Source organism: Gymnoscopelus braueri (genome assembly GCF_963280865.1).
Source record: "Gymnoscopelus braueri genome assembly, chromosome: 2".
Taxonomy (NCBI): Eukaryota; Metazoa; Chordata; class Actinopteri; order Myctophiformes; family Myctophidae; genus Gymnoscopelus; species Gymnoscopelus braueri.
In genome coordinates, this window is record NC_137604.1 from 14,475,686 (window position 1) to 14,547,774 (window position 72,089).

The 72,089-nt window shown below is 41.3% G+C and overlaps 2 protein-coding genes across 2 annotated transcripts in view; both read right to left on the bottom strand.

The window, feature by feature from the left end:
- Positions 1–13,973: 13,973 nt before the first annotated feature.
- tmod1 (tropomodulin 1) lies at positions 13,974–49,868 on the bottom strand (the record flags this gene model as incomplete). The annotated part of the gene is made up of 11 exons (XM_080448520.1): positions 49,536–49,868; positions 40,286–40,366; positions 39,413–39,549; positions 33,149–33,305; positions 29,245–29,361; positions 25,044–25,133; positions 21,154–21,284; positions 20,870–20,977; positions 19,103–19,246; positions 16,447–16,591; positions 13,974–14,083 (listed from the first exon to the last, which is right to left on the bottom strand). The coding sequence occupies exons 3-11, from the start codon at positions 39,533–39,535 to the stop codon at positions 13,974–13,976; spliced, it is 1,125 nt and encodes a 374-aa protein (XP_080304646.1). The 5' UTR covers positions 39,536–39,549; positions 40,286–40,366; positions 49,536–49,868.
- Positions 49,869–60,076: 10,208 nt separating this feature from the next.
- Positions 60,077–72,089, bottom strand: part of tdrd7a (tudor domain containing 7 a) — a gene marked incomplete at both ends in the record, with an annotated part of 19,008 nt that continues 6,995 nt past the window's right edge. The window contains 14 exons of the mRNA XM_080440875.1: positions 60,077–60,176; positions 60,548–60,668; positions 61,102–61,262; positions 61,906–62,099; positions 64,007–64,149; positions 65,859–66,045; positions 66,942–67,049; positions 67,252–67,386; positions 67,546–67,629; positions 68,395–68,529; positions 69,608–69,807; positions 70,404–70,515; positions 70,906–71,098; positions 71,579–71,775. Of these exons, the coding sequence (XP_080297001.1) occupies positions 60,077–60,176; positions 60,548–60,668; positions 61,102–61,262; positions 61,906–62,099; positions 64,007–64,149; positions 65,859–66,045; positions 66,942–67,049; positions 67,252–67,386; positions 67,546–67,629; positions 68,395–68,529; positions 69,608–69,807; positions 70,404–70,515; positions 70,906–71,098; positions 71,579–71,775 (2,070 nt within the window). The remainder of the gene's footprint in view (positions 60,177–60,547; positions 60,669–61,101; positions 61,263–61,905; positions 62,100–64,006; positions 64,150–65,858; positions 66,046–66,941; positions 67,050–67,251; positions 67,387–67,545; positions 67,630–68,394; positions 68,530–69,607; positions 69,808–70,403; positions 70,516–70,905; positions 71,099–71,578; positions 71,776–72,089) is intronic.

The following is a 72,089-nucleotide window of genomic DNA, read 5'->3' on the forward strand; positions in this document are numbered from 1 at the left end:
CCTACTTTTCCTCTTTGAGCAGAGGAGAGGCTTCTGTCACTCAATTTAACCAGGAAGATTATTTAATCTGTAAATGAATTAACCACAGAATTACTGTGTGTAGAAAGTGTACATGAAATGTATTTGACAAAACATAAGTAGTTTAAAACAGTTAAGAACTATTTGCAAAATATAATACAACGGTTGTCCATCGGAGTTTTAGACCCTCAGTCTCCCCTGGGGAGGTTTTGTATGGGGAGGTTTTGTAAACTTCAATGACTCCTGGGGCAAGATCTGAAATGGATGAATGTGACTAAGACTGTAAGTTAGTATTTATCGTTAAATGACTATGATAAAGGACAAAAAACAACATCAAAAAGATATTAAGCAAATCACATTTAAATCCAATATTCACATTTAAATCAAATATTCACCAACTCCCTCCTCTTGACACAATATATATTCCATATATATATAGTGTGTCAGAGAATGAATTTGCTGTAAAAAGTTTATAATTAAAATATTTAAAATTAAAATATAACAATGAAAAATAAGGAATAAACATCTTTGTTCTGAAGATTATATTGAAATGAGATAAAAACAGAAAAATAGCTTTTGAAAATTAGCAAATCTACAAGCTCACAAAAAATCTTAAGTTACAATGATAAAATACTTTCAAAACTTTTAAAATAAATAAAAATGACTTTATAATAAACTTAATATTATAGTTAATGTTTCCCAATATTGATATAGAACAAATTGAATCTTATTAGGGTTAATTTAATTGTTTTAAATGGAATGCACTTGAGACTGTAGCTGGTAGGATGACGTTGCCATGGAAACGTGTCTAACGTACCACAAAGCTAACACTTCCTGCTGAAGGAATTATGGGAAATGGAGTCTCAGACCAGAAAGAATTATGGGAAATTGAGTTTTAAGAGACCAGAGTGACCATTTTGGATGGGCGAATGACGCTAACTTAATGATTTGTCACTGACAGATCCTTGGAAATTTTTACTTTGTTCTAACTGACTGGAGAATGAGGGAAAAAAAAACATTCGTTCATTAATACATACAGACATACCGAACATAGATATTTCAGCGACAAACTAATTTTGGAATGAAAAAGATTTTAACCTGTTTGGTTTACTTATTATTTTAAATTATATTCAAAATATTTAAAAGAATTTAAAACTTATTTTTTAAGGCAAACATAATTATACTGATGGTTCAAGGAATTAGAACAGAAGGTTAAGGCAATGGAATATAAAATGTATTGTTTAAGGCATTTAAAACTTATTGTTAAAGCTCAATATATTAAATGGATGGATGATTTAAATCTACAGTGGTCAAAATAAAACAAACCATATAAGACAACAGGCCCCCACCCGTCAAACAAAGCCCTCTCAGTGGAGTATCGGACGAATTGGTAGAACACGTGCAGGCCCCTACCCGTCCCTCTTAGTGGAGTATCGGACGAATTGGTAGAACAGGCCCCTACCCGTCCCTCAATGGAGTATCGGACGTATAATTTGTAGAGGACAAATCCCCTACCCGTCCCTCAATGGAGTAATTTGGACGTATAATTTGTAGAGGACAAATCCCCTACCCATCCCTCAATGGAGTAATTTGGACGTATAATTTGTAGAGGACAAATCCCCTACCCATCCCTCAATGGAGTAATTTGGGTTGAATAATTGGTGGATGGAGGGGTTGTATGGTCTTATTAGTTTAATATCTAACCTCTGTCCTTTTTGATTCATGATCTGCAGCTCATGAGTCAGAAACGGAGTTTGGCTAGTATTAGTGACTTTTGGATTGATGTCAAAATAAAGGAAATAATATTAATAAGATAGGCGGACAGTAATAAACTGATATTATATATATATAGATAGATATTGCTATAAGGGAGTCACGGTAATTGGAAGGAATGGGTTAAAGTTATATTGAGCCCAATGGCCCTCACAAGTTCAGAATGTTCACTTTTTTTCTACCCTCGAGCCACAAATGGCTACGCTCGTTCTACCCTTCTCTTACCTCCTTTCCAAATGAAAAAAAAAATATATAGATGGTAATATTTTCATCAATTATAAAATAAATTAAAAAAATGTTTAAAAACTTTCAAAACAAGCCTTCATAATATTATAGTATTAAAGTAGTCTCTGTGAGCCATAGCCTACTTTGTTATGAGAACAGCTCTGAACAAGAGAATGTAAACAGATAAGACACGGGAGAAGTGAGAGGCTGTATTGGATAAGGGATTGAGAGAACCTATGATGAATTTGATTATCTAATATACTTAGTAGTGGGTAAATTGACAATGAGTATTTTAGTGTACTCTGGGAATCTAACGAAATATCTTAAGATGTTTTATTTTTATTTTTTAAACCGACTGAGCAAATTGTACCAGGATTCATATTAATGTGTAAATCTTATTTTATTATTATTATTATTATTATTATTATTATTATTATTTTTTTTTTTTTTTTAAGTTTCAGAGGAGCACAGGAGGCGTAAGATGTTAAAATGCACCTTACCTCTCATTGTGATCCCCCCTGAAACCCACTGACCTCTGATCCCATACGGTCTTGGGTCACAAAAAAAATCAGTAATTTGTATCTGAATGGATCTCGGCTGCCTTCTTCCGGGGTATGTGATGCTGTGAGGCATAAGAGCAGACATGCATAGGTTTTTACAACAAAATACTATAGGGTGGAATTTTAACATGAAGTCAAAAAATGATGAGTTGATCAAATAAACAAAAGGGTGGGATCTGTTATGCCAGAAAATATTTCCCCGTCGCCATAAGCAGAACCCCCTCTACCAAAACAAAATAAAAAACTAAACACTAACGAGAAAAGAAAAAAAACATTAGATATATAACTTAAAACCAACCCATCAGAAACTGGACTAATTAATGCCAAATAATCAATTATTATTAATACGCTGGTGCGCTCTGGGTGTCGTGGAGGTACAGGTGCCACAGCAGAGAAGGGGAGGGCATCCAGAGCACTGCAGCGTCATAGGTCATAGGTGGGTGTACAGCCAAGGCCAGGGCCCCAGAACCAGCAGGGAGGATAGACACTAAACACAAACAAAGCAACATTAGTGAACAACAGTGGTATGGGGAGTGCGAGCACATACTGTAACATCAAGGACTAATTCTGTATATATTTGAGTAAAATTTCTGTTAACAATTGAAAGTGGGACCCATATAAATGGGAACAAGACAACAATGTGAGAGATTAATACTAATGAAAACAGGACAACCAATGTGAGAGATTAATACTAAATGGGTTAACAATCTGAATCGTCGTTGGTAAATATAAATGTAACAGGTATCAGATTATTTCATAAATACTATATTGACACGTATATGAACCTCTAATTTCAATTTTATGAAGTGAGTGGGCTAGGGTAGATGATTCCTGTTGCTGGTGGCGAAGGCCCAGCGGTGTAACCCGGGTGTGTTATATTACCTTGATTTGGTTGGCTTGGCACTTGAGTACATTTACTTTGTGACCTTCCACCACTGAACCCCGTGCAGGCGGTTATCTTCCTTGTTTAAATTCCTAAGCAGGACAAAATCTCTAAACAAAGTGCTCACGGAGCAGACTACACTATCCACTGACATGTTCTTGGGTCCAAGTACCAAAAACAAAAATGGTATCGGAGTGGAGTGAAACACCAACGTGAGAAGTGTTTAATAGGCAGCCTGTCCCCATTCACAATTTTTCCCTTTGAAAATAGCAGATCCACAAGCGCGAAGTGCTTGAGATGAAATAGCTTGTGAGCTTGTAGATCGGCAATTTCCAAATGGCTGAGCTGTATGCAGGGCTGATTGGATGAGCTGGTTTAGTGATACAGAGGTTGCCTGGAGCAAAGGGACACAGGAGATTTTAAAAGTGGCTGTTTTCTAGAAAAATGGAATGAAATCAAAATATTAAAGTTTAAAACTGAAAAATTATTGAATGGTGTATCTGGATTATATTATGACACTATAATAATTCCCCTCTGATTGGCACACACGGAAAATATCTGTGTGTGTCAAGGTTTAAATTATCTAAAAAAAATTAAAGTAACAGCTCGGCGGGGGGGAAAAAAATTAGGCTCCAGCTGCTGCAGTTTACTCCAAGGTGAATTTGATAAGACCAGGGTGTTGGATGGAGAGAGAGTTTATATGCACAGAACAATGGCACAATGTAACTCACAATGCAAGACAAACAAACAAACAAAACATGTACTCATAGAGTAAATAATAATCAATCAAAGCATAAGCTGTCAACGCAGGACCCTATACAGGAGTGTCCGCTTTGGAACCTTATGCTGTAATAAAATAAGATAGTCTGACATCTATCTTGGGAACACGCAATTTCGCTGTGTTCCATATATCAAATATAACTGTGCAGGCCCTCACACGTCCAACAAAGCCCTTTCAAGTTGAGTATTAGGAATGAGTAGGAGGTGAGGGACACGAATCTATTAATATATCATGTATAACCAGCAGCGCTACCGGTGTATACGGCCAGAAGTAAAGGCTAATGGTGTGAACGTATTATACAAACACCTTTGTGCAAGCACCAAGACCTCGCAGAAAAAAACCCAGAGGGTGAGCCACGGGGAAATGATGAAACAAATATGTTTGTATAAATAAAGTATGGATCCAGTATATGTATGAACATATACAGAGCGGAGCATACTTTCTTGTGTGCAGCACACCAAAAGCAATCAACAAGCATTAATTAAAACAACAAAAACAACAATACTAATAACTTTAAAAAATATATATATGTATATATACAAGTACGGCCAAATGAGCCTTGTGTTAAAGTTAATACAATGTCAAAATTATAAGTCATGGAACCGAACCAAAAGGTAACCTGTGTCTTAGTCAGCTGGACGGAGAATCCCCACACGTTTGAGGAATGTCTGTGAGCCGCTTGTCTCCAAAAACAATATGTGAAAAAGAGGCTGAATTCTAAGATAGCTGACCGGAAAGAGTCCTCGCGCGAAGAGGAGTCGTCCGGAGCCCCTCAGAGTCGACCGTGAAAAAGAAAGATGGGAGAAAAAAAATCAAATTTTTTTAAGGCTGATTCTAAACGCACCGTCCGAGAAAAATAATAATAATAATTATGATAATAATGTCGGACAGGCCTTTAACCGTTCAAAGGACCAATTAATAGAGTTGATAAAGGGTCGTAAATCCTACTCTATGTTAATTAAAACTATTAGTAGTTACACCGCTGAAAACCCAGTGTAAAAAGGATGAGACGAAATCAAAGACAGACACAGGCCGGTTCTTAAATTAAAAGGTTGACATTGTATTAAGAGAAAGAATCAATCCACGAGGCACCGTACAGCAAGAATATCTCTCTCTGCCATTACAAAGACAGGCAATAGTATTTATACACAAGTTGGAGTCCGGACATCAGATATGAGGTGGATCCTAACGATTGGTTAAGACCCTCAGACGTCAGATCATATTGGATGAGCTGTCAGGCATCAGGGTGTCATCATAATAAGTTGTTGTTCATCTTATAGTATCCTTGTGTACATCTTATGGTTTCATAAACAAGTTATCCCTTCGATATCATAGGACATGTGGCAGGTTTATCTGTGACAGGGTGACAGCTGACAGAGTAAATTAGTGACAATGTCAGGTCATACAGAGATATAGGTCGTGTACAGAGATACAGGTCATTAGGACATTAGATCACAAAGCGTTGACCAAGACATGTTTTTACTGATTGGAAACCTATGGAGCCGGCCCCAGATAGCTATGGAGCCAGCTACATGGCCTTGGTAGGGAAAGTATAGTAGTTACAGAAAGCATGTTTAAAGTACAGGCCCAAAAAGACATCACTATATTAATTTTGACTGGTTAGATCGATAGTTCTAGATCATATCAATCTGGTCCACAAAACATATATATTTCTAACTCCATCAAGTATTGGTATCAAAATGTACTTAAAGTACCAAAAGTAGAAACTCAATGTCCCATTTCACAAGTTTTCAAATAAAATGTATAAAAATCATTTGAAAATAGCAGATCTACAAGCTCACAATGCGTCACATCGCACCGCATTGTGGGCTTGTAGATCTGCTATTTTCAAATCGCCAAAATATACATAGGGCTGACGTGGTTAATGTATGTTTTGTAATAACAATCAAAATCTACAAAGTAACTAGTAACTAAAGTTTTCAAATAATTGTAGTGGAGCAAAAGTACAATATTTGCCTCTGAGATGTAGTGGAGTAGAAGTAAAAGTACTGAAAATTGGAAATACTCCAGTAAAGTAAAAATACCTCAAAATTGTACTTAAGTACTGTACTTAAGTAAATGTACTTAGTTACTTTACACCACTGTGTAGCAGGGTCAGGAGGTAGCTCAACAGGGTTCAAGAAAAGGGCACAGGGCTCCTGCTGAAAAGAGTAGACAACTCCAGTATCTCCAGAAATGCACCCTGCAGGGCCGACTGAAACCCCCCATGGAGCAGAATAAATGGGCTGAAGAGCAACTGCCAGTTGGAAAATACATGAGAGATAAAGAAAGGTCAGAAGGTCAGAAGCCACTCTAGAGGGGTTGCAATTTTCATTTCAGCCTTTTTCTGCACACACACACACACACACACACACACACACACACACACACACACACACACACACACACACACACACACACACACACACACACACACACACACACACACACACACACACACACACACACACACACACACACACACACACACACACACACACACACACACACACAGTCATTCTACTGTTTAGCCACTGGGTGGCAGGATTTAGCCTGAAATGTAATCCTTACAAAATGTAAAATAGCACAGTTGAACAAAGAAAACCATCACAACCTGGCAGTAATTTTTTACTTTTCTATATATATCTATATATATCTCTCAAAAAATTTAAACACGTTGAACTATCTAACAAAACAGTCAAGCGATAAAATGAAACAGAACTGCTCTAACAGTTATGTGTCGGGTTCCTAATGTATGTTCCATGTAGAACCACAGTTCGCCTACTGCATACTTTCTTTAAACTTTGATTAATTTATGGTTAGTTAGGATTGGGGTTAACTACACCACTGAAAAAAACATGTAAACAATTTGTTATATGGGTCCAGAAAGAACCTTTTCTTAGCCATGGTTTAGAAATCACAATGACAGTGATCAAATGCCTGGGGAGGCCTTCCCAAATCAATGTTCTCCTGCTAATGTTGTTAGATTTATATCCATCGTACTTGGTTGATCAACATTTTGCCTATTATAGTGGGACATCATTTTCATGAAAGTTTGGTTTTTAAACTTCTGTTTCCATTATCTTCCTTTGTTTGTGTCATTGCTGTTTGTCACACATTATTCACACCTGTGAACAAAAGACAAGAAACAACATGAAATAATGTTAAGTGGGTGAGCTACATTTACATTTCATTCGTGTTTAAGTTGGAAGTTCACGTCGACTCCATAAGGTTTCATCATCAATCGAGATCATCATGCTATAAAGAAAACATCACATGGATGCACCTGGGACGTATCCTCAGTGTTGTAGCCTGGGGTCATCGGGTGTTCTTGGGCTTCTTCCTCACGGAAGACACAGGCTGGGGCACTAACCCATACTGCTCCCGTATGCCGTCTACATTCCGGCTGTCACCCGTCTCTCCAGACGTCACCAAACTATTCCTGGTTGTCACGTAGTCTAATTCCTATGAGCCACTATAAATTAATTCATTAATTTGTTAGACGCTTTAACTGAATGTAGGTATTCAGAACTACTTCATCTTGAGTCTTCATTGCAACAGGAAGAACACCCTTATTATGGTGCCAAATTAGAGGTGTTCAAAGACAGAAATAACGCATAATCCTCCGACTTCTGAGCTGAGCCAACTGCAAGAGCAGCAAAATCATAAAGGAAAGAAAAGGGCTTGCAACTCACTTTTGTTGATCCAAATTGTATTCCCAACTGCAGCCAATATTATTCGCTGCTGTTTGGAATAAAGTTTGGAGCATTAAAAGTGAGTTACCCTTCTTTCGCATACCAAATTAGATGTAAAAATGATTATGAAAGCCATAATTATACATTAGAGATAATAATTAAGAAGACCATGCCCCAATTTTCTGCAGCAGCAATGTTGTAGGCTAATGGATTTTTAGAACCATACTTCCACTTCATATTTAGCTTATGTACAGTGTGAGTGCAAAATCACATTGAGTGCCATAGTGATGAAGATTCACATCATAGATACCTTTCTTCTTTCTCTTTCTGGAAACAACAAAAACGATGCAGAAAAACGGATTTCACCCACTGTTTTACAACTGCTGCAAATCTGTGATGTGACAATAGAGATGATTATGATCAATGTCAACCAGTGGTGTAAAGTAACTAAGTACATTTACTCAAGTTCTGTACTTAAGTACAATTTTGAGTACTTTACTTACTTTTACTTTACTGGAGTATTTCCAATTTTCTGTACTTTTACTTCTACTCCACTACATCTCAGAGGCAAATATTGTACTTTTACTACAAAAGTCACTAGTTCCTTTGTAGATATACATTATTACATTATAAAACATACATTAACCACTTCAGCCCTATTTTATACCTAGGCTATTTGAAAATAGCCGATCTACAAGCTCACAACGCGTCGCATCGCGATGCGTTGTGAGCTTGTAGATCGGCTATTTTCATACATTTTAGAACTTTTACTTTTGGTACTTTAAGTACATTTTGATACCAATACTTTTGTTCACGTAAATTTTGAATTCCAGACTTTTACTTGTATCAGAGTACTTCTACATTGCAGTATTGATACTTTTACTTAAAGTAAAACATTTGAGTACTTTTTCCACCACTGATGCCAACACAATGATAAGACAGGGCAGGTGTTTTCCACTAATCCAATGTAAAACATACAAATAAAAGGCAACAGTTTGTGGTATATAACTCTTGATATTGAATGTTTATTTGAACTTTTATTTCCACTGACTATGACCATGATAAAAGGCCCAGCCCAGAATCAGTGCATTATACCCCCAACACACTGTACACGACACAATCTGACCTGGAATTTGGGCTTTAATCCACTGATGGGAAACTGTACAGCCACACAGTAAAGTCCTGAGTAAATGTAACTCTGAGAGTGTACAAATGGAGTTATTTACCCAAAGTTACATACCCGTAAGGGTCCATTTGGTACCCAACTATCAACCATGTAGCTGGGGACCCAAATGAACCCTTATGGGTCTGTGACTCTTGAATGGAAACAAATGGAAACGATTATGGGTCCATTTGGTTACATTAGTACACTCTCATAGTTACATTAACACTCAGGCGTTTACGGTGCATCTCATATTTAACCACAAAGCTCAGCTCCAGTAAATAACAACACAAGCACAAAAAAAAAACAATCAAAAAAACAAACCGTAGCTGGTTGAAGTTGTAATCAGAATCCATTCAAATACACTAAAGTTTACACTGTGTGGTGCCGGCTTCTCCACAAAAGGTCCCACGACCGAAACACACTGACTGAAATACATTTAAGCTTTTTTCTCACCCTCAGCATAGGAGAGATGAACAAAGTCACTTCAAGTCAAGTTTATTGTCACACATGAAAAGTATACGGCTTCAATCCAAGTGGGAGTAGGCCTATTTAGAGGCAGATGGCTGCCCCTAAGCAGAGACAGTTTTTTTCCCCCCGTCAACTACATTAACCCTGGTGTCCCTATCTGGGGGATTTTCTTTCAAAATATAGAGTGGTTATGACCAGTGGTAAAAAGTAACTAAGTACATTTACTAAAGTACAATTTTGAGGCACTTTTACTTTACTGGAGCATTTCCACATTTCAAAACTTTGACTCCAACACATCTCTGAGGCAAATATTATACTTTTACTCCACTACACTATTTGAAAACTTTAGTTTCTAGTTAGTTTGTAGATTTTGATTATTATTACAAAACATACATTACCGACTTCAGCCCTATACTGTATAAGATTTGGTATTATATAAATCAAGTTGATTGGTTCATTGATGCTTAAACAGTGGGGTCCTGTGCTGGTCTAGCATGGACAGACTTTTAGTGTCTATAATTTGCCGTGATGCTAAAGTCAGGCACGCAATACAATTTTATGTAAAGGACATTTTAATACCTCCATCCAGACTTTAGCACAGTTTGTCCAGGGACAGTGCTGACCCTACTTTTTGGATGGACTTTAACATCACCAGTGTTAAAAAATAAAAATCATATACAATATGTAAAATATAAACCCCTTTTATGAAACAAATGTGTCTTTGCAATAACATACTGTAACCCGAAATAGATAATTCATCATAACTGGATGACGCTACATGACGCTATAGGGCAGGGCACATAGCTACAGTAATGTACAGCATTTGTTCAATAAAAGTGGTTTTGGTCAAGGAAACCGATGTCTTGTCAAGTCCCATTTTAACCCTGTAGTTTTGTACGAAGAGCAGTTCTGATTTCAGCCTTGCGATGCTAGCTTAGGCCCGCTCAGTGAAATCTCATAATGATGTATTTGAATAGATTCAAACAACAGAACTTCTTGCCAGGTCTACCAGAAATAAATACAATCTGTATATATAGTGGACCGGTCTCATAGTAACCAGGTTTATATATCAACCCATTACTGAAACATCTCTCTGTAGGCAAATACAAAGTAAAATAATCAGTGTTCATTTCACTCAGACTTGGATTAACACTCATGATTTGACAGTGTAGACACTGACTACAAGATACTATCAAGACCACACAAGAATGCAGCCGGATGGAAAAAGATATCTTGCAGCGTGCATCCACCTTAAACCAACATCAGTAGAAAGACTGTGATGGGATGACAACAACAACAACAACAACATCATCAACTCATTTACAGCAGAATATTATTAATAATTAGAATCCAACAAACTCAACAACAGGGCTTGACACAGGAACAGGGCTTGTAAAAAAAAAAAGGTTTAAATGGGCCCTAGTTTTAAAAAAAAAAGAAAAAAAAACCCTTAAGGCGGTTACACACCGGCGAATATGCGAATATACGCAAAATTCGGACTCGTTCCAAATAATTAAAAGACGCTTTTTTCGCTCCGCGAAACTGGTGTGGAAGCTTGCATTGACTTTATAAGGTTTAAAAAAAAAACGTATTATTCGCATGAAAGAAATCGCCCCAGTGTGTAAGGACCTTTAGTCTTTGTACATTGGAAACTATAGACCCTTGAGGAGATGTTAAAGGATTGCAAACAGCATGTTCCAACTACTGTATGGGTTCTAAAAAGCTACAGCAAATGGTTATTCAAGTTAGTTTTCCCCAAACCTGGGACTCCATTTGAAATCCCCAGTTCCACAACTTAAGAAACACTGTGCTATAAGGTCGGCTAACACACAGCGCCGGTCGGGGTCACTTCTCAGCGACACTCGAAACATTTCCCGCTGTATTTGCGTAACGACGTTCAAATCGCATCCTTTAAAATCTACTGCAGCGGTTCCCAACTTTTTCTGGATCAGGGCCCACTTTGAAAACCTCAAAAGTGTTTGTGGGTCCACCCACGTGACCGTCTCTCAAACCGCAGCCGTTCAGGCTGTCGTGTTAAGTGGTCAGTTGGGTGGGCCGTGTCCATTTTCAGAGCTATTTTAACGATCGATCAATCGACTGTGTTCTGGCTTGGATCGATGGAACCAACGTAGTATACTTTAACCATTAAGACCGGGAACTCATCTGTGTCATTTTTATATTTCTTTGGCTATTTTTTGAAAAATCGTGAAAATGCATGCAAATCTTTGAAGATATACATATTTTTTTTAAAGCGATTTTTTTTAAACTCAAATTAAACCACTGATATAGACACATTAGTGTTTTGTTTTTTTTACTGTTAGGATTTAGAAGAATCCCCAGAAGCAAAGATTTGAGTTACAAATGTTTGCTTTAAAAAATATATTCAAAGATTTGCACAAATGTTTAAGATTTAAAAAAAAAATAGCAGATACAAGCTCATTGCCGCGCTATGAGCTTGTAGATCTGCTATTTTTGAATAGGCAAAGTATAAAATAATGGTTAAAATCTAAAATTTTCCCGGTCTTATGCATTGGTATCGCTATGAAAACACATTTTGTAAGGTTTTATCATTAACTCTCTCAGTGCCACGCCCCGAGATATCCCGAGTTTTTCCCGAGTACCCTCCGTGCCAGCACGAGAAATCCCGAGTTTTTACTTTTGACTGTGGTCGCGCTATACTGTTTATTTTTCATGATCACTTTCGCTTCCTGACTCCTTCAGACAGGTTCCGGTTTCATGACGCAGATTCCGTTTCCGGTTCTAATTTTTTTCCCGCGATCATTTTTGGCCAGAATAGGGAAAGTCACGTTTTTTTACACGGTATAAAAAACAAACGGAGAGGTCCACGTCTACTCTCTTTGGTCTGGGTGACGATCAGTCATCGTAGTCGTGTATCACATCGTAATTTAACCCGATCAACGATTGTCAAAAATGTCAACATCCGGTTATGACCGGATATGACGTGAGCCTGTTTGGGAGGGGGCGAGTGAGCCAGCAAGGTCATCAATGTGTCGATTTGTTGCTCTCTACTGGTAGAACTGTATTATGGGTTTAAAAACCCAATCAGATCATTTATTTGAATGAAAGATTACAAAATTAAAAAATTAAAAAAAACGCAAATTGCTGGCACTGGGGGAGTACTTTATGAAAATACTCTTGGCACTGAAAGAGTTAAAAACAATAGTACCGTTTTGCCAAATATTTGGGGAAGCCACCTGCAATACCCTGGCGGACCACCAGTGGGCTCCTGGCCAAACAGAGTTGGGAATTACTGATCTGCTGGAAGTGTCTAGGCAGCTTAACGTAGAGAAGGATTCATCACAGACCATCTCGGACGCCGCGCCTTCGAGCCCAGTGGCGTCAGGCGGGTCACGAGCTTCGGGCAGATCATGGAGCTTATGGGGAGGGACAGGGCTGAGGGGTCTGGGAGGGGGCAGGCAGGGGGAAACGGGGGAAGGGGGAAGGTGGTTCGAGCCCCAGTTTCTACACGTTTGTCCGACACTTGGGGAAGATGGGTCCTCCTTCAAGCCTTCTCTTTCTTACTGTGGGATGGAGAGACGGGGGGTGACGGAAGGATGGAGAGAGAAAGAGGGAAAAGGAACAAGTGGAGAAGGAGGGGGGGTGGGAGGGAGACGGGGATAAACGGAAGGAGGGATGGAGGAAGGGGGTAGGAGGTGGGGAAGAGGAGGGGCGAGGAGAGAAGGAACACAGAGAAAATATAAGTCAGACTTTACAAAAACATAATTTTGAGGTAATTGCTGAGCCGCTTGTAATAATAGAATTAACAATAATTTAAAAAAAGTGTTCAGCTTGAAGGAAAAGAAGAATCGACGGCTTTTGCAAGAAGCACGTTTCAAAGAGCAAGCTTTAAAAGGGAAAAGAAAGAAAGGAACGACGTGTCAGTTGCGCTACTTTCCTTCCAAGTGGCCGTAAAAGTTAACTTTTACTGCAGCTATTAGCACTCAAGAAAAGACTTCAGAGGAAGATTTGGAGAAGGAGAGAAGGAGAAGCCTTAAAAATGGAAATGGAAAAAAACAGGACAAGAGAAAAAACAAGAAGGGTGGAGGCACACAAGTGCCCCTAGCCTTGTGGAGGAGAAAACACCAAAGAGAAAGTCTGCATGATAACCAGACGCAAAGAAAACGAAGCAAACGCAGTCAGAAGGAGGACTGCAGTGCAGCTGTCATAATCTCTAGAGCTTCAACACAACCCACAGCTGAAGAACAAACGGCAGCAAGAAGTTCTCGCAGAGCAGAACCCAGGCAGACAAACTAAAACAAAAAACAAAGAGACAGATGCATGTTCTGTATCAGCGGAAGCAGAAGATCACAGAGGCTGGAGTTCAGAAGCAGGAGATATTTTGCAGAGGTCTGACGCTCGGTGCGCCTGTTGGCTTTGTTGCTTTTTACTTAGTCTTGGACTTGAACTTCTTGCCAAAGGCCCGCTCCAGCTCAGGAACGGACAGAGTGAGGGTGAAGGAACCATCAGAGTCCATTGCTGATCTAATTACCCGGGCTATAAGAGATGACAGGGGGGGGACAACGAATTGACAAATAACAGTCAAGTCAACAGCCTTACACGAGTGTGCACTCCGGTTAAAAATAGTTCATCGTTAAATACATCACCTTCTGCAAACATGATCCAATGCACCATGAGTGTACTAATTAAACAATTAAAAGTGAGTCAGAGTCATGTTACGTGTTTTTTCTAGAAGGGGGATTTGCCACAAGAGCATCGGGTCATCCAAGTTGTTTTCGCTGGCACTCACTTGTCCCCACATGCTCTCCTACTTTGGCAAGAGCCTAGAGAGGGCTGTAAAACTGTGATGAATACAGCCATGAATGGCCTCTACTCACCGCCATTCTCTTAGTCAGTGGTTCTTTTCAGGCCGCGACCCCCCAAAATAATCATATTTGAACTGGGGACCCCCAACCCTGAGTTGAGGCATTACATTTAGTTTGACTCACTTGTTCCACAGATAAATATTGTGAAAATAGCCAAACTACAAGCTTGTAGTTCGGCTATTTTCACAATATTTGCCTCTTTCTTAAGTAATATTTTACAATGTGGCCAATTTAGTGTTAAAAAGGTCTTAAAAGTCATTAAATTGTAACTTTAGAAATGTGCAGACACCCTGTATACATACACTGAATGTTGTTTTGTTTAGTTTTTTAACTGTTGAATGAGAAAACAATGTTGCACATTAAGCCAATCATCTGGGGACCCCCTAAAATAATTTGGCGAGGGGGGGGGGGGGGGGGGTGTCCAGACCCACAGTTTAGGAACCACTGTTCTAAGTCACTCTCATAGACAACAACAAATAAAATTCACTTTGTCTGTTTCTCCGTCTAGCACGCATCGCTCGTCTACATGGGGTCCGGAGACCCCCCAAGTGGGGGTTCGAGGGGGGTCCCCAGCTGAATTATTGAATAGTTAGGAACCAAATGGATCCGTACGGGTATGTAACTCTGAGAGTGTACGAATGGAACCAAATGGACCCGTACGGGTCCATTTGGTTCCATTCGTACACTCTCAGAGTTAGAGTAAGACTGAGGATTTTACAGTGTATACTGGGGGGTCCCAGATATTTAAAAAAAATCATATCGAATGGGGGTCCGCGGCCGGACGCATCTCAAACCTTGAAATAAACAAACTGGTTGAGAATCACCGTTCTAGCACACTCTCCCACACACACACAGCATGCACCCCCCCGGCGCTCCGTTCTTAGTGCTGATGTCACGGCCCAGGAAGGCGTTGTTTTGATTGGCCGGGGGGCTCTCCAGTCGTACCGAGTTACCGGGCCAATGACATCACTCTGATTCCTCTGTGTTGGGAGGCTGATTACAGCACAACCATATACAGAGATAAAGAGTTACCAGCGATAACCACTGCCAAGAGCAGCACAACTCAAACCCTTTGAACGTAATACAACTCCTCGCACGTTTTAGTGCTGCACGGATGTGTGCAGTGGTGTAATAGTAACAGAGTACATTTACTCAAGTACTATACTTAAGTACAATTGCAATTTTACTTGTACTTTACTTGAGTATTTCCAAGTCTTGGTACTTTATACTTCTACTCCACTACATCTCACAGGAAAAGGTTGTACTTTTTACTTTGCAGATTTAGATTATTAATAATGAATCAAAAACCTTCAACCGTGTGGTGATGTGACACGTTGTGAGCTTGTAGATAAGCTATATTCGACAAAATAGTGCTTAAGTGGTTAATGATCAATACAATAGTCCTACAAGATGAAATGGTCATCATTCTGCATGATGAGTTATTTTACCTTTGCTACTTTAAGTATATTTTGATGTTAATACTTTTGTACTTTTGAAAGCAGGAGTGTTACTGTAAGAAAGTATTTTTACACTGTGGTATTGCTACTTTTACTGTAAGAGTGCTTCTTCCACCTCTGGATGCGTCAGTGAGCTCAGAGGAGCGCCATGCACTGTACTTTTGACACTGCAGTTTGAATCCGACTCATTCGATCTAAATCATGTCTCTCTTATCTTTCCTGGCGCTCTCAACTGCATATCACAGCTTAAATCATCGTAGAGTCTTTGCATATGTGCAGGGTCTAACTAACACCAGAAAGTACATCAGAGATGATGATTTACCGCAAATTAACCCAAATGTTATCATGAACTAGCTCAACATAAAACAATTCACCACAAAGTAGCTTAAATGCTGCCAAAAAGTGTGTGTGTGTGTGTGTGTGTGTGTGTGTGTGTGTGTGTGTGTGTGTGTGTGTGTGTGAGTGAGTGAGTGAGTGAGTGAGTGAGTGAGTGAGTGAGTGAGTGAGTGAGTGAGTGAGTGAGTGAGTGAGTGAGTGAGTGAGTGAGTGAGTGAGTGAGTGTGTGTGTGAGACCCACCCAGGTCGTTGTTGTTCATCATGGCATTGGAGCTACGTAGGCGAGGTCCCTGCTGGGTGAAGTGGTAGCCAAACTTTAACAGAGTGGTGTTCTTTTCCAACATGCTGGCTATCTCCATCTCCACATGGTTCCCCAACGGCTGGCTCTGGATGGACGGAGAGGAGAGGAGAGGAGAGGAGAGGAGAGGAGAGGAGAGGAGAGGAGAGGAGAGGAGAGGAGAGGAGAGGAGAGGAGAGGAGAGGAGAAACAGAAAGGAATGAATGACAAACAAACAAAAGAATGAGCAAACCAACAAAAACAAAAGAAAGAAAGAAAGAAAGAATAGAGAGAGGCACGAGGTGTGGTGAAAGTTGGTGGTGAAAAGTGGAGATAAAAGCGAAAAAAAAGCGAAAAAAGAGAAGTAAGAAAGAGGAGTCAGAAGGCGGGAAAGAGAGGAAGAGAACAGTGGACACACAAGATGGACAACAAAAGGACCATCGGGGAGGGGAGGGGGGTAAGAAGAAGAGAAACACAGGAATAAGAGTGTTTTTCCCTTTGGAGTTCAGTTCTAAATGCATAGGGAAGATACCAGACCTGTCATCACAGAGTCTGCCGCCTGGCCGAAGGCATGGCCCGAGACTTGATTGCAGCGAAACTGTGCACACACACTCCCTGGATGCCAACAGAACAGAACCTCTGCCTCAAATTTTTCACATGCAAAACACGTTTTTTGACAGTACTCCTACAGATTTTGTCCAAACATTACGCAAATCTGTACACAGTATCTCTATAGTCATTAAACAAAACCGGACTTTTGGATTTCCATCCTGATTGGCTAAGATTGGCTTCCAAAGTTTGCAGGAGTACTCAGTTTTGAACAAAATCATGAACGCAGCGTACGATTGACATTCACACTACGTTAAGGAACAAATGCCACCCATTTAACATTGCTCTATTATAGCGCCACCATGAGGCAGATTTTTTGCTAAAGAATTTGTTTATATTACTCACATATATATAATATATATATATGTGATACATATTACACATTTTGTCTAAACATCACGCAAATCGGTACACATTATCTCAAGTGATCAAGACGGATCCGTCCGATTTTCCCTATTCCATCCTGATTAGCAAATTCCGAACATTGCTGGCCCACAATAACCTACCTGACCTGGCGGAGACCTGTGCTCCGAGGAACACTTTTTCTAGTTTAGGTGCGTAGTCACAGTCACACCCATAGACATAGAAACCTAGATACCTCATTGGCCTCTGCAGTTCGTTGGAGCGACCTGTTTGGTATGGTGGCCGCCATATTTCCGGGGGGAACGGGCACTGGCCAATCACAGCGTGTTGACTACTGGCCAACCACAGCGTGTCTTTTCCAGGACTTGTCAGAATCTAGTTGTCCCGCCCCCACCTGCCTCTGATTGGCCTACTGAACGCCCCCTTCTGTGACGCACACGGACATTTCCAGCTGCCCCCCCCCCCGGAAGCGGAAGCGTGCCCGCCATACAGACGCTTCAGAGCCAGAGGAGGCGTCTACCTTTATATGTCTATGGTCACACCTGGCTCCGAGTCCAGTTAATTTGTCTCAGGCCAGGTGTGACTGCTTAAAATCAGCCATTCCCCACCCCACAACATCACATTTTCTTAAAATGACTTGAAATCAATTGATAAATGATGGCACAATAGAACCAGAGAGAGAGGGGGTGAGGTAGATAGGGGGAGAGTGCGCAGAGGGGTGAGAAAAAGCACAAAGTACTGTATGAGGCACAATGAGACAAGGGGGCAATGTGGTGTGTGTGTGTGTGTGTGTGTGTGTGTGTGTGTGTGTGTGTGTGTGTGTGTGTGTGTGTGTGTGTGTGTGTGTGTGTGTGTGTGTGTGTGTGTGTGTGTGTGTGTGTGTGTGTGTGTGTGTGTGTGTGTGTGTGCAGAATCCATTTCTATGAATCATTCAGCTCGTTACATTAATGAGCAAACAGTGAGTCAGAGAGCCTTATAAATATGCATTATGGCAGTATGCAGTTATCTGGTGCAATCCAAGAACATTAGACTGAGGTGTCTAAGATTGCCTGTGTACAGTAACTGACTCACCGGTGTGTGTGTGTGTGTGTGTGTGTGTGTGTGTGTATGCGTGTGTGTGCGTGTGCGTGTGTGTGCGTGCGTGTGTTTTACTCTGCACCAGAGTGACTCAATTCTAGGTCCTTGCAAGGTTAAAGATACTGAGGTAAACAAACATCATCATCGCTGCACAGCCACACAGTGTTGTTTGGTGGCTGAAGGCATAGGGTTTGTCTGTATGTACAGTACATGTATGTCTGTCTTGATGTACATGTACGTCTGTACTTGTAAAACAGTGGTAAAACAGTAGAACAGGTTGACAGTTTTAACAACATATTACATCTATCCATACACGTTTTCAGCAAAGACTTCATGTAATCCGTAAGTTAAGATCATTATCTGTGGCCTTTCATCTGTTATTACTGTACAAAAGCATTATTCAACCTGTTCTGTTGTACAGTGACGCATGGTCAGGTGTTATCAGTGTCGTCACTATCGCACAGTTTGAGAGTGAGAATATATTGTGTGCTGTGCGTGTGCGTGTGCGTGTGTGTGTGTGTGTGTGTGCGCGTGTGTGTGTGTGTGTGTGTGTGTGTGCGTGTGTGTGTACCTGGTTGTCGATCTTGAGCTCCAGCAGTGTGGTGTTGGACTGCAGGGCCACTATGAGGGCCAGTATTCCTGTCCCTGTGATGAAGTTGGACTCCACGTTCAGGCTCTTGAGTGTCATGTTCACCTTTAACATCTGAGCCAGGGCCTGCATGAGGAAGGACACACAACATCTGAATGGAACACGGCCCGTCATGTTCACCTTTAACATCAGGGCCTGCATGAGCAGTGGTGGAAAAAGTAATCACATTATTTACTTAAGTAAAAGTATCAAAACTGCAATGTAGAAATACTCTGTTACAAGTAAAAGCCCGGAATAAACATTTTTGCATTAAGTATTAGTAAGTATTGGCCACAAAATGTACCTAAGGTACCAAAAGTAGAAAGTCATCAAAACAAACATCAAACTCCTACAAGTACAGTAAGCAACCAAATAAAAGGACACCATCATGAAATATCACACTAGTAATAAAGTCCACTTTGGATGGGAGGTAGGCATGCAGACTCCTGTCTTTACACATGGTAGGCAGATGGCAGCAGACATCTGTGGGTATGGTGTCCCCTGCCAGTACCACAGTATCTCTCCTTTGTTGGTGCACTTCTGAACCTGGTCAAGTCTTCCTCGTCAAAGCGCTACGAGCTTGTAGATCTGCTATTTTTGAAAAATCGTGGAAAATGTGTGCAAATCTTTGAATATATATTTTTTTTTAAGCGAACATTTTCAACTCAAATCTTTGCTTCTGGGGGATTCTACAAATGTCTTCTAAATCCTGATAGTTTTTTGAAAAAACGTATCTTGCTATAATCAGTGGTGTCAAGGACCCCAAAAAATTATATGTATTTAGCCACGGACCCCCATCTCAAAATATGTTGTTCCAGGGACCCCCCAGAAGCAAAGATTTGAGTTAAAAACGTTCGCTTTAAAAATATATATATTCAAAGATTTGCACACATTTTCAAGATTTTTCAAAAATAACAGGCACTCGGTGCTGCGCTATGAGCTTGTATATCTGCTATTTTTGGATAGCCAAAGAAATCTTAAATGCGTTCCCGGTCTAAATGGATCAAGTGGCCAACACCTCTGCATACAGTAGAAAGCTACTGTTTTACTGGGAGCTGAAATGTCATTCTTTCTTTCACGCTATGAGAGTTTATCTTCATTGAGACACATAACAGGAAATGTGAGGGTCAGGGGGGGCACAGGAGAGAGGGCTCTGGGCCTTCTGGCACGCTTAAATTCTACTAAATTAAACTATTCAAGGTTGCACACTTCTCTCCATCCAAAAAAACGTTGTTTATTACCACACTGACACAACCCGCTCTGGCAACATGCCTTCTCCAGGGTGTCATCGTAAGAATTCATTTCCAGCCCAGAGACGGGATGCACGTGGTTCCGGTGATGGAGGTGCTATTAACCGCTACGCTATCTATCTCTGGGCACTTCATTACTTTTACAGCAGAAAATATGAAAAGTGTCACCCTGAAGTCAGACCTACACCCACTCCTACCAAATAATAATATCACAAAACTGCATGGAACACAAATTCAAATTCAAAAGTATCAAAAGTATCAAAAGTAGCAGATCTACAAGCTCAAAACTTTCGAGCTTGTAGATCTGCTACTTTTGATACTTTTGTGTGACGCTGCCTATGATCAAGTAGTGGGTTAATTTACGAAAAAGCACAAAAAGCTAGAATATGGAGATAAGAGATAGCCACGATACGTATGTACATAGCTTCTAACAGAGAGCGAAATTGGAGCTGTGACTTACAAAGGCGATAGGGTCATTGCTTCGGGTCCCGACCAGGCTGAACCTCTCCACCACTGTGTTGTCAGCCAGCGCTGCAGCGTAGTCCTTCAGCGTGGGGACAGGGATGTTCTAGCACACACACACACACACACTGTCAATGTCTGAACCTCGTCAAATGGTGATGATTATCTCACCGGGCACCCATCACTGTATTTTATATGATAAAGTTGTTAATGCTGTAATGGCAGAGTGGACTAAGTCATTGCAGTCTACTCAGTGTGTTTGTGAGAGAACGCCAAACATACTCTGATGTTGTTGAGGTTGACCTCCACCAGCTCCGGGTCGTTCATCTTTATTCTCCTGAGGGTCTCCTCGACGTCTGTGGAGTTGGGTTCCTCGTCCGGAACGGGTTTATACTGAGTACACTGGATCACACCTAGACGTGCAACAACAAACATTATTTATGAGGCACATTTCATACGACAAGCGTAGATGTGCTTCAAAAATAAACAAGACATGACACACAGTCATGTGTATACTAGCTTGCTTTCATTTTTCTCTCTGTGTGTGTGTGTGTGTGTGTGTGTGTGTGTGTGTGTGTGTGTGTGTGTGTGTGTGTGTGTGTGTGTGTGTGTGTGTGTGTGTGTGTGTGCCGTGTATGCGCGGCTTGTTTTCATAGACCTGGTTCCTTATTTCTCTCGCAGAATATGGCAACACTGCTAGTGGCTCCCAATTGGCTTGAAGGACAGCCAATGAACGAAAACATGTCGAGAATATCTTGAGAACATGTCGAACACATGTTGCTTTGCAAGCTGGTAAAAATAAACTGAATATGCAAAGATCAACGATAATGAAACATAAAAGATAAGAATAAATAAAATAGATGAATTAAATAATAAGAAATATAAAACATAAGAATGAATTACAATGAAGCAACAATATAATAAAAAGGAATAAGGTAACCACGCACTTTAAATCTAGCTAATTTAGTTGATAAATAGCCTCTAGAGACACTTATATTTACACTTGGACTGAGAGTAAAAGCCATCTTCATCTTTAGTGACAATACTTTGATCATCCTTTAGCATGTCCTATTATTCGGCTCATTACTGTCTGGAGACCAGTGGTGGAAAAAGTACTCAAATTCAGTACCAATACTGCAATATAGAAATACCCTGTTAGGGCACGGTCCCACCGCACTTTTATTTTACCTCTGGGGCGGAATGTGCCAATGCTTTGTCAATGCAAATGCGTGGATTCATGGAAAAAATGCGCAAGACCATGAATCCACGCATTTGCATTGACAAAGCATTGGCACATTCCGCTCCAGAGGTAAAATAAAAGCGCGGTGGGACCGCGCCCTTACAAGTCAAAGTCCAGAATTCAAAATTTACTTGAGTAAAAGTGCAAAAGTATTGGCATCAAAATGTACTTAAAGTACCAAAAGTAAAAGTACTAACATGTTTGAAAATAGCAGATCTACAAGCTCACAGCGTGTCGCGATAGCTTCACAGCGTGTCACATAAACAAATAGCCTACGTATAAAATAAGGCTAAAGTGGTTAATGTATGTTTCATAATATCATACTTTATATCTGAAAAGTAACTAGTAACTAAAGTTTTCAAACAATTGTAGTGGAGTCAGAGTATAATATTTGCCTCTGAGATGTAGTGGAGTAGAAGCAAAAGCACCGAAAATTGGAAATACTCAAGTAAAGTACAAAGACCTCAAAATTGTACTTGTAAGTACAGTACTTAAGTAAATGTACTTAGTTACTTTCCACCACTGTCTGGAGACAAAAGGTTTAGACACAATGCATGATGAGTTCAGGGGGCCGTGCGCTCTCCCATCCCCCCTCCACATTACACACATGTTTTAGCACCTCCAGCAACATCATATGAGTTCATATGGATTGTTGATCGCTCTGCTGGGAACTGCTTCACGTTATCTGTCAACATTCCTTTGTCTGTGTAGCCAAATAAAGCCTGTCCTTATCATTTAGTAATGAATACAGTATTTTCTCATAGTCGGTAAACAATGCAAAGAATTCATGGGATAAATATGGGCCCCCCGGCTATTCCGGTTCAATTAGAAACCGTTGGATAATGTTCCGTGTGTGTCTAAGCAGAGTTAAACTGACATCACGTTCAACAGGGAAAAGAGTCACTTTAACTTAAAAGTCGGGTCCAAAACTGTTACTTTTCAGGTTTCAAATTTAAAAAATGCAAAAGTAGCAGATCTACAAGCTGCAAACGCGACACTTCGCGTTTGGAGCGTGTGTTTGTGTGCATGCATGCACACACACACACACACACACACACACACACACACACACACACACACACACACACACACACACACACACACACACACACACACACACACACACACACACTTTCAAATGAATCTATGAATCTAAAGTCTATGAGAGGTACGGTAACATACACGTAAAAACTTTACAGTGCTAATTTAACTCTGAGAGAGAATACATTTGGACCAATGTACCGACCCAAATGGACCTGTACGTTCCCACTCGTAAATGGACCCTTACGGGTCCATTTGGTTCCATTAGTTCACTCTCTGAGTTAAATTAACACTGAGGATGTACCATTGTAATGAAACATAATTAATGTAATGGAACCTAATGGAACCAAATGGACCCTAACGGGTCCATTTGTTTCCTTTAGTTCACTCTCTGAGTTAAATGAACACTGAGGACGTAACAGTGCATTGTGGGGCAGCAGGAGGTCATATTTGGTAGTGACACGGCACCTCCTCTATTTGGAAAACGTATAGGATAAACTACTGTACCATATAGGATAAACACATGACTCATCAAAGCCTGTGTGTGTGTGTGTGTGTGTGTGTGTGTGTGTGTGTGTGTGTGTGTGTGTGTGTGTGTGTGTGTGTGTAACAAAGTGCTATAGTTTCCATAGCGTGGTGTAAGTCAGATAAACAGATGAGCCATCCACAGGATTCCTGGAATGGCTACAGGACACGTGCGCGCATGTGTGTGTGTGTGTGTGTGTGTGTGTGTGTGTGTGTGTGTGTGTGTGTGTGTGTGTGTGTGTGTGTGTGTGTGTGTGTGTGTGTGTGTGTGTGTGTGTGTGTGCGTGCGTGCACACAAGCAGCGCGCATGTGTATACTTGTATTACAAAACTGGTGAGGGCCAAATGTTAAATTACAATAGACGCTCTTATAGAGCGACCTAAGTAAACATGAAAAGGAGTGACCAAGATATGTCTGCATGGTAGCCAAGTAGAGTAGAATTTGTGAAATAGACATAGTGATGACAATTTGGTTGAAAACTAATGGCTGTTTTCATGGTTGAAGACCAAATTAAATATGATGGCTTTTCGGCACCAGTGAGACAGGGGCTGGGTTGCTACTCAGCCAATCACAGCCATGGGGCCCGCGTGGGGGTGGGTCGTTCACTGACTGAATCAGTCAGAGCCAAGCCCCCGGAACCCAGAGTTTGCATTGAAGCGCAATGGACATGCTGGCCATTCATAGGTACTGCAGCTTAAACCGGCTGGGGCCAAGACTGTACATGAACGAGCGAAAACGGTTTTGACCAATGGGCTCGACTCCCGAGCTTGCGCACGGGGCTGCGCACCTCTGTGACATAGGCCTCGCCCATCTCATTTCCAACCCGGAAGAAGGGGTGATTTCGGCCCATGCGCTGTGTGAGCTAACTCAATGCAAGTGGTTGGAAGGGGATATCCGGTGCCCTCTCTATTATTTTTAACTCTATGGTCAGAGCTGGTTCAGTGATTGAGTCACTGTCCCGTCCCCTCAGGCTATGGGATTTAAACTCACTGCAACAAGGTAGTGTTGAATCAAGTTTATGTTACTCCAACTCCAAGTGGGGTTGCTGTAACCTAAACGTTAGTTTATGATTTTAAAGCGTTTGTTTAGCTGCATCCGTTTGTAAACGCTGCATCCGCCTTTGCTATTAGTCAAAAGCGTAACGTGATATTCACGCAAATTTGTTTTGTGGAAATTGGTCCGGACCTGCTGCTGCGTGCGTTTGTGTGTGTGCATGTGTGCATGTGTGTGTGTGTGCATGTGTGCATGTGTGTGTGTGTGTGTGTATGTGTGTGTGTGTGTGTGTGTGTGTGTGTGTGTGTGTGTGTGTGTGTGTGTGTGTGTGTGTGCGTGCGTGCGTGCGTGCGTGCGTGTGTGTTGCACTTACTGTTGAGTCCTTGCTTATTGACTATGTTGCTGCTGGCCAGGGCCTCATAGTACTGCTGGTTGCTCATCAGGGTGTGCATGCCCAGGATGGCTGCAACCGGACGGAGGAGGAGGAGAGGATGCAGGACGTACACACAAAGAAAGAGACCAAGAGAGAGGCAGAGAGATGACAGTGAGGATTTTACCGTGAAGGAATCAATTATAATAAATAATAGATTTGAACGGATGCATGGAGGCACTCTAGCGGAAATGTAATTTGTTTACTATCCTTCTACAAAGCTCACAAGCTTGTACATCTGCTTTTTTCTTCTTCTTTTTTTTTTACCCTAGTTGTTATGCCAATTAATTCCTCCCCACACACTTTTCTGTGTTGTCACTGCTGCTGTATATCCTACTGACTCACCTACCAGTGAGGAACCCCCACCGGGAGGACGTAGAGCCTTCGTCCTACTCCTCCCGCCCAACACTCCCTGCTGACAGGTGCCACCCCAGCTCGTTAGGAATACGTGCAGTGATTATTATCTCCCTCCCCGCCCGGCTTCCCTCCCCTGAACACGGGCCCATTCTGTTCATGCGTAGACCACTCGACAAAGCCAGGTGCACCGCGGTGGATTCGAACCCACAACCTCCAGCCACCCGAGCAAACTACATCTGCTATTTTTTAGACATTTTTGAAAAATCGTGAAAGTGTTTGAAAAATGGCACAGAAACGTGATTTACTACTGACAGTGATGTTGCTAGGTTTTCAATGTAATGGGTCCTGGGACCCCAAGGGTGGTCTTTTAGATGGGTCCCAGGGACATTTTATGAGTCCCACAAAAATCCACACCCTACGTGGTGCCACGACGGGTGTCACGAATGCGTCCTTTCTCGATATTGTGCGTCAGCGACGCAGGACGCAGGCCTATGAGCATCTCTGACTGATTTAGAAGGCATTTGTAGAATGGGCCTCCGGTCTTAATAGGTTAAACTAACACTCAGGATGTTGCAGTGAGTGAACAGAACAGAGAGTGAGTCTTTGATGGGAGCCCATTAAGTAATGACACACTCAGTCTCACCTGACAGCAGCGCAGTAACAGTATGGACTATGGAGGCAATATGGCTTTTAACCCATTAAGACCTGAGGTGATTCTTAAAAAAAATCGAAATCCTAAAATGTTTTGGAAAAAAATCCCCCAAAAAAAATTTTACGATTTTTCAAAAATAGCAGATCTACAAGCTCATAGCGCGGCACTCGGTGCCGCGCTATGAGCTTGTATATCTGCTATTTTTGAATAGCCTAAAGAAATCTAAAAGTGACGCAGATGCGTTCCCGGTCTTAATGGGTTAAGCGAAGCGGCAGCAGCTACTTTAGAGCGCTCTGTGAAACAAACCTATTGAGAGAGAATTATCACCCTGTCCGCGTGTCAGGGAGACGGAGAGCGTGAGAACGCCATGTGTTTGTAAAAGACATAAACAGCCGGAGAACGTGCGAGCTGCCAAAGGCCATTGTCAGCGGGGCAACGAGGAGGAGGACAGTGAATTAATGACCACTCACACCACTCGCATGCTTCAAGGCCTGGTTTCGTTCATCTAGCGTTTGCCACCGACCATTATGCGTCGCATAAGTCAGTGGTTCTCAGACTTTTACAGCTTTCAACGATTCTGGCGACTATGCTGAAACTCAGGGAGTTTCAGCGTTCCCTTTTAACGCTCTTGTGAGCAGCAATCATCTGACATTTTAAGGGTCTGGTCACAAATCCGCAAGATGTCTGCCCGTGTTAAATCTGCAATCCTAACTTATTTGAATGAGAAAAAAAAACATTTTAACCAATCTGTATAGTAGAGTATGTTAATACAATATAACTAGTACATCTGCAGTGGTTGACGGGGGTCTCCCTGCTGGGGTAGGACACCTACTGGTTAACAAGTAGTACTGCATAAAGCTCATAAACACAATCTCTCGTCTTGCCGTCATGCAGGAGGAGACTGGGTTTGGAATCCCGGGCTAGGACATACACAAAAATTAGGCATTGCAGCTTTAACCCATTAAGACCGGGATTTATTTGGCTATTCAAAAATAGCAGATATGCAAGCTCGTAGCGTGGCTGCTATTTTTGAAAAAGAATCGTGAAAATGTGTGCAAATCTTTGAATATATATGCACATTTTTAACAAAAATCTTTGCTTCTGGGGGTCCCTGGAACAAAATATTTTGAAATGGGGGGGGGGGGGGTCAGTGGACAAATACATATCATTTTGGGGGTCCTAGACATGATATCTTTTTGAGAACCACTGATATTATAGCAACTTACATTTTCTTTTTAACTGTTAGGATTTAGAAGACATTTGTAGAATCCCCAGAAGCAAAGATTTGAGTTACAAATGTTCGCTTTAAAAATATATATATATTCAAAGAATTGCACAAATTTTCAAGAATAAAAAAAAAAAAATCGGTGCCATGCTATGAGGTTGTAGATCTGCTATTTTTGAATAGCCAAAGAAATCTAGAAATGACACAAATGCGTTCCCGGTCTTAATGGGTTAAAGCTTAGCACGTGACAGAACGACAGAGACCGCCCATGCAGACAGTGTTGCGTTCGATACCCTGGATGGAGCTCTGCTAACAGACAGCGAGGTCCGCCGGCGATGACGGGGGGTGAAGACAGTGGGAGCATTTGTGGAGAAATGAAGGAGGGGTGGGGGGTGGTTGGTTGGTGGGGTCACGGTGAGAGAAAGGTGGAGGAATGGAGGAAGGAAGGATGGATGGAGTGCTAGAGGAGACAGGAGAGTTTATATGTCAACAAGATGGTGAGATGAGAGGTTATGCTGATGATGCGCCGATGTGGGCTTGAGTTGAGCTTACAGGTGGATTAGTGGTAGGATGGGATGAAGAAAATAAATATTATAGGATCATGTTAACCACTTAAACCCTATATGGTCCCTCAGGGATCTGCACTAGTATCAGGGGTTGACACTAAGGTCTCAGAGGCACTTGCCCGTCGGGCAAGTACAGGTCATTTTCTACTTGCCCACAGGTATTGCCCACTTGCCCGAAAAGTAAATCGTCCTTTATAAAATGATAGGTTAAATTTCAAATTTGATTTACCATTCAATTAAAAACTTATTTTTTTACTTTCTACTTGCGAATTATGGGGCTGCACGATAAAAAATGTCATACCTCAATATGTATGCCAAATATCTAAATAGCTATGAATATGACTATGGGTTGAAGGTAGGGTAAGTGATATTTTTTGGTTAAAACAAAAAGGGTTTTGTTATGGGTTAAAGCTCTATATTCTGATAGTACTCATTGCTATAGAGTGTTTGTTCAGTAACAGGGGTCTCTCTGTCTCTCCAGCTCTTTGATAGACAGAAAATACATTTCCAGTTAGGTGACACCATTTCAGCCAATCAGGAGAGAGTACCCATTTATCAGCTTTATTAAAAAAAAAATTCCAGTTCCAATTTTACATGCTCATTTGTCATCACTTCCAATTTCACTTGTTTAATCTGTATCCTGTCTGAGTTCTCTGTCCTGATTCGATAAAATTGGTATCCTGACTCGACAAGGCATTTTCTGTTTAATAAAAAGAGCTGGAGAGACAACATGTGCACCTGCCCGTGGGGCAACCAGATAGCAAACTTCACCTGCCCTACCATTTTATTTACCTGCCCCGGGCAGGCGGGCAGGTGTTAGTGTCAATCCCTGCAGTATCTTTTCTGTTTTCTGTTCAACACTACAAGAAAGTAGTGTTGCTATGCAATGTTTACATTCAGACTGACTCAAACTAGCGGTTGTAAATGTAAAATGAATAAATATTGAGCAACTGCATGGCTCATTTCTCTGCTAAAATCTCACAACAAATTCGCACATTTTGAAACAATTTGTTTGTGGTCACAGGTGTGTTTATAGAGCATTTTACAGAACAATGTTTCTCTGAGGTATTCTGGAATGTTGAGACAAAAAGGAAAAATGCATATTTGTATCCTGTGTGTTGAGCATGATGTCATTTCTGTTGGGACGGCTGTGCAATTTGTGTTGTGACTAAGCATACAAGAGAGACAATTTGAACATTTCTATTGGTACGCCGACAGAAAATGTCCAACTAGTAGTAGACAGGATGTAGTTGGTAGCCATGGCAAGGATGGGAGCGCCTGTGGGCACTCTGGGGAAAGCTTAAGCTGAATATAGTCGTGTTATAGTGTGTTTCTGTCATATACCTGCGATGTCGCAGAGTTCGGCATCGCTGGCATTAGCCAAGGCTTCCTCCAGCTCCGGCTCCAGAGTCACGTTCTCCATGATGGGATCCACCATCTTCTTTGGTACAAACGCTTTACCTACAATGACAAAAAAAAAAAAAAAAAAAGGTTATTTACACACAAATACAATAATGTGTGTCAGTCACCAGAACCAAGGACGGGTGCTTTCAATGGGTATAACATGGTTCAAATGGAGTAAATAAGAAAAAGAGTTCAAATGGGGTTTGAAGTTACAATGGCTATCTATACACTGTAGAAGGGGGGGGGGGGTGTCAGATAACATTTATATCAATCAAATATCTAAATATTGAATCAAGCAACTTAAAAACTGTCCAGGGAGCACACAAAAGCCCAAGTAGACGTTAAAATGACCCCAGAAGAGTTTCAAATTGACCTATGCCATATCACGATATACTGTAATCATATCATGATATCGATGCCGTGTTCATTTTGGCGACTAAAACTATGACGAAAAATGTTTGTTGATTACCTTTTTTCTTTAAGCTATGATGACTAAAACTATGGCTAAATATATTGACAATTTCGCCAACAAATAAAAACTAGACAAAACATGTCTTCAAAATGACTTGATAAAGTGTGTGGCGGTCAGCTCCATTTAAACTGTTATGCAACATCTGAAAGAGGCCAACCTTGAGGTATCACATGATGTCATGGAGGACCCTGGCCTGTCGTCACCTTGTCTGACTGACTAGAGCGTGTGTGTGTGTGTGTGTGTGTGTGTGTGTGTGTGTGTGTGTGTGTGTGTGTGTGTGTGTGTGTGTGTGTGTGTGTGTGTGTGTGTGTGTGTGTGTGTGTGTGTGTGTGTGTGTGTGTGTGTGTGTGTGTGTGTGTGTGTGTGTGTGTGTGTGTCTGTGCGTGTGTCTGTGCGTGTGTCTGTGTGTGTGTGGTCTGCCCCTAAAGTTCAGCCAAACATAACATGCTAGTCTTCATCCTGTCATCAGCCTAAATAACGGCAGACAGACAGACAGACAGACAGACAGACAGACAGACAGACAGACAGACAGACAGACAGACAGACAGACAGACAGACAGACAGACAGACAGACAGACAGACAGACAGACAGACAGACAGACAGACAGACAGACAGACAGACAGACAGACCCACAGAGAGTGAGAGACAGGATAGACACAGAGAAGAAGGTATATTAATTAATATTATAAAAGATTGTGGATAAAGAGAGCAATATACTTTGAGATTATATTTTATTATTTTATTTATGGTTACTGGTAATCAGGTGTAATTAATTATTACGTTTTAGTTCATGGTGCAATACATGCGATAGTGACATGTGGTTCTCAATCTGGGGTTGCCAAATAAATGAGTGTTTTCTCAGTTAAATTTACAGTAGAGGCATAATCAAGAATATTTCATTAGTAGGAAAACGTTTTCAGAGGAAGAGAGAGAACATTTGTGTGCGCACACACACGCCTATGTATGTATCTGGCAACACAGAGACAGACTGTTTCATGTGAGCTGGCTCTGTGTGCTCCACACAGCAGCCTCCTTCCTTTTGCCACGTAAACTTAAATTGCTCCGTCAAATTTTAACCCCTTAAGACCAGGAACGCATCCGTGTCATTTTAAGATTTCTTTGGCAATTTTTTTTTAAATCGAGATTTTTTTTTGGAAAATCTTTGAATACAGTATATATATTTTTTAAAAGCGAACATTTGTAACTCAAATCTTTGCTTCTGACGGGTCCCTGGAACGAAATATTTTGATATATCATTTTGGGTGGTCCTTGACATGAAAAAGTTTGAGAACCACTGATATACTGTAGCAACATACGTTTTTCAGAAACCTGTTAGGATTTAGAAGACAATTGTAGCATCCCCAGAAGCAAAAATGTTCCACGATAAATAGCCAAAGAAATCTAACAATGACAGATGCGTTCCCGGTCTATAATGGGTTGGTCTAATGCAGTGTCTATCAACCTTTTTTGTGCCAAGGCACACCTGGCATAGCCAAAAAATCCCAGGGCACACCTAGATATACGGTATATATAATTATATATATATATATACGGTATATCTATATAAACACACTAGGGGTGTGCCGATTTTCACATTTCACGAAACGATACGATACGATATTGGGCACACAACTTCGATACGATACGCACTTTTTTATCATGAAAATATATGGGGGAGAAAAAAAGCAAATGCAAACAAATATTTCTGTTTTTGCATTATTCAGACATGCAAACTTGTAGCTTTTCAGCTTCCACTAGCCGTTTTGAATCCAAATAGGGCAATAGTGTGACACCTGACCCGAAAAGAAACAGCATGTTGTCACCCTTTTCACCTCGGGGCTGTTTGCATGCCTGATTATTGTTATTGTTTAAAAAAAAAAAAAAAAAAAACCTCCTTCAAACGGCGCGGCACACCTCAGCAGTAGCCCCGGCCCAAAATTGGGACGTTTGCCAGGGTTGATATACACTGGTCTAATGGACCTGCAGACAGACATTCACTATTGGGGTCACAGCAGACAGACCTTCTAGGGTTTCAAACCAGAGATGCCTGGTGTCTGTCACCCTCCATCACACCCCGCCAAGTGCATTGGATCACCCTCCCGCAAAAAACGACCAAAATGTGCTCGTGAGGCCAAGCTGGAAGCACCGCGGACGATTCAAACCTTTTACGGCCCCTGCATGCTACCAAATGAGGTGCTCATAGTCGGGGTGATGTCCTTTAGGATGTCCCTCTAGTTCAGATGCGCCACCCGTTGGCCCGGGGAGGGCACCGCCGCGTGCGCACCGCCGACCCGGATCCGACGAGCCCTCCCCCGGGCGACCCACGGTCCCGGAGCGGCGGCCGTTTTCCGGACGAAAAACGCAGATCTACAAGGCCGAAAAATATAGGTTTTTTCCCGGCCGAGGGTCCTCCGGGGGGTCCCTGCGGACCCCAGAAGACCCAACCGCCCTCCTGGACACCCGATGGCACCAGTCCCCCGTCTTTTGCCGGGGGTAAAATTTCCATGATGGGAGAGGGGAAACAGCAAAAACCCAAATTCTAGGCCAATCACATTGTCCGGAATTCCGCTCGAGCAAGCCAGTGGTGATACTGTAGGGTGATGTCGGTCAGTAAAAGCAGAGCGATGTGTCAGGGTGAGCGGTGAGTCGCTTATCACCGCGGCTCAGTGACGTCATGTTGTCGTTTTTAAACCACCGCGGTGATAGGGTAGCCTGGTAAACCCCCTCCCTCCGGAAATCTCATTTGCATTTGATTTCAGGGAGGTCTGGGATTGCGAAGGGAGTAGAGATGGCCGAACACTGCGTGTCCGAACCAATCAGCGGCTGCTAGGGGCGGGATCATCCAATCACCTGCCTAGTAGCTTGAAAAAAAGAAAAACTGTCTGTCATCGATTCTGCGCCCGGAGTCTCAGATGCAAGTACGCTGTGAAACAAAATGTGTGTCGCAAGCTTTCTTCCATTTGACGGTGTCAGGTTAGTGATAGGGGTGACCACCAAAAATGGTAGCATGCGCCCCTCTTTAGTATCCATGGTGGTGGGCAGGAACTTTAACCCATTAAGACCTGGGACCCAGCTGTGACATTTTTTGATTCGAGCTAAAAAGCATTATTTTACACTTTGGCTATTAAAAAATAGCAGATATACAAGCTCGTAGCTATGAGCTTCCCAAATACTGTTGGGATTTAGAAGACTTTCTTAAATAGGTCTCAGGCCTTAATGGGTTAACCCTGCGGCACCCGGGAGCCCCATATCTCCCTCTCTTACTTTCACCATCCCTCTTTCCTTTTCTTTCTTTCTTGCTTTCCTTCCTTCCTTCTTTCTTTCTTTCTTTCTTTCTTTCTTTCTTTCTCCCTCCTTCCCTCCCCTCCTACCTCTCTTCTCTCCAGTGAAGGGCACCAGGTCTTCTTTGTCAGGATGCTCTTTGGCTTGTTTCTCCAGGTGAGCCACCAGGTTGTCTCTCTGGAACGTTCCGGTAGGAGCCTTCTTCGTCTGGTCCTTCTGCCTCATGCCCGCCGGCAGCAACTCATTCTACCGTTGGATAAGCAAAGAAAAAACAACATATCGTTGGTTAGTCATTTTACAATTTAGGCATAGCAGATGCTCCTATCCAGAGCAACTTACAATAAACAAGGTCAATAATCACATAAATAGAATTCAGAGCAGTGTAGAGCCTATGAAACTATGATCCCATTACCAAGTAAACAATGAACACATCAGACATCTGGAGCGCACTGGTACAGGCAGTGATGGAAAGTAACTAAGTACATTTACTCTGTACTTAAGTACAACATTGAGGTACTTTTACTTTACTTGAGTATGTCCATGTTTCTATACTTTATACTTCTACACTTCTACTCCACTACATACACGTTGCATCACGTGTTGTAAGCTTGTCGATCGGCTATTTTAGAAATTATTTTGATGCCAATGCTTTTGTATCTTGCTGTATTTACAATCTGAGTACTTCTAACCACAACTGGGTACACACCAGGCTTTAACCTATAAAGACCTGAGGCCGATTCTATAAAATCTTCTAAATCTTAACAGTTTTCTGAAAAAAGTTGCTATATGATCTATATCAGTGGTGCTCAAACCTTTTCATGTCAAGGACCCACAAAATTAAATGTATTTGGTCGCAGACCCCCATCTCAAAATATTTTGCTCCAGGGACCCCCAGAAGCAATGAATGAGTTAAAAATGTTTCAAAAATGTTCACGATAAAAAAAAAAGCCAAAGTATAAAATAATGCCTTTTAGCTAAAATCTAAAATGACACAGATGCTTTCCCGGTCTTAATGGGCAAAATGTCTCAATGGAAGAGTAGGGAGAACACCTCCATGCCTCCATGTTGTTATATCGTAGTACCGGTAACCTACTCTACCATATAGATTGGTTCAAATTCAAACGTATTCATTCAAATAAGTCCAGGATTGAAGCTCTAATCGAATCAAATCTAATCTGACAATAAAGCATAAATAAACTGATCAGGGAAGTCAGAATCAGAATTACAGGGTAATACAGGGTGAAATGTGTTTTTTTTGTGCAAGCTCCATCGTTTTGGTTGTTTCCAGAAAGAGAAAGAAAAAGCAGGGGGGACAGGGGGAGCCAGGGGAAAAAAAGACAAAAAGGCATCTACATATTTACAAGTCCTCTTGCGTTATAGACTGCCCCAACGCTCCTGATTTCGTGTATAGAGGGGCGGGTGTATAGAGCCGGCGAGAGACTGCGCCTGATCCCATTGGTTCACCGATATACCGAGTACACCGACGGGCTGGGCCAGGCTTTTATTTTTTAGCAAAACTAAACAATAAAAGCCTGGAGATCGAGGCTACTTGCGTTATGATTTGTAATTTAATACTCAGCAGTGCTGCTGATACAATGAGGCCAGTATCTGTCAATAATTAGATTGAATCCAACCCAATAAGACCTGTGTCACTTTAGATTTCTTTGGCTATTCAAAAATAGCAGACCTAAAAGCTCATGAGCTATGTTATGAGCTTGTAGATCTGCAATTTTTTTTTAAAGAAAAAAGTTGTGAAAATGTGTACAAATCTTTGAATACATATATACATTTTCTTTGCTTCTGGAGGTCCCTGGAAGTAAATATTTTCAGATGGGGGTCCGCCGTCAAATACATAATAATTGTGGGGGGGGTCCTTCACATAAAAAAGTTTGAGCACCACTGACATACAGTATAGCAACATACGTTTTTACAACAACAAAATATGTTAGGATTTAGAAGACATTTGTAGAATCCCCCAGAAGCAAAGATTTGAGTTACAAAAAATATCTATCGCTATAAAAAATATACATTCAAAGATTTGCTCAAACTTTCACGATTTTTCAAAAATAGCAGATCTACAAGCTCAGAGCGCGGCACTCGGTGCGGCGCTATGAGCTTGTGGATCTGCTATTTTTGAACAGCCCAAAGAAATATAAAAATGACACACAGATGCGTTCCTGGTCTTCATGGGTTAAACACCGTTACCTCACTCCTCCTGCCTATTGTTTTCAGTCAGTTTTTACTTTGAGAGACGTTCAACACAGGTGTGTAGGTGGAATCAAACAGGGGATCATCTGATCATGTGGTTGACCTACCGTCCTGTCAGCTGTTGGCACGCTCCCTATACTGACTTTGTTTACACTGTGTTTTACTGGGGCTGACGACTGTTTTTTCTCCATGCTGTTTTGGGCATTTCTTGTCCATTTTGGAGGTGGTAACGTTCTACAAACTGTTAAATGAAGTCCAGCGTGACAGGGAGAGGTTTGCCAGACCTCCAGAGTTATTCTTGTACCTACAGTACAGAGACAGAGTGAGTCCTCACAAGTGCTACTTATAGCCTCCTATCTTATCTCCCCTCTCACCGCTCTCTCTCTCTCTCTCTCTCTCTCCCTCTCTCTCTCTATAGTGATTCTGTCTCTCTCTCCCTCAGCTTGCTCTCTCGATCTCACTCCATTTGTCTCCAGCCCTTTCCGCACCCCTCTCTCTCTCTCTGAATAAAAAAGGAATTCTGAAAAGACTGACTGACAGACAGACAGACAGACAGACAATCTCCCTCCAATTTCTGTTCAATCAGTGACGGATCAGTGTGCTCTCTCTCTCTCTCTCTCTCTCTCTCTCTCTCTCTCTCTCTCTCTCTCTCTCTCTCTCTCTCTCTCTCTCTCTCTCTCTCTCTCTCTCTCTCTCTCTCTCTCTCTCTCTCTCTCTCTCTCTCTCTCTCTCTCTCTCTCTCTCTCTCTCTCTCTCTCTCCTCTTTATGTTTTACAGATCAGCTGGAAGGCTTGCCACATTCTCTCTCTCTCTCTCTCTCTCTCTCTCTCTCTCCATCTAACTACTGTTTCATCCTGACCCCCCCCCCCCACCCCACTTAGCACCTATAGCAGTGGTCTTTAAGCGTCCATGTCACATGGTATTTATAGTGAAGACTACAGTATATACAGCATCACACCATCAACCAGTGGTGGTACTCAAAGTACTACATGAAGTACTCAAACCCAGTACTGGTCAAATATTACTCAACCACAAGTGAGTTAAACGGTAACATTTGTACTTGAGTTATAGTTCTCGAGTGCTTTTAAATATCGGCTGTTTTTGCAATTCTTTTAAACTTACAAAATAATTTTAATGCGAAAAATAGGGATGCCATGTTGAATTGAAAATGAAAGTGACTGAAGAGCCTGCAGTATATTCTCTCTCTCTCTCTCTCTCTCTCTCTCTCTCTATCCCCTCTCTTTGTCCATCTGCCATTTCCATTTCCCTACTCTTGTCCCTTTCTTTCTTTCGTCTGTTCTCTCTCTCTGTCCGTTCCTCTCTCTCTCTCTCTCTCTCTCTCTCCCTCTCTCTCTCTCTCTCTCCCCCCCCTCTCTCCCCCCCCTCTCTCTCTCTCTCTCTCTCTCTCTCTCTCTCCAGTGCAGAGGGTCTATAAGTGTTTGTGTCACATGGTATGTATAGAGAGGATTACAGTATAACACAATACTCTCAGCTGTGTAGACTTTAACATAATAACAGTACCTTATATCCTGTATGGTTCTTACCTATCTAGACAACAGGTAGAGTGGAGTGGAGAAGCCTAGCAAACAGTAGCATTTTGGCAGTCTTAGTTTTAGGCTTGAGACGATAAGGGGCCGTGTGCACCAAGACGTTCTTTCCTCAGAGCCGCGTGTGTTTTGAATGGTTTACAATAGGAGCGCAGCGTTTTTTGGCACGACGACAAGCTGCTGAGAGTTTGTTTTGCGCTCGTGCGTTCACGTGTGCCGTTCTTATATGCTTGCTGAGAGCTGAAATATCTTCAACTCAGGTGTTTGGAAGCGTTTTTAGGCAAGCGCCATGACAGGATAAAAAGTCCACGGGTTTTAGTCACATTTAGTCCGTTTTATCCTTCATATTTTTAGCCAACGAGTATACCGCATAATGCACCGTCATCACAATCACAAAAAGTAATACCGTAACCTTATTACTTTTAATTAGTAACATCAAAGTAACTCCTCGCCCTCGGAAGACTACAGTGCTTCAAAACAACGAAGCACCAGAGGTTATTATGGTGTTCCTCCCAGTTAAAGCCCAAGTCCTTCTAATGGTTTACTGGAAGAGATGAGGGCCGCTTCACTAGTAAGCCTAGTTCCACACAAACGGGCACGCACTTACACACACACAAACATGGTGTGCTGTGCACGTACACGTACACACACACACACGCGGTGTGCTGTGCACGTACTGTACTCTCTATTCTGCGTACGTCATACAGCCCTTCCTGGCCAGCCTGTCTTGGTATGAGAACAGAAGACATGCACTCACGTAGATACAAACGTGCGTGTGCACAGCCACGCACGCACGCACACGCACACACACACACACACGCGCACGCAACACACACACACACACACACACACACACACACACACACACACCCACACACACACACACACGCACAGGGTTCTATAAATTTCCCGTCATTCCCTTGGCACAGAGGGCATTTATACGAGCAGTTTGCCATTAATTCAGAAAGCCATTACAGCTGCTGTCATCACCCGCAGATACAGTATGATCCATCATCACTGGGCACGCACAGAGCTTACAAAACACTGACTGACTGCACACACATCAAACACATAAATAAACGCATAATAGAAGAGCAAAGCTAACTAAACAACAGTATAACTAAAGCACCATAGGTACACAATGCAATACTAACTACATGATATATGACACAGGGCTACCAGACGCGATACGTAGATACACATAGATCACATACAACTATAAACTGTGAAGAGCAGAGCCTCTCGGTTCAAAGCCATAAAACACACTGGTTCTCAACGTGGGGTCCAGGGACCCCCAGGGGTCACTTGAGGGGTTTACAGGGGTCCCGAGCTAAATGAGTTAACATAGCATCAAATACTGTATATATATATATATATCGGCAATTCAAAATAGCCGCTCTACAAGCTCACAACTCATATTATTAATCATCTAAAAAAATAAATAAAAAATCTTCTCTTATGGGGGTCCCTGGCACAGAATATTTCCAGATGGGGGTCTGCGTCCAAATCCATACATTTGGGGGTCCTCTGCATGAAAATGTTTGAGAACCACTGGCATAAAAAAGACACAAAACACAATTTACGACTATGTCCCTATTGGTACGCTATTCGAACTGCGCTGAGTCGGCCGAAGCAGATTCTGCAATGGTCGGCACGGCGACAAGTCCCCCGAAACGTCAAATAGTGCCATATGGTCAAATCCGTCCCCGGCCGTCCCCCGTTTGACAAGATGGGTGTGAGAATGTGTTGGCTTTCAACCCATTAAGACCCGGAACGCATCTGTGTCACTTTTTCATTTGAGCTAAAAAGCATTATTTTACACTTTGGCTATTCAAAAATAGCAGATATACAAGCTCATAGCGCGGCACCGAGTGAATATATATTGTTTAAAGCGAACATTTTAAAGTATTCTTTGCTGGAGGTCTCTGGAACAAAACGTTTTGAGATGGGGGTCGGCGGCCAAATGCTGTACATATAATTTTGTGGGGTCCTTGACATGAAAAAGATTGAGCACCACTGATATAGAAACATAAGTTTTTTCAGAATACTGTTGGGATTTAGAAGACATTTGTAGAATCGGCTTCAGGTCTTAATGGGTTAAGTGCTATCCTCTGGACTGAATAGAGCATCGCAGTTCCCGCCCACTTCCTGTTTTTTTTGGTGCCGGAAGAAAAAACTCAATGCATTTTTCCATTGACATTTCCAAAAATATTTATATCTATTAATTTAAGCCTCGAATCAAGCCATCACGAGATGACATGAATCATGACCATAAAACGTTTTTTTCTGTGATTTTTTTTTATTTTATATTTAATTATATGATATACTATATTTAATAAATACCCTTTGTTTTGCCGTTTTCAACAAAAAAAAAATCACAGAATCAAACGTTTATGGTCATGATTCATGTCATGTCATGATGGCTTGATTCGAGGCTTAAATTAATAGATATAAATATTTTTGGAAATGTCAATGGGAAAAATGCATTGAGTTTTTTCTTCCGGCACCAAAAAAAACAGGAAGTGGGCGGGAACTGCGACGCTCTATTGTAATTCAAATCAATCAACCAATCAAACAATCAATCACCGATGTACTCACGTCAGGGTCCAGCTCCTCCAGTTCGTCCTCCAAGCGCTGTAACTCCTCCTCTGACAGCTTCTTCAACAGCTCGTCCTCATCGATGTCCCTGTACTTCTCCATCTCCTTCTTTAGCTTCGACATGACTCTACGCTCACCTGCAAACAGCAGGAAATAAACTGTCTAATATTATGCAGTCACACTTCACGGTCACAATTCACAATTCACAGTCACAATTGTGCTGAGAACAGCACAATTGAGACTTAAAATTATGACTTAAACCCAAAAAGCTGAGAAAACCGTATTGGTTGAACAGGACAGCGTGGTGGCCTGGTGATAGGACAGAGTGTCAATTGCACCTTAACCCATTAAGACTGGCTATTCAAAAATAGCAGATCTACATGCTCTACAATCTACGAGCTTGTAGATCTGCAATTTTTTTTACAAATCGTGAAAATTTGTGCAAATCTTTGAATATATATATTTTTTAAAGTGCTTTTTTTTTTTACTCTGTTACAACTACTGGGGGGGGGGGTCCCTGGAACAACAACGGCCAAACAGATAATTTTGGGTGTCCTTGACATGAAAAAGGTTTGAGAACCACTGATATTATAGCAACATAAGTAAAAAAAAAAAAACTGTTAGGATTTAGAAGACATTTGTAGAATCCCCAGAAGCAACGATTTGATAAAAAAATGTTTTAAGAAAATATATATATTCAAAGATTTACACAAATTTTCACGATTTTTGAACAGCCCAAAGAAATCTTAAAATAATGGGCTTTAATGGGCTAATCTCTCTCCTACAGAACATGCAAACAGTTTGAGCTGAGACCGTCTCTAAAGTGAAGAGAAGACCTATCTTTTATGCCCTCAACGTGGTTGTTGTACTCACCTCGCTGACCTCCGGCCTACTGAGGAAAAATAACAGCGGAGGTCGTTGAGTGCCTGGAAAGCCCCTGGGAAAGGGAGAGACCTGGAGAAAAATAAAACAGATGGATAGAGTGAAGAGAGATTAATAGCCGAATGGAATAGAATCCATGCAGTCATCTGTACAGTAGAGCAGTGGTTCTCAGCTAATCTCCGGCACCGTTGGCTTGATCGCAGCAAAACTGTGCACACATGCCAGGGAGTATTTCATTTTCTATTTTGACCATGCACCTTAATGTATATTTGACACAATGTAGCCTACTGTTTGTTTGTTTCTTTCTCTATGCTCTATCCCTATGACACTGCAAAACACTTGGAGGTTGTACGAAAAAACAAACAAAAACAAACTTCATCTCACTCTTTTACGCCTGTAAACTTTTGATGTGACAATAAAGTTGAAATTCAACATCAACTTTAAGGTGACAGTGACAGAACAGATTGTGTTTATCCTCTCTCCGTAGCTCTGCCTCTCTGACACACGTCTCTGGGAAGACTCTTTTGGCTGTTAGACCAGATGACGGATGAGGTGGGGCAGAACATGTGCGGGTCACCACCAGGCTGAATGCTTGGCATGGTTGCCAACTTGCCGGCCGCCTCCAAAGCCCTGATTCCTGAAACTACAGTACGTGTCCCCAATGGCTCCATGAGCGACCGCGGGGACTTTTGGCTCGTGGAGACTTTCATTGTGGGATCCAACTCATTCATGGTGGTTATTTCCACTTGTGCCGTCCATCATGTCCATACAAGGGCATTAATGGGCAGTGGTGGAAAAAGTACTCAAATGTTTTACTTAAGTAAAAGTATCAATACTGCAATGCAGAAATACTCTGTTACGAGTAAAAAGTGAGTCTGTGTAATCAAAATATACTTGAGTAAAAGTACAAAAGTATTGGCATCAAAATATACTTAAAGTACCAAAAGTAAAAGTACTCATTATGCAGAATATTCCTGTTTCACAAGTTATCATATAAAAATCTTTTGAAAATAGCAGATCTACAAGCTCACAACACGTCGCATCGCGACGTGTTGTGAGCTTGTGAGCTTGTAGATCGGCTATTTTCAAATAGCCAAGGTTTAACTACGACTGAACTGAAGTGGTTAATGTATGTTTTGTAATAATAATAGAAATATTCAAAGTAACAAATTCAACTAGTAACAAATAATTGTAGTGGAGTAAAAGTACAATATTTGCCTCTGAGATGTAGTGGAGTAGAAGTAAAAATATTGGAAATTGGAAATACTCAAGTAAAGTACAAATACCTCAAAATTGTACTTAAGTACAGCACTTGAGTACATGTACTTACTTACTTTCCACCACTGTTAATGGGCCTTAGTTCCAGAGCGATATTTATGCAAACATGTGCTACTTCGCCAAAAATGGACCATGAACATAACTAGTTAACTAAAGACAAAGTGGCATTTATCTCTTGACAGCTTAAACGCTCTGTGTTCAAAGTGCAAAGTATTTTGTGATTGGAAACATGTATTTTGTTCCTACGTATGCTTGCCAGTGCAAGGCTGCACGTGAATCCTGCTCAGGAGTCAAGCCATTCCATTGTTCTGCTTCTTCTTGCACCGTGACAAGACAAGTTTCCAGAACCAAACATGTACAACTGGGCTGAACTCCAGATAACGCTCAAGTCTGCAAGGAGAGAAGGCTGAACTGACCTAGCCAAGCCAAACAAACAAACCTGGGGGCCTGGATTTATAATGTTTCTTCTTTTCAGAGGGGGGGGGGAATAAGGTTTTGTAGGGCATTTCTATTTTACTACAAGACATAAAGAATGGTGCTAACGGAGAGAAAGTAGAAAAACCACATCACCTGTTTCTAAAACTGTAATGTTATCAGAACAGTCAAATATTTAAATTCAAGTTTCCAAGGAGAGGAGCTGGGATCATGGATTGCAATAAGCCAAGTCAGTTTAAACACACAAACTTGGTATTTTCATGAAGGGCAAACTAGTCTTGATCTGCACACATATTCAAAGGTCTGTGTTATGTACAATCCCTGGACCGTATTGCTTGCAAACTGCCTCTCAGGACTACAGATAATACAGCTTATTAAAAACAAGCAACTGCATAAAGCAGCCTAGTCTCAGACAATCATGTACAGTACAGTATGTTATAACGATATGGTATTTGTGCACTGCTGTCATTTTAAAGGTAGGGTAAGTGATATTTGTTTGGTTAAAACAAAATGTTTTTTTGTTAAAAGGTTAAAACACTATATTCTGCTAGTTATCATGTACTATAGAGTGTTTGTTCGGTAACAGGAGTCTCCCCGTCTCGTCAGCTCTTTGATAAACAGAAAATACATGTTCAGGTAGGTGACACATTTTCAGCCAATCAGGACAGAGTACCCATTTATCAGCTTCATTTTATAGTGTTCCAGTTCCACTTGTTTAATCTGTATCCTGACTAAGTTCTCTATCCTGATTGGATACAATTGGCATCCTAACCTAAAATGCATTTTCTGTTTAAAGGGATAGTTCAACCCCCAAATGTCTTTTTTTCTATTGATTAGTCACCCCATGGAGACTTGAATTCATGTATTCATATTTTTTTTTTGTCCCATTCATAAACCAATAATTTGATGACCGGCAGTGGTTCCGGTAGGAGACACAAATAGTCTCTTTTGTGTCTCCTACCGGAACCCTGCCTACCGGTCCGCCAGTCATCAAATTATTGTCTTAGGAATGCGACAAAAACACAAAAAATATCCATGAATTCAAGTCTCCATGGGGTGACTAATCGATAGAAAAAAGTATGTTTGTGGGTGAACTATCCCTTTAATAAAGAGTTGAAGACGCATGGAGACTCCTGATAAGGAACAAACCCTCTATACAGTAACTTATCCTACTTTTTAACAAGTGATATTTACTTGTTACATGACAATGGAAACTGCAATACAGTGCAGTAGAACAAAATTAAGCTTTGTCGGTCTGAAATGAAAACACTAACTCGTCGGATCACCTCAATGCCAGTGATAAACTCGTCTGAACTGGGATTCTGCTAGTGACGCTAATAGTTCAAGTTGGTTAAACCTAATCTATAATCTGTAGTAAAAGGCGGAGGCATTGTTACTTAGCGTGCAAATCAGTGCTTGTCAGAACTCAGAAAGCACTGAATTCATACACTAGTCGGAGTAGGCTGTATGAATTAGGCTTCAATGCTTGCAAACCTCAGACCCAGCATTTGGAAGATGAAAAAATTAATGCATAAATAAAATAAATGTGCCTGATGGGTGGAATTTGCCACAGAGCGGGTTTTCTTTTCTTTGACTGACAATGAATCTAAACCAGTGGTTCTCGACCAGTGGTCCGGGGACCACCAGTGGTCCTTGGGGGGGGTGCCAGGGGGTCCCCAGCAAAATTAGTTCACAATCATTTTAACCACTTAGCTTTGGCTATTCAAAAATAGCAGATCTACAAGCTCATATGAGCTTGTAGATCTGCTATTTTTGGAAAAATCTTGAAAATGTGTGCATATCCTTGAAATACATATATTTTTTTAAGCGAACATTTTTAACTAAAATCTTTGCTTCTGGGGGTCCCTGGCACAAAACATTTTCAGATGGGGGTCCGCGGCCAAATGTATATCAATTTAGGGGTCCTTGGCATGAAAAAGGTTGAAAACCACTGGTCTAAAAAAACGGAACCGGACAATCTACTCAAGCGCATCAAGGCAGACGCAGAGGAGAATCATTAAAAGCAGCTATTTGACCCCATAGGCCTGAATGCCAGGACAGTAGAGGCTTCAGGCTTGTGGGTCAAACACCAAGCTCTTCCCAGTGGGAAACAGCTGAGGAAGGCAAGCTATAGACGAATCCACAGACGCGCTGCCTGTAGGCACTAGGCAGCCATAGCTGCGGTGTCAACGCTCCTACACAGTGACACCGCAGCAATGGCCGCCTACAGGCAGCGTATCTGTGGATTCGTCTATACAACAGACGGCCAACAGATGGGAGAGAGTGGTTCTCAACCAGTGGTCCGGGGACCACCAGTGGTCCTTGAGGAGTTTCCAGGTGGTCCCCCAGCTAAATGATGGAGAGATGGTAACCAAGTGAACCCTTGTACAGTAGATCTTTAACTCTTGAGAGCGTAAAATGAAACCAAATGCTATCTGAGCTTGTAGATCTGCTAGATTTTTATATGATAACTTGTGAAACAGGAATATTCTGCATAATGAGTACTTTTACTTTTGGTACTTTAAGTATATAAAGTCTACACAATAAGAGAATGTAGAAGAATTGTTATTTTGACTAAATCTTATCCAATGATAACAAAATATTCTACGTTTTTGGGGTCTGAGAGGCTAAATCTCATCAAACGGTGGTCCATAGTGGCTCAAATGCCCAATAAATAATGGGCCTTGATATGAAGGGTTTTGTGCAGGGCGTTGCTGAAAATGAGCACTTGTGCTCAGCTACTACCCTGGGTAAAAAAAAAAAAAAAAAAAGAACCACTGCCTTAGACAGATTGGTACAAAGCCAGAGTGATTTAGAGCAGTGGTTCTGACACTGTTGTTTTATGTCAAAGACACCCGCAAATTAATATGTATCTGCCCACCCTAACCCCCGTCTGGAAAGACATCTGTGCCAGGAAGGAACCCTCATACAAGATTGGTGTTGTTCAAATGTTTCAAAAGATATTCCACGTTTTTTCACCTGTGACGCGTTGTGAGCTTGTAGACCGGCTAATTTTCAAATAGCTGATGTACGTATAAAGTGGTTAAACTGATTGTAATCATGCTATATTAACCAATTTAGACCAGGAAAGAATCAGTGGCATTTTTGGGCGGTGAAACCGCCCCTATATGTGAGGTTTGGTAATTGCACCCCCCAACCCTGCGCTGTGATTGGCCACCATTGTACCCCCCTAACCCTGCACCGTGATTGGCCAATCACAGTCTATTCAGGACTGTGATTGGCTAGTGAAACATGACACATGTGCATAGCCCTATAAATAAGACTATGCACTTAAAAAAAACACATTTAAGGTCATTGCACACTGGTGCGTCTTTTCGTTGCGTTTTTTTTACAACAATGAAAAAAATTGAAAAAACAATGAAAAAAAAAAAAACGCAACGAAAAGACGCACCAGTGTGCAAGGACCTTTATGGGTTTTTTTTAGTTAGGGGTGTACAATGGTTGGTCCACAATATTACTTCTCTTTATGTGAACTTCCATCACTGTGATGACCACTGTGACCACACCGCCCACTTCACACTGGGTGTTTTTTATTTCTTTGGGCCATTCAAAAATAGCAGATATACAAGCTCGTAGCTGTAGATCTAAAAAAAAAAAATGGAATCATGGAAAATGTGTGCAAATCTTTGAACATATGTTTTTTTAAAGCTAACGTTTTGAACTATGTTACAACTTCTGGGGGTCCCTGGAACTAAATATTTTGAGATGGGGGGTCCACGGCCAAATACATTTAAAAAATAAATACATTAGGATTTAGAAGACATTTGTAAAATCCCCCAGAAGCAAAGGTTTGAGTTACAAATTAAAAAAACATATATATTCAAAGATTTGCACAAATGTTCAAAATGTTTGTGCATATGAAGGATTACAGTATGTCTAGGTATATTTCTAGGCATTATTGCTGTTCTAAATTGGAACCTCTAACAATCAATGTCTAATGAGCAGTGGTGGAAAGTAACAAGTACATGTACTGAAGTACTGTTTTCTAATACTCCACTACATCTCAGAGACAAATATTGTACTTTTACTCCACTACAATTATTTGAAAACTTACTAGTTACTTTGTAGATTTTGAATATTATTACAAAACATACATTAACCACTTCAGCCCTATTTAAACTTTGGCTATAGGCTAAAGCCTATTTGAAAATAGCAGATCTACAAGTGAGCTTGTAGATCTGCTATTTTCAAAAGATTTCTTCTAAATTTTAGACATGTACTCCGCAGATTACAGAGTACTTTTACTTTTGGTACTGTAAGTATATTTTGATGCCTATACTTTTGTACTTTTACTTGATTACCAGACTTTTACGTGTAACAGAGTGTTTCTTGGTTGCAGCATTGATACTTTTACAACAACATTTTAGTACTTTTTCTACCACTGTTTAATGCGGATGTCCCATTCTCATACACAGTGGATTCACATGGATAACATTACTAGGCTGCTGTAGACTGTCGGGCCTGCCTTTGAACAATGTATGGACACTTAACTAAAATAGACACTACAGAGTATATATAGCCTACAGTCGTATATCATGAGCTTGATAATGAGGAGACTATCTGCTCCCTCCCTGGCTGGGTGCACAAGAAGAGGTCCTTGTATTTATCTGCAGTGGTGGAAAAAGTAATCAAATGTTTTACTTAAGTTAAAGTGTCAATACTGCAATAAAAAGGCCTGTGTTCAAAATGTTACTTGAGTAAAAGTACAAAAGTATTGGCATCAAAATATGCTTAATGTACCAAAAGTAAAAGTACATTATTTTTTTTAAATAGCAGATCTACAAGCGCATTGCATCGGCTATTTTCAAACAGCCTATGTATAATATAGGGCTGAAGTGGTTAATGTATGTTTTATAATACAATCATTTATATCTGCAAAGTAACTAGTAACTAAAGTTTTCAAATAATTGTAGTGGAGTGAAAGTACAACATTTTTGTCAGAGATGTAGTGGAGTGAAAGTAAAAGTATTGAAAATTGGAAATACTCCAGTAAAGTCAAAGTACCTTAAAATTGTACTTGAGTACAGTACTTGAGTACATGTACTTAGTTACTTTTACACCACTGTTTATCTGTAAACGTTTCAGGTTGTTTCTGTACAGCTGTTAAGCTGTCATGAAAAACTAAGTTATATAAATACCAGTAGTATGCATGTTGTTAGAGAGCATGAGAAAGATATCTGATGCGTTCATGATGGGATATTACGAAAATGCTATAAGACCATTATGTTGACTGATTAAATGATTTCCTTTTGAGTAATGTGGTCTTACTATATATATAATACTCTAGGTCAGTGGTTCTCAAAGTGGGGTCCTGGGGCCAGTTGCACCACCTCACACTAAGTTCAAACTTAGCCTAGTTATAGCTTAAGTATCTCTGTCATTTTAGATTTCTTTGGCTATTCAAAAATAGCAGATATACAAGCTCATAGCGCGGCACTCGCTATGAGCTTGTAGATCTGCTATTTTTTTTTAAATCGTGAAAATCAGTGCAAATCTTTGAATATATATTTAAAAAATATATATATATATATTTAAAGATTTGCACACATTTTCACATAAAAAACTAAAAATAGCAGATCTACAAGCTCATAGCGCCGCACTCGGTGCCGCGCTATGAGCTTGTATATCTGCTATTTTTGAATAGCCAAAGAAATCTAAAAATGACACAGATACTTTCCCGGCTAAATGGGTTGAATGGCTTTTTTAAAAGCCATTTAAGCTATAACTAGGCTAAGTTTGAACTTAGTGTGAGGTGGTGCAACTGGCCCCAGAGACCTCCAGGGGTCCTTGAGGGGGTTCCAGGGGGTCCCCCATCCAAATGAATGACAGTTATGTGGGCCTGTAACTCTGACAGTGTACAAATGTAACCAAATGGATTTAGCTGTCTGAGTTCAATTAGCTGTGAGGATTTTACAGTGCTAGCTTGGGGGTCCCAGAGAGATTAAACTGGGGGTCCTTGGAATGAATGAAAAAAAAAGTGTGAGAAACACCGCTGTCATGAAATGCATGCAAGTTTGCTGAAGTATGATAAAGATCCAGAATCAGACATGCTTTGAAAATGGTAACGACCATTATTGATTGTTTGATTGCATTGTGGTAATCCATAGTACTCTCTTCTTCTAGGGGGCATTGGCTCTCAAAGTGGGGTCCGGGGACCCCCAGGGGTCCTTGGGGGGGATACCAGGGGGTCACCAGCAAAATTAGTTAATAGAGCTTCACGATCATTTTAACCACTTTAACCATATTCTATACTGTGGCTTTTGAAAAATAGTAGATCTACAAGCTCATAGCTGCTATTTTTGAAAAATCTTTGAATATATATATTTTTTAAAGCAAACATTTGCAACTCAAAGCTTTGCTACCGGGGGTCCCTGGAACAAAATATTTTGAGATGGGGGGTCCCCGGCCAAATAATACATCATCATTTTGGGGGTCCTTGACGTGAAAAAGGTTGATAACCTACTGTTCTAGGGCATTGGTTCTCAAAGTGGAGTCCGGGGACCCCCAGGGGTTCTTGGGGGGGTACCAGGGGGTCCCCAGCAAAATGTGCTAATACAGCATCACAATAATTTCAACCACTTTAACCTTTTATACTTTGGCTATTCAAAAATAGCAGATATACAAGCTCATAGCGCGGCACCGAGTGCCGCGCTATGAGCTTGTAGATCTGCTATTTTTTTTAAATCTTGAAGATTTGTGCAAATCTTTGAATATATTTCTTTTCAAGCGAACATTTTAACACAAATCTTTGCTTCTGGGGGTCCCTGGCACAAAATATTTTCAGATGGGGGTCCGCGGACAAATATATATCAATTTGGGGGTCCCTGGCATGAAACAGTTTGAGAACCTACTGTTCTAGGGGTCATGCATGCATGGAAAACACTCCTACCATTCCACTCAGATGTAGGTCATAGAATTGACACAACTGTTGCATCTCCCAACACACAGCAGCCCTGCTGCAGCTGTCACTGTAGGATTAGCCAGGCTATTTATTTGATTTGCTTTAAACACGAGCTAAATATTATTTTTGCAACCAAAAATGTCTATGTTGCGAGTTATTTCATTCAGCCGTGCTTTAAATTCCAAGCCAATTTAGCCTTAAACTGTACATTATTATCAGAACTCACATTGACAATCGTGATCGTGCTCACCAGTGGTGGAAAAAGTACTCAAATTCTACCAGTACCAATACTGCAATACAGAAATACTCTGTTACAAGTAAAAGTCCAGAATTGAAAATTTACTTGAGTAAAAGTTCAAAAGTATTGGTATCAAAATGTACTTAAAGTACCGAAAGTAAAAGTACTAAAATGAAAAGTACCTCATAATTGTACTTATAAGTACAGTACTTGAGTAAATGTACTTAGTTACTTTACACCACTACAATCGTGATCACCATGTTTTAGCCTATATACGTGAGAGCTGAACGGTCGTGTGTTTGTTTAGCAGTTCATTTGCACATTTTATTGCACGCTATAGAACTTTTGCATCAACTTCTCTAACGTACCTCCTCCAGCGCTTTTATCCCCCGGCGCCGCTATTTATAGCCGGGACGTCCTGCTTTGTGACAGCAGCAACGAATACTTTGACCAGATATGGTTTCCTTTCTGAGCCTTCCCCGGCAGTCGCACTCTGAACGGTCTGAGCGTCTTTTGTTCTGCCGGCCAGAGAACGCAAAAGTCGGCACGAAACTTTTTACTGCACCAAACCGTCCATGACACCCAGCGAGAGAGAGAGAGAGAGAGGGAGAGAATAATCCTTCAATGTGTGAAAGTCGCTCCGGAGACGCGCCTATGGTGGAGCTTCTCTCTGCCTGGAGGCTCGTTGTGATGTATCTGTAGTCAGAGAGGCTGGCTGCTCTCCCCTCCCCTCCCCTCCCCTCCTCTCCTCTCTCCACCCCTCTCTTCTCCTCCCCTCCTCTCCTCTCCTCTCTCCACCCCTCTCTTCTCCTCCCCTCCTTTCTCCTCTCCTCCCCTCTCCTCTCTTCTCCTCCCCTCCTTTCTCCTCCCCTCCCCTCCCCTCTCCTCTCTTCTCCTCCCCTCCTTTCTCCTCCCCTTCTTTCTCCTCCCCTCCCCTCTCCTCTCCCCTCCTTTCTCCTCCCCTCCCCTCTCCTCTCCTCTCTTCTTCACCCCTCCTTTCTCCTCCCCTCCCCTCCCCTCCCCTCTACCCTCTCCTCCCCTCCTTTCTCCTCCCCTCCCCTCCCCTCCCCTCCCTCCCCTCCTCTCCTCTTCTCCCCTCCTTTCTCCTCCCCTCTACCCTCTCCTCTCCACCCCACCCCTCCCCTCCCCTCTCTCCTCTCCCCCTCTCTCCTCCCCTCCCCTCCTCTCTCTCCTCTCCTCTCCTCTCCTCTCCTCTCCTCTCCTCTCCCGCAAAGGCAAAGCAAACAACAGGAGAGAGAAACCCCCCCCACAGGCTGCCCTGTCACTCAAATGCAGTGGTGGAAAGTAACTAAGTACATTTACTCACATACAATTTTGAGGTATTTCTAACTCCACTACATCTCAGAGGCAAATATACTTTTACTCTACACAATTAATTATTTGAAAACTTTATAAACAGCAGCCATATTGGAAAGAAATTGGGCCACTTCTTACTTCCTTCACAGGTGATGCTGATTAAGGTTGTGTTCCATTCTGGTCAAACAGGGTCAGGGTGCTGATAGTGTGCATGTTGGCTCACTGGAAACACTCTGCTACAGCAATGGGTCTCAAAATGTGGTCCAGGGACCCTCATGGTTCCTTGAGGGGGTTCCAAATGGCTCCCAATACGGGTGTGCGTGTGTAACTCTGAGAGTGTACAAATCATGGGTCCATTTGGTTCCATTTGTACACTCTCAGAGTTATGGGAGTCCTTGAAAATTGAAACGTTTGAGAACCGCTGTGTAACACTAAATGAACAGAGCCTTCATTAGAATCATTGATAACACCTGTGAAGGAGGCCCAATGTCTCTCCAAAATGGCTGATTGAATACTTTATTAACACTATTTATTAACAGTACAGGTAGTACTGCCCCAGGAGATTAATTGTTTACATTTGGTCCTTTGTACTTAATTAATCAGTAATAATCAACACATGGAGTAAAGCTAAGTAGAATTATAAGGTATATTTACAGAGAAAGTAGGGGAGGGGGCGGGGGTCAGAGGATTCTGCTAACAAGGTGTTCAAACAGCTGATCTACAAGCTCGCAATGTGTCGCCATGCGTTTCAGCTTGTAGATCTGCTATCTTAGCAGAATGTTTGCCTATATCATGACATGCCCAGAGTAGGGATACTATAGGGTTCATGTTGTTCACTAATGTCCTGTGTTCCCGGGATCAATGATTCCCTCAGCTCAGAGAGACGGTGTAGAGCTGAGTAAAGCATGGGTCTTCAACAGGCAGTCCGGGGACTCTAGGGGGTCCTCAGAGTTACTAGAGTGGGGCTGCCAAATTTCTGTTTAACATGTATTTTTACATTAACCACTTGAACCCCTGTATCCCTCTTCTGGGGGGAAACATTCGGCAAAAATAGCAGATCTACAAGCTCACAACGCATCGAGAAGAGATTTGGTGTGTAGAGGGAGAAAAGAGCAGACCAAGTACAGAGCCAAATGTTACGTTCACACCCTGCCTGGTTGCAGGAGATACCAGGGATCACACAGGCCGACCCACGTTTCTATGGGAACATCGGTCGGATCAGTGGTTCTAGACAACCATCTGACCTTTGACACCGGGCATCGCACTCCTTCAGGTCCTTTGCAATACGTGCTCCGAGTTTGAGCGGGGCTGACCTGACTTCAATCTCGACGTGCATTGGCAAGGATCCGAGTCATTCGGATATGAGGTTGTCCAGAACCGTCGATCCAGCCAATATGTCCATATATAGGCAATTAGGCATATATGGATATCCAGTTGTCCAGAACCACCGATCCAGCCAATATGTCCATATATAGTCAATTAGGCATATATGGATATCCAGTTGTCCAGAACCACCGATCCAGCCAATATGTCCATATATAGGCAATTAGGCATATATGGATATCCAGTTGTCCAGAACCAACGATCCAGCCAATATGTCCATATATAGGCATTTAGGCATATATGGATATCCAGCTGTCCAGAACCACCGATCCAACCAATATGCCAATATTTGGGCATGCCAATATACAGGGTATGGGCATATGCTAATAACATCAGAGATCTCTATATGGGCACAAAAGGGAAACAGACAGATGTGTACAACGGTTGACAAAGCCCCTGACACTATGGGGCTATAACTTTTTCATCCATGGCACCCCTGAATTACATTGTTCCTTTATAGCAGTGTGTCATGAATGCAAATATGTAAATCTCCCCCCCCCCCCCTACAACACAATATTATAGGCCTATCTCATATTAAGGAAAACTTGAGAGAATATCAGTTTCCATTTAGGATAGATTGAAAATAACTTTACTTGATGTTCAACCACTTGAACCCCAGGATCCCTATTCTGGGTGGAACATTACCCAAAAAATAGCAGATCTACAAGCTCACAATGCGTTGCATTGAGACGTGTTGTGAGCTTGTAGATCTTCTATTTTTGGCAAAGAGATTTAGTGTAGATGTAAAAAAGAACACACAAGTAGCTACAGTGCAACTCAGGTCCATTTAACTAAGTATATAGGGTGACGGTCTAAAAGTGGTTAAACTGAAGTGATATTGATAAATTCAAACTAAAGTGGGTGCCGGCACCCACTTTGAGAAACTCTGCTGTATATCCCTGCAAACTGTTTAAAACTAAGTTAACCGTTTTAGTTGTTTTTGTTATCGGCAAGCCCCAATTCATATAATCAGACAACACAAACATAGGCTACATTTAAATTGAATTGACTAAATGTAAAACCTATGGCATCTTTCATAACAAACTTGACAAATTGACAAGCTTGATATCAATAGGCCTGACCTAGCATACAGTTAGCTACCTGGCTAACGTTAGCCTACCTAGTTAACATGTTTCAAAAGGTTGACAGAGGCATTGTTATTTATGTCCACAGTAATGGCTTTATAAACATCATTACCTGATATTCTTCTTTGCTGCCAATTGTTGCTTCAACGAAATTATTTTAAAGCTCCATATTCGGTCTTTGCAGCCAATAGGCAACATGAGCCATGTTTTATCATGTTAATTAAACAGAATCATGTTTGTTGTTGTTTAAATATTGAGCAGGTTCAGCAGGTGGATGTTGGATGGATCCGGTGTTGCCATATTTAGAGAGAGAAATAAGCATGCATGCCTATGAAAACAAGCAAAAGAAGCATCTTAGGCCACATGAGAACTTTAAACGCATACGGATTTATACACGCTCACAACGCGTCGCGTTGCAACGTGTTATAAGCTTGTAGATCTGCTATTTTCAAACCTCTTCAATTGCAATAAAATGTGGAATATTTGGATTTTTTTTTTTTTTAAACATTCACATTTTTGGAAACATTCATTGAAACAACACAAATGCTCCCTGGTACAAAACATTTATGAAAATATTTGAGAACCACTGGTTTAAAACATAATGAATACCTTTGGAAGCAAGCCTAAATAAGCAAGTACACTTTATAAACAAGCCCCAAAACAAAACGTCACCGCAACTTTACAGAAAAAGAAGCCCAAAGTCGCTTATAATAAGCTGACATGGCAACGCTGGTTGGATCAGAATTGATGACGTTGACTGGCGCGCGCTGCCGGTGGAATGCAGCAACCTGATTGGTTTACCGGAGAGCCGTTCTGATAGGCTCTGGTTTACCGACGCTGGGGACGCTCCACCAATCAGAGCTCTTCTCTAACGTACCTAGCAGATAACCCGCTGAAAGTGCGACGTTTGAACTCATTGCTGCAATTCAGACGGAGACATCAGTCGCATCACAAGAGTTCTGTCATCTGTCAGTCACTAACGGTACAAACTAACTAACGACGTAAGAGATTCTTCTTTCATTGTTCTTGTTCAACACGGAGAACAAGTTCAAGCAGCAACGGACGAGAGGTTAGTAGTGTTTTGTGTTTGTTATAATTGTTCATAACTGTTGATATTCGATCTTTTTCTGGTGTTTGCACTGTTGTTTTGTCCGTCGGTCGGAGTTTTACTGGAAACCAACGGCTTTTTTTGTGATTTACATTTTGTCGTTTTTAATGGTTAACAGGGATGTTCTTCTAGCCCACAAATCACAACGATAAGAATGTCATTTAGATAGTATGTTATTTAAACAGATGCAACGCTCTGTTTACCGGGTATCCTAGTTGTAATGTACAAATTTCGTCGTTTTGATATCGTTTTTAGAGTAGACTGATGCTTCAGGTTCTATTGGTTTACCTGGGATCCTAGTTCTTGAGGCTCTATGTTGTCTCTGCATTCCATGTATGTTATGTTATGTATTGTAGGCTACAGCATGTTACCTTGCTTATTTTAAGTCACTCTGGATGAGAGCATCTGCTAATCTGTAATTATACATTTTTGTTATCATCAGATTCAGCACTCCACCACCACCAGTCCAGGAGGAGGATGAAATTGAACAGCGGATGATGTTCTGCTTCAAATTGAGGAAGAGGCTGAGCAGGCATGCTGTTGGAAGGAGAGAGAAGGTTGCTGTAGACAAGTTACAGTAAGTACACTATGTGACATGCTTACTGTGTGTTGTATTCTCTTATCTGCACTACTGTATGAAAGCACTATTGAGGGTGTATAGTGTTGTATATTTTGTTAATTATCAATGGTGTTTCTTTGAGTGTGATGCATTTGACTCTGCTGTATCTACAGTACTTTTCTTGCCCTTTAACGTTATTTTAAGCTGCCTTGCAGGATTAATAAAGCCAAGGTCTCATCTTATCTTATCTTAATGTGTTCAGGTCCAGGCTCCACTCACAAGAAAGGACCATTAAGGACATGGATGAAGTGAGGGAGAGCACAGTGATCCTGGTCGACTGTTTGAGGACTAAGATAGCAGCCATGGAGAGAGACGAGGAGAACAGAAAGTTCCAGCTCCTGGTCATGGCAAGTAGGTTGGTTGAAGTGGAGACAAAGACGCTCGCATTGCTGGAGGAAGAGGCCAACCTACACCTTGCAAACCTCAAGGGACAGTTGAGGACGGAGAAGGAGAAATGGGGCGAGGAGAGACTCCAGCTAATCAGCGAAAAGGAGGAGGCTCAGTCACTAAAGTTTCTCTCTGCTTGGAACATGGAGAACAAGCCACAGCGGACGACAGACAGTTTCTTGATAAGGTTAGTTGTGTTTTGTGTTTGTTATAACTGTTTATAACTGTTTATATTCGGTGTTTTCACTGTTGTCATGTCTGTTGGTTGGGTGGGTGTTGATACGTTGAATGTTTTAAATGTGCCACAGTGGAAACAAACTTTGGCTTTTCTGTGATTTATATCTTGGCGTTTTTAATGGTTGCACTGTTTGCTTTTAAATGATGCCAATAACATATTCTATCTCTCTATAGGTTAAAGAAGCACTTCTTTGGCAAATCAAAGAGTTCAAGTGATGCTCCAAACATCATCAGGCATGCTGCTGGAAGGAGAGAGTGTGTTGCTGTAGAGAATTTACAGTAAGTACGCTATGTGACATTGTGTATTCTCTTATCTGCACTATGAAAGCACTGTTGAGGGTGTATAGTGTTATATATTGTGTTAATTATCAATGGTGTTTCTTTGAGCGTGATGTGGTTTACTCTGCTGTATCTACAGTACTTTTCTTGCCCTTTACAGTAACTTTATCTTAAGCTGCTATGCTGCCTTTATTGATCTTGCAGGATCAATAAAGGTCTCATCTTATCTTATCTTAATGTGTTCAGGTCCAGGCTCCAGTCACAAGAAATGACAATTAAAGTCATGGAGGAAGAGAGGGAGAGCACAGTGATCTTGGTCGACAGTTTGAGGACTAAGATAGCAGCCATGGAGAAAGACAAGGAGATGAGAAGGTTCCAGCTCCTGGACATGGCAAGGTTGGTTGAAGTGGAGTCAAAGACGCCAGCGTTGCTGGAGGAAGAGGCCAACCTACACATTGAAAACCTCAAAGGACAGTTGAGGACGGAGAAGGAGAAATGGGCGGAGGAGAGACTCGAACTAGTCAGAGAAAAGGAGGAGGCTTTGTCTCAAGTTTCTCTCTGCTGTACAGCAGAAGAATAATGAGGACAAAGACACGATGAACAACAATGACAAGTACTTTTAGGGCAAAGAACAGGGTCGATAGACCATGCAGCATCAGCACCAACTGCATTGGTGCTCTCTGCAACTCTGCATAAGGTCACGCATAAGGTCAACATTTTGACTCGATGGTTGTTGTTTTCAACTTGCAGACTCTCTTGTCCTTTGATCAATGAAATTAAGTTAGTGTTTTTTGTTTTGTTTTCTCTTACTCTAGTTAATTAATTAATCTATTTCTTAAAACAATGATGTATGTATATAACTTAAATATTTAATACATACCTTGATAAATCATTTACAATTTAAAAATGGGTCTGTTTATATCTTATTATGATACTCATTGTTTTCAAGTAACCAATGTTCAATAACCAATGAAATTAAGTTATTGTGTTTTTTGTTTTGTTTTATCATTACTCTAGTAAATTATTAATTAATCTATTTTGTATATCTTAAAACAATGACGTATGTATATAACTTGTAAATATTTAATAAATTCCTTGATAAATCATTTACAATTTAAAAATGGGTTTGTAACTTATTATGATACTCATTGTTTTCAAGTGTTTAAAGTATATGAGGGAAAAGGTGCAGTAGAATAGCTAGGTATTTAGATTTATGTCGGTGATCTTTATAAACTGTACACTCAAGCGCTGAAATAACGCCATAATTTAAACAGTGAAACACAGTACAGTTAAACACATACACATGCACACACAACACAACCATTATTTACTATAGAAAATAGAAATACATGCCACACTGACAATGAACAGATACACTACAATCACATTTCCTTTTTATAGTGGTTTATTATATATAAGATACAATCCACAAACATACTGCGGTATTCCACAGTTGTTTTTCTGCATAATATGTAGTATGTTATGTTTTCTTTAATCATACTCTAGGATGAAAAACTGTTGTAGGCCTATATTATAAATTAGATTTTATCTCACATTTCTAGTCAGTCAATACATCTTTTACACTTTTAAAGGTTTTTAGAGTTCAACTTTACTGGCACATCACAGGTTTACAGGTGTCAAAAAAGTGGTACAAGCTCTGTCGTAAGTTTCAAGAAAGATGGAATGAGATAAAGGAACAGAAAGGTGGGTGATTAAAATAGCAGCGGGATGGATAAGGCAGTAAAAATATCGGCAGATATGACAGATATGTACATAAGGTGGCTGGTTTAAGGAAACATCAATCAATGGTGGCAGTTAAAGTTAACAGATTACAACAATAGTGACAGAGTTCAGTATCCAGTCATATAGTCATGTCTACCCAGAAATAATCCTGCGTGGTGGCCTGTCTCACCAGGACAGTCTGGTGACAGGCACCTGATAATAGCCAGGAGGAATTTCATTTCAAACCAACATGCTAAATGCATGTTTACACTTACAGAATTAAACATATACTCTATAATGAGTCCACTTTACCTAATTTGCAATGGTTGCTTTCTAGAGCATTCATTTTATAAAAGCTGACTGTATAGTCTGGTTGTCCAAAGTGCTGCACTTTTAGGGAATTATGGAATATGAAAGTTAGGTGAAATGAATTCCCCATCTTCAGGTTTCAGACTAGGCCAAATGGACCATTCTTACTCCTAGAGTTAAATGAAGAGAGGACTTTGCTGTGCAAATTCAGTGAGTAGGGTGCCCAGTAAGCCAGGTGGTGTGTGTGTGTGTGTGCGCGCGCGCGCTCAAGGTTTGCTCATACATAATCATCTGTACATATGACAGCATATCCAACGAATTCCACTACTGTTCCATCATCACCAGTCAGACAGCCATCACCTTGACCAGGACACAGTGGTTCAGACGTGGGTCATGGCCTCACAGATGCAGAACAGCAAGCCAGCGTCACCACCGGAGATCATAATCACACCATGTGAAGAATGAAAGACTCAACGCCAAACATACGTACAGTGTAGGTCTAAGTAAAGTTACAAAGTCTTACCCTCCTTTGCATGGTATTGAATAAGGTAAAGTATTCTAAGTGGTTCAGAGTCACTTTTAAAACCTTGAATTATCCATGGGCAAGGCAGATTAAAATGATACTATGCCACATGAAGTGTTGCTCTACAGAACGACTTGTACTTAAGTAGTGGTTCTCAAACTTTCCAGTCAAGGACCCTCAAATTAATATATTTTGCCGCAGACCCCCATTTTACAATATTTTGTGCAAGGACCAACATGGTTTGTGTTAAAATGTTTCAAAGATATTCCACACAGATAGTTTGGAGGGGGTTCCAGGGCCCCTAAGGGTCCCCAGACTCCACTTTGAGAATCACTGCTTTAAGTAAACAGACAAGAATAATGTAGGTCTTGATACGGCAGGTTGCTCCTGCTGTGTCCCACTTAATCTTCTCATTTAATCGCCAGTTCAGTGGGTTTTTGCAAGCTCATGACTTCACTACATTTAGGAAGGTACTCTTGGGAGTTCAAGGTAGGGTAAGTGATTTACTTTGGTTAAAATAAGTGTTAAATAGCTCTATATTGCGATAGTAATCATTGCTATATAGTGTTTGTTCAGTAACGGGGGTCTCCATGTCTCTCCAGCTCTTCGTTAAACAGAAAATACATTTTAAGGTTTGATATCAATTGTATCCCATCAGGAGAGAGAACTCAGTCAGGAAACAGATTAAACAAGTGAAATTGGAAGTGATGACACAAAATTGGAACACTAAAAATTAAGCTGATAAATGGGTACCTCTCCTGATTGGCTGAAATGTTGTCAACGCATTGTGTAAGAGGGAAAAAAACAAGTGGGCCAAGAATAGACCCCTGGGAGACCCTGGTCAACTTACCAAGTATAGGGTTTTATAGTGGTTAAATGTAACATTCCAGATTCCGCAAACATGGCTGTGAGCAAATGTATTCATAATAATTGATGGTGAGAAACGAGGCATTATCATTACCGATTAAGGTCTTAATTGGCTTCACAAGTTTCATTTTGACTACAAGTGACCCGTTCCGTGCCATGAAATGCCTTTCAAAAAGGTTCTGGGTTTGTCTCCATACCCTACGGCTCAGTTTTAGATGGGGTTCTCCTAACCAATTTGGACCTTATTCGGAAGGTAGTATTAAACCCAGAACTCCTACTTTCCCCCCCGTAACAAACAGGAATTCATTGGGAGCTCTACAAGACCCCAATGGATTACTATGTGATGCATTACGAGCTTTTAGATCAGCATTTGCTTAGGACCTCCCTGGTTCTGTTCTGGCTATAATCGACACTTCAGCATGACAGAACTTCACAGATTCTGCAAATGTTCAGGTTATGGAAGGTTCTGGGTTACTCTTCGTTGTCTAAAAGACACAAAACCCCATCCACCAACACAGTTGCAGCGGAATGTCGTCGTCAAATTTACAGCGGAGAAGAGGAGTTTATTTGGATGCAAATGCACCCAAAAACAGTGACATTAAACCGTTCACAGAATGGATGCTTAATGACAAGGCTGCCAGCCAGCCCAGAGCCTGCTGTGTTTTCAACCATCTCCCTCCTACAGCAGCCCGACCCATATATGGGTTCGGCTGATATATGGGCCATTATTTGACTCGACATCAGTATCTCCAATTATGCAGCTGATGTGTGAAAATTACATTAAGAAAATGCATTAAACACAAAGTACTGTAAGAAAATGCATTAAACACAAAGTACTGTAAACTTTTGTTTTATTAAAATAAAACAAAAGGCTCCCTAACAAAATAATTCAAAAAAACACACAAGTAAATAACAAACAATATGAAAACAAACTGCACACACACTGAAAACTGAAAATATGCACACATGCAAACATGCAGAGACATGGGGATAATAGAATAATATTCCTTTATTGAGCCACGATTATGCCTCCCCAACACCAGTCCAAGACCGCCTCAGAGGTCTCTCGTGTCCTAGTAAGCGGTGGGCAGCTTCTCGGCGATGTCTGCCATAATTTTGTGGATCCACACGTCGCTGTTTTCCTGGCTGGTGTCCACCAGGTACACAGTCAGCCTGCGTGTAAAGTAGGGATGTCATGTCACGATTTGATTGTGATTTTTGGCACTGAACGTTTGCTCTGTGAAATGTTTATTTTACAAAGCCTAAAATGCAGATATGACAAACAACTTATACTGCATATACAGGGAAATGGCAGACATATTTAATAACTTTATACTCAAAATAGAAATAAAGAAAATAGTGGAAATAGCCAAACTGCAAGCGCATATTGCATCGCGACTCGTTGAGCTAGCAGATTGGCCATTTCCGCAATTATTTTTCTCAACATGGAAACGATTATGGAAAATAATTGCGGTCATCTCATGTAATTGCGACTAGACGCGACTAGATTAGACTAGATTATGTAATAGTTGTGAGCAGCCTACCTGCGTGCCCACACCTCCGGCCCCTCCTGCACGCTCTCCACCTGGGCCACGAGGGCCTTTTTCTCCACGTGGTTCCTGAACAGGTTGGAGGCTTCCTCAGACCACTGCTGCTGCCCCACGCCTGGTGAGCAGACAGGGATAATATGATATCGCTCTAATGCAGTGCTTCTCAATCTTTTTCATTTCAAATACCCTTCAGTTTGACATGCATTAGAGGCCACAGACTAAAATCTCTGGAAACCTAATCTCTACTGTAAACCTCAGTGTTAAAGGTAAGTGACATTTGTCTGTAAAACAAAAAAACCTAGCTATATATTCTGATAGTAATCACTCCTGTAGTGCCCTGTAGTGCTTGTTCAGTAACAAGGGTCGAAGCCCCCCCCCCCCCATCTTTCAGTAGACAGAAAATGCATTTCAGGTGGGGAGAGAGAACTCATACAGTATATAGAACAAACAAGTGAAATCACTTGCACTACCTTTAATATCACCCACCCATCTGTACATGTATGCATACAGTACATATACACGTGCATCGCTTTGCACTCTCAACTCACCAGCCAGCTGTGCGGTGATGGCCTGGAAAGGCAACTGTCTGAACTCCTCGATCAGACGCTGGAGTTGACTACAGCTGACCAACTCGTGTTTGCCGTAGTCCAACTCGTAGATGGACACCAGTCCGTTGGTCAGTTGGCCTTTCACCATCACACGGTGCCAGCTAGACACACACAGACAGGTCAGGTTTATTGAAGCATCATGTCACGTTATGAAATAACAAGCACAAGGATTCTATGACAAATGGTACAGGATTTGCAGGACTAGATCATGCAGGATCCGATCATAACATTGAATTCACTGTGAAATTAAAAGTTTGAGATGTTACTAGCATCACATTCAAAGACCCCTAGTTTACTGTACATTAGGCAACAGACACCCATAACTCTCACGAGTTACCAATCATTTAGCTGGTGACCCGCCTGGAACCCTGGGGGTCCCGGCCTGGACCACACTTTGAGAATCAATGTGCTACAGGGTGACATTGGGGAGTGTGCAGTGAAAAAAACACCTGATTCTTTCATGTTAAGATGCCACTCTTCAGTTTTCTCTACATAATGAATATATCATGGGATGAGATCTCCATATCATCATCAAGATCAGATAAATCTTCATCAAATCAATAGCTTTCTAAAGGTGGATGTAACTAGGGCTGCAACTATTGATTATTGTCTTAGCGATTATTCTATCTCTTACAATTAATACAATAATTGAAAGATAGTAAAACTTGTAAATTTTATTCAATTAGGATTCAATTAGCTTGTTGCAACCCCGTCTAGATGTAACATGGAAAAAACGCCACTTACGTCTTGTCCACTTTGCCGGCGTAGACGTGCCCTTTGTGGATCAGTGTGTCTGTGGAGGTGTCCTCAGTGCGGTTGTAGTAGAGAGCCATCTCTCCCATCAGCACAGACAGCTTGTATAGCTCCTGCCACGGCTGCACTACGAAGTAGCCCGGGTGAAGAGCCACCGACACGTACACGTCCAGGTTCTGACCCGCCTACAACACCCGTGGATGAATGGATGGAGGACAGGACAATGAGGAAGCAGAAAAATTATATTAATATGGGGGGCATTTTCTTAAGCACTTAAGCCCTAGTACTGTACTTCAACACAACACATCAGGGGGAAATGGCATATAATTGCATAGCCTTTGCAGAGGCATTATGCTGCGTTCACGCTGGCAGCTACAAAGCTACCGTTCATTTTCAATGGAAGCCAGAGACCTGAAGATACAAAGCAACGCCCGACGTTTGGAGCTGATACAAAATCTACAAAGCTACAATCCAAGTTGAGCTGGCTTCAACTGCAGCTACAAAGTGCTGTTAAACCATTTCCACTCATCTTCTCTCTTCATACAATTCCTGTTTGTAGTGGGGGAAACTAGTTCAGGGGTTGACACTACAGGTCATTTTCTACTTGCCCACAGGTCTTGCCCACTTGCCCGAAAAGTTAATTGTCCTTTATTAAATGATGGTAAAATTTGAATTACCATTCAATTAAACAATTTTTTTACTTTCTACTTTCGAATTATGGGGCTGTCCGATAAAAAATGTCATACCTCAATATTTATGCCAAATATCTAAATAGCTATGAATATGACTATGCGTTAACACTTGTTATTTTATATTTTTAACAGTGAAAATGACACATTATAGGCCAACAGTGCTCTTATTTTACATTCCACAGATCATTTTGAAGTCCATACAAATAAACATAAATAATGTTTTGATGGATAAATGCAAATTATTAAGTCATATATTGTCGCTGTCGGAAAGAAACCTTGTATATTTGTTGTTGTATTTCAACTTTTTATGTTTTTTCATAAATGCCCTACTTCATCATTCAAGAGTGTCACACTATAAGAGTAAAAATAGCAGATCTACAAGCTCCCAACGTGTCGAGATACAATGCATTGTGAGCAGTGAGCTTGTAGATCGGCTATTTTCACTATTTAAATTTTTGTTCTCTTTTTTTTAAGGATATACAAGGTTTCCACTTGACAGCGACGTTATATAGCCTATATATGGTTTTGTATCAGTATATCAGTCAGTTTTGCGCAGATTTCATTCCAATTGGCTGCCTATGAATTTTACAGACCTGGGTAGACAACCTGGCCTGGCGGGGATCTGCGCACGGTCCACAGCAGCACAGCAGGTGCACACAATTAACTTAACGAGGGAGCTTGCAACTAGTTTTGCGCACCAAAAACTGCTCAAACAATGTCAAACTGTCATGATTCTAGCTGCTGAAAAATTCCCATTTGGATCATTGTTTAAAAAAGGAATGGAACATGGAGGTTCTTTGCAAAAGGATTATATTTATTTCTTGTCCGTCAGAGCGTGAGGTCACAGCTTCTCTTCTCTATTATCTGGCTGGATCTCTCATAAGTTTGGGATTTTACTGTATTTCGTCACATTTATTAATCTATATGCGGCTGTTCATAAAACGTTGGGTTGTTAACCTACGGTTTGATCTGCACAGATGCACTGGCACTGCCATTGACAATGAATGTGACAGCTGCTAAGCAGTTCACTTGTGTTATACCTCTACTGGTTAGTTCTAATTAGTAAAATGGCAGTTCCAACGTTCTAAAAGACAAGTGTAGGGGAAATTAATGATGATAAAAAAAAACATAGGGCCCCGGGCAGGCGTTAGTGTCAAACCCTGCTAGTTATTTCCATGAGCCAGTTAATTTTTTCTAATCTTTTTTTTAAATCTTTGGTAGCCGTCAGTGTGATGGTGTTGGTTTTTGTATCGTTGCTGTCGGGCAGAAACCGCTCATCTCCATATTCTAACTTTTTATAAATGAATGACCAACTTGATCAAAAACGTCAGAAGTAGTTTTAAAAATATATATATAATCCTGAAAAGTAACAGTTTTGGACGTATGCGGTTTCCACCCACCTGGGGAGCCTCCAGTGGAGGGGGCAGGGACAGTGGCTCCTCCACAGCAGTGGGGGTCTTGGCAGGGCTGACAGCTGAATCCACTTCAAGCTGGTCCCGATAGGAGTTGATGGGTCTCAGGGCTGGTCTGCTCAACCTCTCCACTACAGTCGAGTCATCATCTATGAGGAGTATGAATGAATGCACACACACACACACACACACACACACACACAGTCTGTGAGGCGTCCTTGCACGCCTTTAACCCATTCAATCCGGGAACGCATCTCTGTCATTTTAGATTTCTTTGGGTATTAAAAAAATAGCAGATATACAAGCTCATGGCACGGCACCGTGCAATGACCTTGTACATCTGCTATTTTAGATCATTTGTAAAATATTTGTAAGCGAACATTGGTCAAATATGTTGTTCCAGGGACCTCCAGAAGCAAAGATTTGAGTTACAAATGTTCAATTAAAAAAATATATATATATTCAAAGATTTGGACAAATGTTTAAAAAGAAAATCAAAAATGGCCTGTTAATGTAGTAGCTTAAAATGAACAATCAAAAGGTTACAATTTGAAGTATCAGAAGAGAGACATTTGGGCTACCATCTACTGGGCCAGAGTCCATCCTGCACTATTCTTGTCATTCAAACAACTATGAATGGGGCCCCGGTGGCTCACCTGGTAAGAGTGCATACCATATAACCACTTATTCTACATTTATTTCCGCAGGTGGCCCGTGTTCAAAACCGACCGAGGCGCTCTTTGCTGCATATCATCCCCACTATCTCTCCCCCTTTCGATCACAATAAAACAGAAATGCTGAGAAATCATCTCCATAAAAGAAAGACAACTCTGAATTAGTTATTTGAATGACATCCTTATTCAGCAACGATGCTCTGAAAGACATGGGTCACAGTTCATCGTTATGACCATTTGAAAAAAAAAATTGCTTTTAGTATAGCAAATAATTAACTTACACTTAAAATATACATTCTAAATAAACACAAAACAAACTTTATACACTGAAACACAGCTGAAGTATTATGCAATTTTCAGCTATAAAGAGGGATCACGCCCATAAATGCAGTAATGGAACGGGTCAGTGCCGGGTAGGGGTGTGCCGATATATCGTCCCGCGATATATCGCGATACGTTTTCGTGACGATATGTATCGTTTTGAGAGAAAAAAATATTGTTTTGATTTTTTTTTCTTTTTTTTTAAAAACACAATAATAATAATCAGGCATGCAAACAGCCCCGAGGTGAAAAGGGTGACAACATGTTGTTTTTTCGGGTCAGGTGTCACACTATTGCCCTATTTGGATACAAAACGGCTATTGTAGCTGAAAAGCTACAAGTTCGCATGTCGGAATAATGCAAAAACAGAATTATTTGTTTGCATTTGCTTTTTTTCTCCCCCATATATTTTTCATAATAAAAAAAGTGCGTATCATATCGAAGTTGTGAGCCAAATATCGTATCGTTTGGTGAAATTAGTGTATCGGCACACCCCTAGTGCCGGGGTGAGACGGAGCACGCACAGGCTCAGGAAGGGTCAGGTGTGTTTTCTGGAACCGATCTAAGCTCTAGCAAAGACTGACTGTTTTTAGGGGATGGTGGGATTGGTGCATCTTAACCACTTGAAAGCCAGCATCCACATTCTTGGGGGGAAACTTTCGCCAAAAATAGCCGATCTACAAGCTCACAACACGGCGCATTGGGAAAGCATTGTGAGATTGTAGATTGGTTATTTTTGGCGAAGAGATTGGTGTAGAAGGACAGAAGCGGTCGAAGTACAGTTGTAACTCAAGTCGGTTTCACCAAGACTAGAATGTTTTAAGTGGTTAAGCGCTTAGCCGTACCCGAGTCCAGGCGGTGGTTAGGGCTGCCGACTTCGACAACGTTGTTGTTCTGCTCATAGAGTCGTAGCCACAGCTCTGACTGGGCCAGCTGACGGTTGATGCTCTTGTCCCGGTGACTTCCAGAAGAGTTGGGATAAAGGTAGATGTGGACCAGCCTGTCCTCTTTCACCTGGGTCAACTTTACGATCTAAGAAAGATGGGGAGACAGTCAGATTGAGGTTGTCATTTTGTGATGATTTCAAAGACCGCTAATGACTAAAACCTGATATAAATCAAATCAAAAACCACATAAGTGGAAAAAAATAATACTGCAAGACAGTGGCTCAGATGTAGTTTGTCATTTTATTGCGAAAACGCCATTTTATTGTGAGAAACTACATCTGAGCAACTGTCTTGCAGTATTTATTTTGGAGTGCCGCTCTTTCCACTTTGATGGTTTTTTATTTGAGTTGTATACATAGCTGAGCACCCACTGTCTAAACTAAGAAGGCATCCAGAGGAAGCGCACTGGTTTTTCTTTCTTAAAACCTGATATACTTAGTAAAGTTGACCTGAGTTGGCTCTGTACTTGTTGCAATCTTTTCCCTTCTACACCAAATCTCTTCACGGAAAATAGCCAATCTACAAGTTCCCCACAGAATAGGCATCATAGGGTTCAAGTGGTTAAAAACCAACCCCACTGACCATAGAAACAGTTTCAAATCTGGGAATATAGTGCTTCATTAAAGCATTACAGCGACCACTATATTCAAACATTGCGTTTGTTGCCGTTTCTATTCTTTAGTCGTTTGTGGATTACTTTTGGGATTATGCAAACATGGAGAGATGATTACTACACCATTACTGGGACTGCATGTTCGCCAGGAGAGAACCACTAGTGGCCGCCTGGGAACAGGATTCACGGTTCGATCCCTGCCAATGGCCGCCTGTCAAATTGCCCTTGAGCAAGTCACTGAGCCCATAACTGCTCCTGATAAATAGGATGGTGCCTTGCGTGATGCTTCCATTATAAAACTTTGTCAAAGGGTCACAGTGTGCCTTCATGATAGAGTTGGTGGTGTGCATGAGTGTGTGTGTGTGTACCTGCATGCTGCAGTTGGTGGTGAACCCTGAGACCGCTTCTCTCAGCCAGAGAACGGCCTCAGGGTTCCCTACTGGCCCCGTCAAGTCAGCCAGACAGCATTTAATAGCCTGGGGGGGAGAGAGAGAGAGAGAGCATGGCTTAATATAGTATCAAAATCTTTACACCAAGTTTACAACTTTCAACAGATTAAGCCCTGCTGCACGAGGATGCCACTGAGGTCGGTTGGTCGAAACTACTTCGCAATGGTGATTTTTGACATATTTGAAGATATCACACATTTTGCCACACTTTAAAAACAATTTGACTGACCTGTGGTGGTATGACAGTGAGGTCATTGAGGAAGGGTGTGGGGATTTCTCTGAGCTCAGTCACCGATACAGAGGCTGGTATACCCAGATCAATATACATGATGTCCATCACTCTGTTGCCATGGATGTTAGTGATCTACGAAACACACAAAAGTCTTATGGAGTATTGAGGGAGCACTCTTAAATACACTCTGAAAACTGCATACTTGAACTTTTTACTCTGCATGTTCTCTTTTATTATTATTATCATTCCAGGATGTGTGGAGATACCAGATATTCTCCTGCAGGTTCTTACCTCTGCTCTGGACCACTTGTCTTTGTAGCGAGACAGGCAGAGCTTACCAAAGTAAGGCCTGGAAACCAGGGACTCTGACGTCACCTGAAAACGAACACCCAGCATATATCAGGACTGATGTTACATGAAAACAAAAACACCTGAGGAAGATCATTCTTTGGTCAAAACGTTGTCTTATTTGCACAAATTAAAGCCGTCTGTGCAGACTATTCATGATCACCTGAAAACAAATACTCAGTATATAGTTAAACAAAAGGGTGTGAAGAGTCCATCAGATGCACACTACTTTTCGGGGAAAAGTAGGGCACATTCGAATGGTGCATTTGAAAGGGTCTACGAAATGGACAGGCCTTGGGCGCGCCTCTGTGACATAATCGCCCTTCAAATCCGCACTTCGAAGGGTGGAACCTATGAATTGAGAAACGGCTTATAACAGGACTCTGATGTCACGTGAAAACAAACACCCAACATATATCAGGAGCCGGCTGCTTGAAGCATTATCCTATGTTAAGATTTATTTTTGAAATTTTTGATACTTAAAATAGTTCTATTTAAATTAATGTTGGTGGAGAAAATCAACCATTTATTAATTAACTACACCAGTTCAAATACAAAGATGTATGCATGTCAAAAGCCTGTAAATTAAGATTCCAGTAACATATACTTCGACAAAGTAGTTTCAAAGCTGTAGGGTCAAATCTAAGCAACTTTTATATGAAATGGAAAAAAACGGAGAGAAAGAGAGGAAAGAAAGTTCCAATGATATATTTACAGCGTTGGTTCACACATTTAAAAATAAAAAAACTCTACCAGACGCTACTAGCCTGTCACTTGTGATGTCATGCGTACCTGGGAGAGGAAGAAGGCCTGTATTTTATCCAGTAGTTCATGGAGCTTCACAGTGCCTCTGCTGGGCAGCTGGCAGTGTAAGGTCCCATCTGAACAAACGTTGGTCACACAAACCTCCTGGTAGGTGCTGTTCACCTGGGATACAATAGAATAGAAATACTTTATTAATCCACGGGGTGATTCATATAACGGAACAGAAGAGAAAAACTTCTCTAAACCACACTTTTGGAAGGGCACACTACTTGGGTAAAATGGTTCTCAGACGTAATTTCTAAGGACCCCATGACTCTGAGAGTGTATAAATGGATACAAATGGCGGGTCCATTTGGATCCATTTGTACACTCAAGAGTTACAGACCTGTAAGGGTCCATTTGGAACCTCCTCAAGGAACCCTGAGGTAGATCTTGTAGATCGGCAATTTTCGCAAAGATATTTAAAAAAGTTTAAGTTCCGGAACTCAGGGTTAGTACTACCTGCTGAGTAGGACCCAAATGAAGTTCTGAGAACCTTACTTGAAACAAGAGTCGTAGCGTATGGAAACAAATCCAGAACGGGCTGTCACGATTACAACATTAAGTTGATAAACCCATTTAGACCTGATTCCGATTCTACAAAATAATGCCTTCTAAATCAGTAGTTCTCACACTTTCAAGATTTTTTAAAATATGTTCTAAAATAGCAGATGTGCAAGCTTGCAGTGCGGCAGGGAGTGACGCGCTGTGAGCTTGTATATCTGCTATTTTTGAATAGCCAACGCAAAAATCTAAAATGACAGATGCTTTCCCAGTTTTAAAGGGTTAATTGTAAGACAAATAATTGCCGATTAACGATTTCATTGTGTTTTTGACATTGGACACTGGAACATATGAATAAAATTACAATTTCTGTTTGCCTTTCAGGCTTTGTGAACTAAAGTTGCACAAGGCAGATATGACAAGACAAACTACTAAGACAAATAAATAAGAAATTACTGAAATAATTAATAATTATATACTTAGAAACTGCTGATCCATCTTTTTTGCTATTTTTGGAAAATGTCTGAAGATGTACAAACATTTTTCAACCTGGAAACAATGACGACGATTATGAAAAATGCGTTTATCTCAAATAATTGCGTTAAGGCGATTATGTAATAATTGTGGCAGGCCTATTTCACGTCACGGCTTGCTTAGTTCTTGTGGTGGAAAAGAGACATGACAGAAGCGTACTAACCGTCAGAGGGTTATCCATGGTCCTGTCCTGCACGGCCTTGAGGCAGAGCTGGTTGATGTTGACGTCGTCATCTTGTGACGTGTCGTACAGCACCACCAGGGGAGCGCAGCGATCCACAAACTCCATCAGCAGGATCTTCCCGACGGCCAACGTGTCCAGGCTGGCCAGGACAGCCTGATGGGAGCTGAACGACTCTAGGCCTGGGATGGAGGCAGGGAAGAGAAGGATACAAGGAGAGGGTGGTTAGGGTTGGGATCCGGACGGTTACATCACATTTGGAACCGTTTCCGGAACCTGTTTTATCACACTGTCAGAGCTGGTATGTGGACTCCACTTCTGCTATACAATTACAATACCAGTGGTTCTCAAACGTTTTAATTTCAAGGACCACCATAACTCTTGAGAGCGTACAAATGGAACCAAATGGACCCGCAACCGTAAGGGTCTATTTGTACACTCTCAGAGTTACAGACGTGTAAGGGTCCATTTGGACTCCCTATAGGAATCGTTACAGGGAACCATTAAGGAATCGGACCGTTAAGAGGGAGTAGTTAGGGAACCGGAATAGTTAAAATCCTAAAGGATCCCATCTCTCCAATATATGGAATATGCAGAAAAACTGTAAAAAATAAAAATATAGTAATACATTACTCTTGATAATAAGTAATATAATATTATTACTTTTAATAACCTACACTGGTCCTGATACATATCAAGTTCGGGGTCCTTGGCATGAAAATGTTTCTGAACCACTGATTTAGATGTACAAAATACAATCTACATGAGGTGGATCTACCTGCTAGTCTGACGTTGGTGGCCTGGAATGGCAGTGTGAGGAAGTCCTCGTGAAGCTCCAGCAGATTTGACCTTTTAGTCTCCTCTGAGAAACCGTAGTCCACATAATACACCTGGTGTGCACACAGACAGACACAGACGCATGTTTTCTTACAGACACAATTAGTTGTTAACTAACCACCTGAGTAAGCCAACTAACACTACAGCATTCATGTTCTGGGGGGGGTGGGGGGCATTAGCCAAAAACAGCAGATCTACAAGCTCACAATGCGTCGCAACACATTGTTAGCCTTTAGATTGACTATTTTTGGCGAAGAGATTTGGTCCTAATGGAAAAAAGCGGTCCAAAGCAACTCAGGTTTAAGTGGTTACCTATTTAATCCCCATTTGATATATTTTTAAATATGTTTTGCAGAGGCATGTTGACATGCCCAAAATAGGGACACCAGGTTGAACATGGTAAACCAATGAAGTAGCCGACTATACGACTTATTGACTCTTACCATGACCTTGTCAAAGGGCAAGACCGCCACAATCTGGGCCCTGACTAGCTCCTCTCCATCCTCTCCTTGGACCGCTGCCAGCTGACCCATGGCAGGGCTGGAGAGAGGTTTGTGGGCAGAGCTTTGGCTGTAGAAGGAGCGCATGGTGTCTTCCATGGTCTCCAGGGCCTTGGAGAAGTTGTCACCTACATACCTGGAGGTCAAGGACACAAAGGAAGAGAGAATGCTCGTTTTGCGGGCATGCGTTTCGGTCAGATTCCATTGTCTGTGACCACTCCAAGAGCACTAGGCTCTCCCCAAAGCATGGAACAATGGAGCAATGGAGCACCCCATCTAGTTTTTACTCTTTGGCGGTCAGCAAAGCAAACAAATGCTGTGATGCTGATGTCGGGTCAAATACGTCACTGTCAACCCATCTCTAGAAATGACTATTTCCAGTTTATAAAGTGAACATAATGTTCTTGGTCGTGTCTGCCGACTACACCGTTTTGCTTAGAAAACAGTCCGAGAAAATCATAGCTAGATAGAACATGGAAAGATTGATGACCCACCTTTTGAAGAACATTACAAAATAAGAAGTGGAGTTAAAGAGTTCCAATTAGTGCCTCCAGAGCATTGATTTATTTTAAACTGTGGCCATAACACTTCAGTCAGTCCAGAAGCAGAGTCCTACCTCACAGTGACTGCAGTGCAGTCTTTGGCGTCAGTGACCAGTGCAGAGGCAAACTGCTCCTTGGGCGTCTCCAGAGGCGGAGGGACCACAGCGCTTCGAACGGCGAGTCCTGAAGGAATCAGCGGACTGCTGCCAACATGGCTCTTATGGTGACTTGACATGTCCAAGTCTGCAATACTGGAACTATACAGGATGGCCTGTATGGGGGTCAAGATAACGGCATTAATGCACCATAGACCAGTGGTTCTCAAAGTGAGGTCCAGGAACCCCCCAGGGGTCCTTGAGGGGGTTCCCAGCTAAATGATTGATAGTTTGGAACCAAAAGGACCCTTACAGGGTCTGTATCTCTGACAAACCCTTTGATCATTTGTAAACTGTCAGAGTTATGGGGGTCTGTGGAGTAATACATAACAAAATGGGGTCCTTGAAATTAAGAAGTGTGAGAACCACCACTATAGACCATTACAACACTGTCCTTATGTTCCAACCTCTGTAAACATCCTGTATGTTT